The 72,089-nt window shown below is 43.8% G+C and overlaps 1 protein-coding gene across 3 annotated transcripts; it reads left to right on the top strand.

The window, feature by feature from the left end:
• The first annotated feature begins 31,556 nt into the window (after positions 1-31,556).
• Positions 31,557-70,560, top strand: LOC147442267 (uncharacterized). 3 transcript variants are annotated; one of them, XM_086528495.1, is made up of 6 exons: positions 31,557-31,956; positions 49,239-49,312; positions 49,389-49,538; positions 49,623-49,908; positions 49,998-50,231; positions 69,981-70,153. In XM_086528495.1, exons 1-6 carry the CDS (start codon positions 31,810-31,812, stop codon positions 70,008-70,010), a joined length of 921 nt encoding a protein of 306 aa, XP_086384621.1. In that variant the 5' UTR covers positions 31,557-31,809; the 3' UTR covers positions 70,011-70,153. The 3 variants fall into 3 exon arrangements, with proteins under 3 accessions (XP_086384621.1, XP_086384622.1, XP_086384620.1); XM_086528496.1 differs by lacking the exon at positions 69,981-70,153 and adding an exon at positions 50,333-50,377; XM_086528494.1 differs by having other exon boundaries at positions 31,562-31,956; positions 69,946-70,560.
• The last annotated feature ends 1,529 nt before the right edge of the window (positions 70,561-72,089 follow it).

Raw genomic sequence — 72,089 nt, 5'->3', positions numbered from 1 at the left:
TCTGCAAGGTTGTCCTCTGTGGGCACATAAGCCAAGCTGATCTCTCCTACTCAGAGCCTCTCCCTCACATAGTGGTAATGCACCTCAATGTGCTTTGTGCGAGCATGAAAAAGTGGGTTTCTCGCAACTGCCAATGCGCTCTGACTGTCAGTGTAGATAGTGTTGGCAGTGTCTTGTCCAACACCCAAATCAACCATAAGGCATCTGAGCCATACACAGTCAACCGTAGCTATGAAGACTACCCTGTACTCAGCCTCACAACTCGAAGTGGCCACAGTAGGTTGCTTCTTGCTCAACCATGATATACATGAACTACCAAGCAGCAATGATCCCCCCTTGGGATAAAACAAGCCAAGATGTAAAGTGCCACTAAGGTAGCGAAAAATCCTCTTAACAGCCTACCAGTGCTTAGACCCTGGGCTATGCATAAATCTGCTGACTGGTGAGACTGCAAACTGAATATATGGCCTTCTATTGCATACATAAATGAGGCATCCAACCGTAGTTTGCTAAAGAGTGACATCAGCAGGATCGTTGGCATCATGTAGACTCAACTTCAAACCTGTTTCCATGGGAATGGCAATAGGTTTGCAATCCTCAAGTCCAAACTTACATAGCAATGTCTCTTTGTACCTTTTCTGACAGAAGGCAATACCACCATCACATTGCTTAAACTGTATGCCCAAATAATGATGCAACAACCCCAAATCTTTCATGTTGAAAGTAGCATTCAAATCAGCCTTAAATTCAGCAATATGTGCCTCATTGAGACCAATGATCAGCAAATCATCCACATAAAGAACAACAATAAAAGGAAGTACATCGCCCTCACGCTTGACATACAATGTGCTTTCTGTTGGATTGTTATTACAAAAGCCTCGTTTGACCAAATGAGTGTCAGCTTTCTCATACCAAGCACGAGGAGATTGCTTCAACCCATACAAAGCTTTCTTACATCTGCACAATTTGTCCTCTTGTCCTTTCTTGACAAAACCGCAAGGCTGCATTACATAAACTTCCTCAAATATGTCACCATTCAAGAAAGCAGTAACAATGTCTGATTGATGTACATCCCAACCAAAATGAGCTGCCAATGCACATAGAAAACAAACAGTAGACATACGACAAGTGGGAGCAAAAGTTTCTTCATAATCTATGCCTTTTTGCCGCTCATAACCTTTTGCAACAAGTTGAGCCTTATGGCGATCAGCCTCGCCATCCGGCTTGCGTTTCAACTTGTAAACCCGCTTTATACCAATGGCCTTTTTTCCAGGAGGCAAATCACAAAAAGGCCATGTGTCATTTTCTATAAGTGCATCATATGTTGATTACATGGCAGCCATCCAATTTTTTGAGTTATGTGCTTCATCAAAAGAGAGAGGTTCCTCAACATCATGTAAGCTAGACATAGCCAAAGCATAACAATCTGATGCATAAGATGCATGAAGAGAGTCTGAACGAGTACGACTAGACAAAGGTGCATCCAATTTACTATCACGCAAAGTATGCACCAACCATTTTGGCATACCTCTAGCCTGCTCATTTTCAGCCCTTTCCTCATCAAGTACATCATGTACATCTGCATCAGTAATAGGCTGATCTGTAACATTTTTGGAAACCCCCATAGGCTGTACATTTGCCTCATTGGAATTTACATTCAAACTTCCACCACTGAAAAGACGCAACAAAGTGTCATAAATGTCTTGTGAGCTTACATTACTATCTCTAGTACATGACAGCAAGGGCTGAACAGAATCTTCCCTAAACACTACATCCCGTGAAACCAGAATACGCTTTGTTTGCGGATGATACAACCTGTAACCTTTGCTTTCAGCACTATAACAAACAAAAATACATTTGACAGGCTTATCATCCAATTTTATGCACTGTGTTTGTAGCACCAAAGCATATGCCAAATAGCCAAAAACACGCATGTGCTCAATAGAAGGGTTTCTATCATGCCATGATTCATATGGAGTATTAGACTGCAAAGCTTTCGTAGGACACATGTTTAGTACATAAGTGGCACACATGATGGCCTCAAGCCAAAAAGAATGTGGCAAAGCTTGACTTTTGACCATACTTCATGCCATTTTCGTAAGTGACCTGTTTTTTCTCTCATCAACACCATTTTGCGAGGCGTATAAGGCACTGTACATTGGTGTTTTATCCCACAACTAGCCAAAAATTCATTAAGCTCATGAGACATATACTCCCCCCCTTGATCGGAATGGATGGTGCCCATCGTACATTTCAAGACATTGATGGCCAATTTTTGAAAATCAAAGAAAAAAAATGAAAAAAATACTTATTTTTCGTCTACTAGAGCCTTAGCGACACAGTTGGAAGGCTCGGCACTGCCTGGTAAACCCCACGACACCTCTACGGGCATGGCACCCCCCCCCCCCTTCGATTGGCCAGCCTTATCACCTTAGGCCCTCGCTTGTCTATACCCCAGCCCTAGCCGGCCGCCCTCGGTTTCAAATACCCCTTCTCCCTTCCCCCGTAGTTTATTCCCCCGGCGGGCATCGGATGAAATCTTCCCCCCCCCCCCTCTCTCTCTCTCATTTTCCCTACATACCTCTCTCTCTCTCTCTCTCTCTCTCTCTCTCTCTCTCTCTCTCTCTCTCTCTCTCTCTCTCTCTCTCTCATTCACCCCCCCCCCCCCCCCTGGCGACCCTCGGCCAGGCGCAAGCCTCGAGCACTCACCCCGACCCCTCTCTCATTTTCCCTCTCGCGCTCCCTCTGTGTCGAGCCACATGTGAAATCCCGCTCTCCCGTATTCTTACCCACACCCCCACCACCCTCTCATTCCCCCCCCTTGGCCCGCTAATATTCTCCCCCCCCCCCCCCCCCCCCTCACTCACACACTCTCTCCCCCCCCCACAGTGGGCACCCGCCATAGAGCCCCCCCCCTCTCTCTCCTATCCACGCCACCTCATCCCCTTCTCTCTCTCTCTCTCGCTCTTCTCAGCCCGAAGGTGTAGCGCAAGGAGCCGGAGCCCACTCTCTCTACACCACACACACACACCCTCATCCTCTCCCTCACTCACCACCCCAATCCCCTCTCCCTCTCTCACGCTCTGTTTTGGCTCCACCCTGCCCGCAATCTCTCTCTCTTTCTCTCTCTCTCTCTCTCTCTCTCTCTCTCTCTCTCTCTCTCAATACGCACACCACACACACACACACACACCATCCTCCCCCCACTCCCCATCTTCTCCTAGTTGCCGCTAGCCGCCAACACATAAAAAAATAATATAAAAACATATATATATAAGCCCCATTCCCACCGCACGCTTGCGCACACATACAAATATACACACACGCACTCACGCATGCGCACCCATATACATATATATATATACACATCCGCCCACATGCACATACGTACACACACACACACACACACGCATATACGTACATAAATACAAGGAAAAACGAAGGATTCCACGACTATGACGACAACAGAAAAGAAGGAGGACCCAAAGCACGCGCCGCCAACAACAAAAAGAGGAAATGCGCCGAAGGCATGCCCCGGCCGACCCCTAAAAGAAGTACGCTCGACACCGACGCACCGGGCAACACACCATTTTCTGGCAACACGCAACCACGACGCCGTTTTCAATAATTTATAGGGTATTTTCATCATTTCTTCAATTTTCACCCAAGCCATTGTAAAATCCCACTTTGTAATTTTCCTCTCTCTAGGTGATGGTCACAAAGGCCCACCTAGAGATTCTCATCTTTTAATAACCTCCCAAAACAAAGCAAGGGTCAACCACACCGGGCCCACCACTTGCTTTGTCTCCCCGATTAAGCTTACCCTAATCACACTGGGATTACCATAATCCAAGCAGCCAACACCTATAAATTGGCACTGAGAGGTCACTATCGGGGGGGGGGGGGCAGTCCATGAGAAGTCGGCACTTGGTAGAGTGTAGTGGGAAGAGTTGACACTATCACCATCACGGGGAGGGGGCTTGTGTGTTGGGTTTGCCTTGGGAATTGTGCCATGCGAAGGGAGCCACGTCCATCTCTCGACTCTGATGGCGGGAAAAAGAGCAGTGCAATCGGGTGGCCTCTGTACTCGTGCACACTCCACAAACCACGCCTCATGCAAACAAGCAAAGAACAAAACAAAGGGGGAACCACCCTAAATTAAGAGGTTTAGGGACCTCACACATAGTGCACATAGGCAAGTGAGACTTCTGGCATTATGATGGCATCAAAACATATGGCAAAACACATAAAAACGAAGCTTAGGGACCTTATGTAGCATATATATACACAAGACATCAGCTTAACAATACAACGGCATCTGATCATACATAACAAGGATATAGAGAAGCAAGCCAAGGATGGCATAATCCCTTGTCAAAAACAATCAACCCAGCAAGTAGGTATGATCCTACTAGCAACACATCAATACCTTAGAGAATGATGGCGAGGATGGTGGCCATGGAGCATGAGAGAAGACTCCTTATTTAGGTTTTAGGGCTAGTAATGTAGCATACTAGAGGGAGAGAGCGAGAGGGAGAGAGAGTAGAGCTCCATCCATAGCTCCTCGTTGTGAGCAATGTCGTCATAGCTTCATTGCTTGGTGAAGGGGATGAAGTGTTGGTTTTGAGTGAGAGAAGGCCTCCTTATATAGGTTTCTGAGAGGGTTTAGGATTAGGGATAAACATGCTTAAATCCGTTGATTGGGGTTACTTTTTGCTTAGGGTGGTCAACAGATTGAGGTCACCTGATATGTCACCATCAAGATATTCTCTAGAGTGATGTGAGAGGGGAGGGTAAATGCTGATTTTTCTGATTGTGACACATGGGGATAAGGCCTTGACCAGCATTTAAGAGCAGGTAAGGTGGCTGTTGAAACTGGAGGTTCTGCACATGTCAGGGGGGGACCTGCGGGGGGGAGGTGGCAGCTAGGTCCTCTTGAATATCAAATTCTCAAAAAATCCTCAACCATGGCTTCTTTTGACATGTGTTCTTTGAAAAAATTAGCATGTCTCTTTTCAACTCAAAAGTCTTTATCCCTGTTGACTCACCTTTACCATAAGATTTTCCCCTTTTCTCCTCCTGTAACTGCATTGTTGATGCCCAATCACTGCTTCTAGTAACAGTGAACTGTTACCTACCAAATACTTATGGTGCAGTAAAAAATATTTACCATGGGTAAAAAAAAGTTACTGTAGGTAAAAAGTGATTTGTATTTACCATGTAGGTGAAAAATATTTACTGTAGGTAAAAAATACTTACTGTCGGTAAAAAAGTGAAAACGGAGTATGCTGTGTTGTGAGTCCACACGAACATCCTCGTGTAAATTTCACTAGAAATTCACACCTAGAATGGGCTATTCTGTAAGATATAGGTTGTGGGCATGCATAAGAGCTCGTTCCCACGTATCTTCTGTCCATGGCACTTTTTACTCTTTGGTGCTTGTGAAGTAGATTTTTCTTCTCTTTCGAGATCCCTTGGACTAGAGTATCCTCATCTCCCCAACAACTGACTGTGCCTTTATTGCATCTTCAGAAGGGGTCCTAAAAACCATGCATCAGACTCCAATGGTTGATGCACACACGTATACACGCTCTTGGTAGAAAGCTTCACAATCATTGAGTCGTCTTAGAGAACGCACCAAGTAGTTTGCACCATCTTTCCTCCCTACCTCTCTATCACCACGGCGTGCCATTTGTAAATACTACAGAAATAATTCCCCCTCACACCCCCGAGGGTTTTTCATCATTTGCAAATCTCTCCCTCTCCCTCTCTCTCTCTCTCTCTCTCTCTCTCTCTCTCTCTCTCTCTCTCTCTCTCTCTCTCTCTCTCTCTCCCTCTCCGTGTGTAAGTTTGCGGTGTTCATATCATCGTGGTTTGCGTCCTAGCCGCTTAAAGCTAGGTGGTGGCCCCTGTTCGCTTTACCGTGACAGGTTCGAGGCACGCCATTCGGCCCCCGACGTTTTAGAGGCCGTCGGGATTCGGGGTTCGCTTTGCTCCCGTCATTTGGTGCCCCCACTCAGGACGAATTTCTAAGACCCTTCGGTTTACAATGCCAAAAGTGACGCTCACCATCAATCATGGACGAATGGCTGAAGGAATTTTCTAACTCGAGGACAGAAGAAGAGGAGACGAAGGAGGCATTAGCTTCCTGCATTGAAGTGCTATTGCCAGGCTGCAGTGTCGTCAGTATTCAAGAGGTAAATTCTCCATCTTGTGTTGCTCGTTCTAACCATAAGTTGAGAGCATCAGGTGGGAGGTCGGTAAAGTGCCATCACTGTTGTCAACCAAGACACATTGTCAATGAGTGCCAGCAACGAAGGCAGCGAAAGGGCTGAAATCGTCTACATCGACATTCATCGCGAAGAAGTCATTCACATCAAGGAAGGGAAGAAAACGGTGAGGCCTCTTTTCCCTAAAGAAACTGTAGTCAAAGTTATAACTCAAAAGTGGCCTAAAGGGGCTGCCCGAGCCAAAGGTAAGGAGAAGATAAGCCAGTCTGGAAACACATGACCCCGAAGGGAGAAGCATCTGGCCAAGCAAGTGCTTCAAGCTCAGAAAGCCGGGTAGTACCCAGCTTGCCAAAGAGGAAGTCATCCGAAGCTAAGTGGCGGAAGGTCGCCTACCGATTTGCACGACACATGTAAGTACTACCAATCCACTTCGACAATCCTGAAGAAGAAGTGGTAAGAAGATTCCCATGTCCTAGGGGAGAGTGATTCGGCTACTACTCTCGCTGTTTTGGAAAGCGAGTGGAGGATCTTCCTCCTCTCCCTGTACAACTTATCCTGAAGAAGCTCTCTACCAACTTTTGTAAAGAGGTTTGGTGGAGGCACAACCTCGGAGAAGCTCTCTACCAACTTTTGTAAAGAGGTCTGCTGGAGTATGCCACCTATGAGTCCAAATTTGTGGACTTATGGGAGAGATGGGTTGCCTCACTGGAGGAAGGCGAAGGAGTGCCTAATTTTCTAAAGAAGGACCGTTTCATTGCTGGTCTATGGTTTTCGCTTAGAGAGAAGGTAAAGGGAAGGTTTCCTACAACATATGAGGTGGCAGTCGAAGTATCCCATCTTAAAGACAAGAAGCTGCGCATGCAAGCAAGAGTAAACAAGTCAAAGGAAACAAGCTCGGCCCGACCAACCCCAGTGACTGCAAAACAGCCAATCATAGAGTCCAACCCCGCAGGAGGCATAAGAAGAGCAGCAAGACCTGCTGAGTCGCATCACCACCCAACTAGAGAGTTTATCTGTGCATCTGGTGCAGCAAGGGCATGCACCTGACAAGAATCCAGAACAAGGAAGAGGACAACGAAGACAGAACCAAGAGTATCACTGTTACAACTGCGGGGAAGATGGCCATGGAATGTACTACTGTCCACACCCGAGGAGGCAGAATTTCAATAGAGGGGGGAGACAGAATCAGATCTCTCCGCCAAGAGCAAGACCACCACCACCTAAGCAACCAGGACCGATCCCACCGGTCCAAATCCTTTGACCACCTGTACAACAACAACCACCACCCCAACCTCTCATTCCGCCACTACCCCCACCACCTGCTGTGAACCAAGCGGTGAGTGTTATTAGCTTGGAGGCTAAAGGGAAGGCAAAGGTAGAATAATCAGTTCAAGAGAAGCACAAAAGGAAAGCGAAGGTAGAAGAAGTGGATGCTATGGAAGTGAAGTGTTCCAGGCACAAAGAAGCATCTAAAAGAGAAGAGAAGATGAAAGGGAAGGCCGAGTCTAGCAAGCAAGCACCTAACCCGCGACGGAAGATAGACATCGTGGACTTCTCATTAGGTGAGTATGCAAAACCCTATGACTTAGTTCAGGATGTGTTAATGCAGGGCCCGAAGATAACTTGGCCCCAATTACTCCACCTTGCACCAAGGATGAGGAGGCAATGGACAAAAATGATAAGTACAAAGAAATCAAGGCCCAGGATAGTTGGGGCTATCTCTGGAAGAGATCTCGACGACATCCTACCAACCATGGATGCTCACATCAAGGGGCAACGAATCTCAAACGTCTACATAGATGGTGGTGTGCAAATATGCGTCATGAGTGAAAAGATGATGCACCATCTAGGTCTAGAGGTAAGTAGGCCGGCACCCTGCCGAGCCAAGATGGCAAACAATGTAAGAGTGAAATGCGTGGGCATTGTAAATGCGGTCAAAGTAAAAGCATTCAATACAGAAGTGGAGGTAGACATCTTCGTCATGCCACACAAAGGGGAGGGCTACCCCATCATTCTTGGGAGGCCTTGGCTTATGGCTATGGAAGCTAAACAAGACTGGAGCACCGGGTGATTCAGATGAAGGACGCTAAAGGGAAGTCCATATTCTACGACATGAGGACTGGAAAGCAGCGCAACATGATCTTGGAGGCTTCTAAAGATGAGTCCACCAGCAACTACTCGTCTACCTCAGGAGAAGAGACGACCATCACCGACGGAAGTGACAGTAGCATCGAAGTGATGGGGGTCATTCTTAAAGACCCAAAAAGATTGACACAATCGAAAACACCCTTGACAAACCAAGAGGGATCATCAGGAATGCAGTCCTTGGAAGATGCAGGAAAGTTACAGAAAATGCTCTCAAATGAGTTAACCAATGAAGAAAAGAAGGAGTATGTCTCCATGCTAGGTAACTTCACTACTTTGTTCATTGATGGCTATGATAAGATCACAGGAATTACAGTAGTGCAACACCACATAAAGCTCAAGGAAGGCAGTAAACCCGTAGTACAAAATCTCAGAAGACTTGGAGTAATCCAACAAGAGGCACTGCTTAAAGAAGTGAGAAGTTTGCTACAAGCAGGTTTCATCTACCCTGTCGAAGACTCAGAATGGGTCTCCCCAGTAGTAGTCACACCAAAAAAAAATGGTAAGTGGAGAGTCTGTGTGGATTATAAACCTCTCAATGTAGCCACGAAGAGGGATCACTTTCCACTCCCATTCCAGGATGAAATACTCAATGAAGTGGCAGGTTACGAGCGATACATAGTGTGCGATGGCTACTCAGGATATTTCCATATTAGCATTGTGGAGGAAGACAACCTTCATCACACCTTGGGGATGTTTTGCCTACAGAGTGATGCCGTTTGGCCTCACTAACGCCCCGGCCACATTTCAGCACTATGTGACTTTTGTTTTCCAACCCTACTTTGGAACATCAATACGGGTTTTCATAGATGATTTTTGCATTTATAGCTCACGAGCCCTTCATTTAAGCAAAGTCTATGATGGCTTAACCAGGCTGCAAACCTTGGGTGGCCAGCTCAACGTGGATAAGTGTCACATTGGTGAAAGCAAAGTCACTCTCCTTGGTCATGTAATTTCAGCAAAAGGGATCGAAGCTGACCCTAGCAAGATTCAAGCCCTGGTATCTTTATCATCACCCACCACCGCTAAGCAGTTGGTTTCTTTCCTTCAGAAGGTAAGATACTTAAGCAGGTTCATTCACCTGCTATCTCAAGTGGTCCTTCCCCTACAACAACTCACCCAGAGGGATGTCTTCTCATGGAGTGAAGAGAATGAGCAGCAGTTTACTGAGGTAAAGCAAATCCTAGCTAAGCTTTCCACTATTTCACCTCCTAAGTGGGACGAGCCATTTTATGTGAACCCTAGTGTGGGAAGTGATACACTCAGAGCCGTGCTAATGCAAAAGGACCTCAAACTTCTTTTATGCGTCCTATTTACTTCTCTAGTCGTGTCATGACCCCGTCAGAAAAGGGATTTACCGAAGTAGAACACATGGTTTTGGCACTAATGTTTGCTACCACAAAGTTCCGCTCCTATCTCCTGCCTAGACCCTTTGTAATCCTGACAATGGAAGAGGTTTTCCCATATGTAATGCGACACATGGATGTCTCATCTAGGATCTCAAAGTGGTTGATTAGGTTACAAGAGTTTGACTACACCATGCAAGTAGAAAACTCCACCAGGGCTAGTTTAGCGGGAATTCTCACTCGTCACCATAATGAGAAGAAGTTGAAGGTCAACACGAAAGCAAAGGAAGAAACACCAATGGTAGAGAGTCCTAGGCTAGAAAGAGCTCACTCTCTTTTCTTTGACGGAGCATACAAGAGAACAATGGATCAGTCTGCAACAGGCATAGTCATTTTCAATGAACAGCAAGAAAGAATGTTCTCCATTGGGCAGTTATTACACTCCCACTCCAACAATGAAGTAGAATATGCAGCCCTAATTCTTGGGTTGGAACAATGTATTTCACAAGGAATTCAGCGCCTAAATGTGTTTGGCGATGCTTTGCTTTTGATAAGGCAGATAAATGGCACCTGGGTTTGTAAGTATCAGGTTTTACTTGGTCAACTCCGCCAAGTTAAGGACCTTCTAAAGAAATTTGAAGCAGTGAAACTATTTCATGTCCCCAGAGCAAAAAATCAGAAGGCAGATGCTCTAGCCAGAAAGAATACAAGACGTTCCCGTAGGAGCAATCAAACTAAAGCTACCCCTCTTTCAATGTAGTGATGCTATGCTGGATGTCGTGAGTTTTTTAGATACAGGAGAATGTCCGAAAGGATACACCAAAGGCCAGAAACAGTGGCTGGTAAGGAAGGCTACGAGGTACCGCCTTGTAAACAACCACTTGTATTGTAAGGGCAAAGATCAAATTCTCAGGTGGGTGTCAACCTCCAGTGAGATCACAGAGGTAATTTCAAGTTTCCATGATGGCGTCTGCGGCGGTCATTTTGCTCTAGATATCACCAGAAGGAAGATTCTACAAGCAGGATACTCTTGGCCTAGTTTGAACAGGGATGTACACCATTGGTGTAAAACATGTAAGGCCTGTCAAGTGGCCAGTGATCGAACCTTAACCTACGAGCCACAAACTCCTATCATCTCATATGGTCCCTTTGAGAAATGGGGAATAGATGCAATCGGTCCTTTACCAAGGGCCCAATCAGGTAAACTATACATCATAGTGGGTGTAGACTACATGACTCGATGGGCAGAAGCAACAGCCACCACCCGCATTACAGCCCAAGAGGTAGCAAAGTTCATTTTTGAGCATATCTGTTGCCGTTTTGGCACTCCTCTTGAGATAATATCAGATAGAGGACCAGGATTCAGAGGTGATTTGGTGGGAGAACTGATGAAGAAGTTAGGCATCACACGCCGACATTCCACACCATACTATCCACAATGCAATGGTCTAGTGGAGAAGGTAAACGAAATGATTTGCAAAATCATCACAAAGCAGGTGAACAATCACACAGGGGACTGGGATAAACATCTCATGGCAGCTCTTTGGGCCTACAGAACAACATTTCGAACATCACTAGGTTTCACCCCTTTCCATCTAGTTTATGGGAAGGAGGCAATTCTACCCATTGACGTACAGATAGCTAGCTTACGAGTTTTGGCTAGCCAGATACATCGTTTAATTTTAAATCTCTGAAACCACATCTTGGATCTGGAGAGACTCCAACTAGATAGGGAAGAAGCAATCAATCACTATGCAGCGCATGCAGAACGACGCCGGCTCACTTTCAATCAAGGGCTTAAAGAAAAGGGACTGGAAAAAGGTATGTTAGTGCTGAGATACGACAACACATTTGACACCAGGAAGGACAAGAAATTTCAACCCAGATGGGAAGGGCCATTCATCATCAAGAAACGCTATGACAACGGCAGCTATAAGCTGATGGAAGTAGATGGGAGAATTCACAAGACTAGGGTCAATGGATGGAGACTGAAAAGGTATTTTCTTAAGTTTGATCCAGAATTCATGCTAGACATCCCATGAGAGGGAGAACCCTCTAACTCCACAGTTGAAGATGCAGAGGAAGGGCTAGAAGCATGAATGCCTCTAGCAAAAGGGAGAGGGCTAATGATGGCCGATTTTTGACAACGGCAGCTATAAGCTGATGGAAGCAGATGGGAGAATTCACAAAACTAGGGTCGATGGATGGAGACTGAAAAGGTATTTTCTTAGGTTTGATCTAGAATTCATGCTAGACATTCCATAAGAAGGAGAACCTTCTAACTCCACAGCTGAAGATGCAGAGGAAGGGTTAGAAGCATGAATGCCTCTAGCGAAAGGGAGAGGGCTAATGATGGCCGATTTTTTAAAATCAAAGAAAAAAAAACTTACTTTTCCTCTGCTGCAGCCTTGGCGACATTGTTGGAAGGCTCGGCACCGCTTGGTAAACCCCACGACACCTCTACGGGCATGGCACACCCCCCCCCCCCCTCCCCCCTTCGATTGGCCGGCCTTATCACCTCAGGCCCCCGCTTGTCTATACCCCAGCCTAGCCGGCCGCCCTTGGTTTCAGATACCCCTTCTCTCTTCCCCCGTAGTTTATTCCCCCGACAGGCATCGGATGAAATCTTTCCCACCCCCTCTCTCTCTCTCTCTCTCTCTCTCTCATTTTCCCTACATACCTCTCTCTAATATCCTCTCTCTCTCTCTCTCTCTCTCTCTCTCTCTCTCTCTCTCTCTCTCTCTCTCTCTCTCTCTCTCTCTCTCTCTCTCTCTCTCTCTCTCTCTCTCTCTCTCTCTCTCTCACCCATTCCCCCCCCCCCCTTACTGGCCACCCTCGGCCAGGCGCAAGCCTCGAGCACTCACCCTGACCCCTCTCTTGCTTTCCCTCTCACGCTCCCTCTGTGTCGAGCCACATGTGAACTCCCGCTCTCCCGTATTCTTACCCACACCCCCGCCACCATCTCATTCCCCCCCCGGCCAGCTATCCCCACCCTCTATCCCCCCCACACCATTGACTTCTCCCCCTACTCTCATCCTTGAGACACCATGCAAGACAGAGAATAGGACAACCCCCCCCCCCCCCCCCCATGGTGGGCACCCGCCATAGAGCCCCCCCCTCTCTCTCCTATCCACGCCACCTCATCCCCTTCTCTCTCTCTCTCTCTCTCTCTCTCTCTCTCTCTCTCTCTCTCTCATTCTTCTCAGCCCGAAGGCGCAGCGCAAGGAGCCAGAGCCCACTCTCTCTACACCACACACCCACAACACACACACACACACACACACCCTCATCCTCTCCCTCACTCACCACCCCAATCCCCTCTCCCTCTCTCGAGCTCTGTTTCGGCTCCACCTTGCCCGCAATCTCTCTCTCTCTCTCTCTCTCTCTCTCTCTCTCTCTCTCTCTCTCTCTCTCTCTCTCTCTCTCTCTCTCTCTCTCTCTCTCTCTCTCTCTCTCTCTCTCTCTCTCTCTGTAGAAGGCGCAGGCAGAGCTCCTCTCTCTCTCTCTCTCTCTCTCTCTCTCTCTCTCTCTCTCTCTCTCTCTCTCTCTCTCTCTCTCTCTCTCTCTCTCTCTCTCTCTCTCCCTGTAGAAGGCGCAGGCAGAGCTCCTCTCTCTCTCTCTCTCTCTCTCAATACGCACACCACACACACACACCATCCCCCCCCCCCCCCCCCCCCCACCCCCCATCTTCGTGTAGCTGCCGCCGCAGGCCGCCAAAAAAAAAAAAAACATATATATAATATATATAGATAAGCCCCATTCCCACTGCACGCTTGCGCACACATACAAATACACACACGCACTCACGCATGCGCACCCATATATATATACATATATATATATATATATATATATATATATATATATATATATATATATATATATATATATATATATATATATATATATATATATACACACACACATCCGCCCACATGCACATACGTACACACACGCGTATATACGCACATAAATACAAGAAAAAACGAAGGATTCCACGACTACGACGAAAACGAAAAAGAAGGAGGACCCAAAGCATGCACCGCCAACAACAAAAAGAGGAAATGCACCGAAGGGATGCCCCGAGCGACCCTGAAAAGAAGTACGCTCGACACCGACGCACCGACAACACACCATTTGCCGGCAACACGCAACCACGACGCCGTTTTCAGTAATTTATAGGGTATTTTCATCATTTCTCTCTACCTCTCTATCACCACGGGATGCTATTTGTAAATACTGCAGAAATAATTCCCCCTCACACCCCCGAGGGTTTTTCATCATTTGCAAATCTCTCTCTCTCTCTCTCTCTCTCTCTCTCTCTCTCTCTCTCTCTCTCTCTCTCTCTCTCTCTCTCTCTCTCTCTCTCTCTCTCTCTCTCTCTCTGTCTCTCCGTGTGTAAGTTTGTGGTGTTCATATCATCGTGGTTTGCGTTCTAGCCGCTGAAAGCTAGGTTGTGTCCCCTGTTCGCTTTACCGTGATGACAGGTTCGAGGCGCGCCATTCGGTCCCCGGCGTTTGAGGCTGTTGGGGTTCGGGGTTCGCCTTCCTCCCGTCAACATTTTCAGCCATAGCCTGAAATTGTTTGAAGCACATAAAAACTTCGGGCTTTGCTTTAAGCGGAAATACCCATGCATGCCTGGAGTAATCTGCACAAGCTACAACCTGCATGAGGCCCTAACTGAACCATCCTTTGGAAACTTAGAACGCTGCATTTTACCCAAAATACAACCTTCACAAACATGTTTGACAGGTGTTTCAAGAGGTGGCAAAGAAGCAACCATAATAGATTTTTGCAAACGCAACAAACTGGTAAAATTTAGATGCCCAAAACGTGCATGCCACAGTTTTGCATCTGAAACAACCCTTGAATCTGCAACTACATTTGCAAAATTTTGCCCACATTTGTCATACAAAGTGAGCTTATATAGCCCATGACACAAAAGGATAGATGCAACAATTTCATCACCAAAACTGATATCATGAACTGTACATCTGTCATCCACAAATTTGACTACAAGTCCAAGTCTAGCAAGTGCAGATACAGACAAAAGATTCTTCTTGATCCTAGGTACATAATTTGCATCAACAAGTGTGAAAGAGGTTCCATTTGCAGCAGTAAGCACAATCTTTCCAATTCCTTTAATCGGATAAGAGGCATTGTTGGCACAAGTGTTTGAATTCCCATGAGGGACAGAATCAAGAGAGGTAAACAATTCACAATGTGAGGATATCAGCAAAGCAATTTTAGCCTCATTGCGGCTTGCATAAAGACCTACTAGAATATCCCAAACCTGTTTTGCAAATTTTGTTGAACGAATGTGAGGAGTAATGGTGCGCTTTATAGACAACGCAATCAACGCATGAGCCTGCGCATCCTTTACATCCCAATAAGCTTGTTCTGTCGTAGGCAAAACAACTCTAACAGCAACAGTCCTTGCAGCAAGACCTGCAACATCCTCAATATCGCCTACATCCTCAAAACTAGGACGTACATCTATGCCCTGCACAATATTCCAAACGCCCTTTGACACAAGAACATGTTGCATCATGTAAGCCCACATAGGGTAATTGTCCCCATCCAACCTGTCCTCAACAAAAAACGCCTTGAACACATCTGTGTTGTTGTCAGCCATGGAAAATGTCGGCACCTGATGTGAAAACTACCTGAAATGAGGAGAAACTGAGTGAGACCAGCACGTGCTATATAGCACAACCTGCAGTAGACTGTATGGGACCTGTTATGCAGAAAACAGCACTGACAAATATTTTGCACTAAATGACGAAATTGCCTGTGCAGACCTGCCTGTAGTGGAAACGGAGACCGAAATGAGCCCGAATAAAAAATCTGAGTAGACTGAGCTCCGCAAGATTTTCCAAAATTTTTGTCAACTTGTGAACGCTCGCCAAAGCTCACTGAAATTGGAGAAAGTGAGGAGGCATGTGGTGCTGGAGCTGTTGACGACTAAGCCCGGGAGGAGGCAACCTGCTCTGATACCAATTGTTGGAATTAGGGTTGCAGAGAAATGCACACAGCTTGGAGAAGACGAAGGAAGCTCAAGGCACACAACTGAGACTGAGTTACTTAATGTGCAATGGAAAGATAGATAGCCCTAGAATGAATGGGCGTATATACAATGCATGGGGGAAAAACCTCCTAAAGAGGGAAAAACTACCCCGACGGTCCTAGTGTGTTCACACACATCACTACCACATGTATATGGTAACATGATCATCCATCTACACCTGCCCAATCCATCGGGGTTCTACAAAGCATTCCACATTCAAACTACAATAACTCTCACGTAGTAGCTCCAAAGGAGAAGCCATCTGGACAAGCTCAGAGAGAATTTCAAAGGCCACATCTTGCTACATATTTCTAGCTCTTGGGACACCTTGATTTTTCAACTTGTTTAGCCCATCATGGAGCCTTTCTGACCTAAAAACCATCTCAAGCATACATACCGGCAACCACCTGTCTGCCCATGACCTTCACACATGCTCCAGCACCCTGGCATGCACCTATAAGCACACATATCTCTACGTGCACCCACTTCTAGCTTTGACACTCTTTAGGTGTACCAACATCTAGTGTTTGCCACTCACTCATCTCACTAACCTTCTCACTTATTCTTACTATACATAGAAGAATAAGGAGTGATTGCACTCCACATTGCTCTCTCTCTCTCTCTCTCTCTCTCTCTCTCTCTCTCTCTCTCTCTCTCTCTCTCTCTCTGAATGCAAAATGAGCTTGATTTTGCCCCATTCTGACTATATTTCCCTGAGCTACCCGGAATGCCCTATGCATACTTACCTCGTATCTAGAGGTGCCTCAACTTCCAACTCTTTTTTATATCTATTTTCAAGGCCTTGGTTTTCTGTTTCTTGGATTTTTTGCAGATTAACACCTCAATTTTTGGAGCATCCAGGATATGTGGTTCCATAAGAGCTTGGGCCGTCTAGATGAGCTCCTTTCCATCTGCAACTTCTCTTTCTCATACCCTGGATGAGGATACGTTAACCATCTATGCTCTTGGGTTTGATTGTGCTTTAGCCTAGCTTCATAAGCCTTCAAAATTGCATCTAAAGGCTCCATGTTTAGTTTGCTGCAGTTTGGTTTCTAATGCCAATTTTTCGTTTATCCTTTTGACTTTCATCTTGTCCCTTTTTGCTTTCCAAGATTTTTTGGGGATCCTAACCGACAAACTCTTTATTTCAGTTTGATTGGATGGGGTGCTTTTGTCTCTCATAGGCATATTCCTTGTGGCTTCCTAGGCTTGTGCTCACGTTACAGCATTTATTGGATCGTTGGTTCCGTTTCTGATCCACTTGAGCTTGATACAACTCCGATTTTGTTTATGGTAGCTTTCCCCTTGTTATCAGGATTTTTTGGATAGTGTGGAGTTAGATGGTCATTTGTACATCCCTCATTGTACCCAAATATTTTGATGTGCTCTCCTTTGTGTGGACATTCATAGCATGGTCCTACTGGTGGTGGGGAAGCTTGTGGAGTCCCCCATAGGCTGGCCTACTCTAGGAGGGTATATCCTATGTCTATAGTTCTAATTTGCCATGAACATGAGCATATTTTCATCGATTAGGTAATGGTTTTTCTTTGGTTGTGTTATGTACAATGGTTTTGTCATCCCCTCAGAACCTATCCATGGGATTTTTCCTTTAGGGGTGTAAGCACTACTGTCTAACCCTCTCTCATAAGTGTTGTCTGAATCTTCAAAATATGAAACCACCAGATCATCCTTTGATCCGCAAGTGCCTCTACATGTTGTGAAATTCTCACTATGGCTCTATTTTCTTGGGGTGAAGGAGGTTGTTGTCCCAATAGAGGTTGAGGCTCCCCCCCCCCCCCCCCCCCCCCCCCCCCCCCCCGGGAATGCGTTGTTTTGTCCTACTTGATATCTTGGAGGTGATGGCAAATTTTGCGCTCCAAGTGGCCCATATGGTCTTTCCCTAACATAGTTTCTGTTGTAGAAACATTTGTGGGTTTCATGGTTCCACCATTTTTGCTCGACATCACCACTTCAATACACACTGTACGTTTGCTCCTAGTTTTGGTTGCAAGTTGCACCACTGAGTCAGATGGTCTCCTACACAAGTGTCACATTTTTGTGTGGGCCGTTGTCATGTGTTTGGATTTGGCATGTTACCTTGGTTCATCCTTCTGATCACTTCCACGATCATTTGCCGGCATAGTTGGGTTTTGCCCACCCAGCTTCATTGTGGATTCACTAGTGGTCAAAGAGGTGCTACTTGTCCCTTGGTCAGTATCCTCAGTCACCTCCCCATACACTTTACAATGGTCTAGATACAATGCCTCTCTAGTGACTTGCTCAAAGGTAACACATGCCTTCAAGCACAGATCCTTTTTTAGAGTCTCATTCCGCAATCCCTCTATGAAAAGAACTGGCGATCTCTCATCCTGAGGTAGCTCTCTGGTAGGACATCTTTCAATATACTGCTTGAATTGAAGCGAGTCTTCCTTCACCTTTTTTTCTCTTTTTGTCTAAATGCATAGATTTGGGAGATTGTATTATGCTTAATCCCTCTCTTTGAGAATTCCCTTGCAAATTCTCGTAGAAGTTGTTCTATGTTGGGAAAATCCCGACTATTTAATGGTTGGAACCACGTCAAGGTTGTTCCTTCTAGGGTCAATCCAAATCCTTCCATATTGAGTATGGAAATCCATTACCTGCAAACACGTGCATATGGATCCCCCGACCCACTATACTTTTTGGGGACACACTTGGCCACTTGAGATGGTTGCATGTGTCTAGTTTCTGCAACCATATTAACCACTTCCGGTCCTCCTAATACAGTTTGTCTAGCTTCATATTCTCTCCTTGGCACTACAATCGGTGTCCTCTTCGCTACTCTTTTCATCCGGTCGTTTTGTTTGATCTCGTGTATAAATAGGAGGGGCTCTAGTTGCATAAGTCAAATCAGGTTCTTCACTACCCTGCGTGTGTTCAAAGAAACTCTAGACCCCAATGATCACATAGGTCCTACATTCGAGATTCAGTTGTGCTCCCGTTCTTACTAGACTTACATATCCAGTTTCCAGTCTTGTTTGAGTCGTCGTGGGTCTAACTTGCCCGGTGGTTACATAATATTGATGGAGTGGTCCAGCAAAGTATGTATACCGTTCCAACTCCTTACAGTCTATAGGGGAGTATTTACGACCATGTTTATCCATCATGACCACTTTGATATTTTTCCATTCTGTGTATGTAAAAACATACAGTCTCTTGCGGTTGGTCAGCTCCTCAATGCGGGGTTCATCACATCTATAATAGAGTGTTTGTTCTCCATTATTGAATTTATACAGCCTCACATAGGTGTTGTCTGTATTGATTCCTTCCATCTCATTAACGCGCCTAAGCACAGTGTTTTGCTTGTCCAGCTTGGGTGTTTCATCCGTTAATTCCTCATTTACTTTGTCCTTGGTGCTAGTCAACCCCCATTTGTCCACAATAAAGGGATTATGCACAACTAGATACATCATTCCTGCCCGATCAAAGTACCTATCTCTGTTATAGTCCACATCTACAAGATCCTTGAACTCGCTTGGTTTATTCTCCAATTTAACACAGTAGTGGTCCATACCATCCTTATAAATTTTAGCTTTCAGCTCATTCTTGAATTGGAATTTTAGATACAATAGCTTGACATCCAATGCGGGTAGAGAAGGACCTGCCCCCGTGGAAGTTCCTTCCTTAAAGCTCACCCTATTGAAACCCTCGATGATGTATCAGACAGAACTTCCTCTATAATGGTTTCTAGAGAATGCAGTGGTTTTTGATTCACACTCTCTTCAGTTGAAATGTTGCTCACTTGGTCTCTTAGGCTTGGATTTCTAGTCCGATACAATCTTCCTAATTGCAAATACACGAAGAAATGTTTTTACAAAACCCCAACCTTGTTCACTCATTGGTTGCTTTCTGTTCTCTCTAGTTTGACTTACTTGATGAGCCGCACCCTCTAGCTCTTGCAAGCACCCTGTAAAAGATGCTTGATGGCTATGAGTTTACAGCCGCTCTGTTAGTTCAAGCCTACAATCAACAAAATTTGATCCCTCGCTTTCAATAAATTCACAATTTTACTTGTAACACCCATAACTTAAGTCCAATTTCAATTTTGAAAAGACCCCCAAGGTCTTGGAGACTATCTCAGGTTGTGGTGTAATTCAGGTCTCAGTGTGTCTCAAAGCAACGTGGATCGCGATCCATGTATCTCAGTGGCAAAATGGGGTGATTTTGATCCCACACCTAGCCCTTGGTCTAAAGATCTCAAATCTATGCTTTTTGTAAAATTTGGGTCTATTTAGGGTGGACAAAAGTCAAACCCTAGCCCTATTTTGGTCCTTTTTTATCTGAATTGATTTTGCCCTTTTTGACCCCCTTCTGGAATTCGTTTCACTTCCTTGCTTTGGGAACTTTTGTTCAAAATGGTTTAAGCTCCTCACTGGTCCAATTCTTGTTCAACTTAAGAAAGGTACATGGATCGCGATCCATGTTGGGAAGCTAACTTGCCTTTTCTTGATACCATTAGGATCAGCATGTTTACTGAATGTTAGGGTATCAAAGGTTTTGGATTTGAACTAGTTTTTGTCGACCATAAGTGATTTCTCAAGTTTGTTCTGGCGGTTTTTGACTATCTGTTGTTTTTGGCCTTCTTCACCTCTTTTGTAAACTTTTTTGCCAATGGTTCTTTTGGGAAATGTATTTCAAATTGTATCAGTTACCCACTTGTCAAATTTTAGCCCAAAATCCTGATGAGGTACATGGATCGCAATCCATGTTTGACTTCATTTTGACATGAGATTTGGTCAGCTTATAGTCTTGGTTATGGTGACACTCTTCCCCCAAATCTTTTGAATTTGAAACACTTTTGCCCAATCAAAAGTAAAATTTAATGTCTGCTTAGCGGTTTTTTGCTATCTATCAGAATTTTCATGTTTTGATCAACTTTTGGCACTTTTTTGCTATGGGCTCTTTTGGAAAAGTTGTTCCACTAGTTATCAGGGATATAATGGTCAAATGTCAATCCCCAATGTCAACCAGGTACATGGATCATGATCCATGTTGGGAAGCACTTTGTTATGATTTTTTGTCCTACTGCTTTCCTACTCCTTGTAGAAGCCAAATCTCACCCCTTTTTGAATTTGAATCTCACCCCTTTTTGAATTTGAAACACTAAAAGTTCAATTTTTTTCCAAATTTTTACTAAATTTTCAACGTTTTTTGCAGATTTGTCCAATTTTTTGATTTTGGATGTACTTCAACAGTCTATTTAAGGTCAAACTCAAGATTTTGGTATTTGATAACAAGCTTGAACAATGGGTGGTAGTTTCTAGTCAATGGGTCACAAAGGTACATGGATTGCAATCCATGTTCCTCAACGAAAATAGAAAAGAATTGTTCAGATTGATTCCTTAAAGCTTGCTTAACCCTTTTTAAAATGTATTTTTGTGTTTGAATTAGGTTTGGTGCTCTAGCCATCAAATTTTCAAAGTTATAGTCTTTTGTACCAAAATATGTTTTCTGACAGTTTTTAACCTGATTCTTTCAACCCCATTTGATGGTTGAGGTTGTTACTTAACCGATTCCTATGAAGTGAAATGAATCTATGAGCGAAAATTAATAAAACAGTGTAAAAATAACAATGTAATGGATGGAGAAGCAGTCCTTTCCAAGAATAGAGAAAACCAAAGAATGAAATGTCTTTTCTATCTCACTCAAAGCTCTCTTTTCTCCTAAAGAGTAGAACTGGTCAGTCCTCGACTCCAGTATCTACCAAGCACTAAACCCTTGTCTAGCTGCTTTACTGCCTAAGTGTAAATGAAATGGGTGTCAACATATCTAAAAAAGAGACTTTTTTGTATGACTAGGTCACTCACCACCTAAGGATTGAATCCCCAGCAATGGCGTCAATGTTAGCAGGTCGCGCGATGGACGCCTGCAGCATAGCTATCTGGCACTAACATATGTCAATACTCAGGGAAGCGACTCGAGATGGGGCACGGAGACTCTTTGAGGTTGTCAATCTCAAGAAGTGAACCTACAAAACTACGCAATTGATTACTATAGAAAATCTATCACTCTCTAGTCCACACATCTACCTATGTCGAGTTTCACCGCTCTAGGTCATCATGCCTTTTTGACATCCAAACAGTGTCAGAATGCAACGAAACTTAAGGAGGAGTATTACAACACCTAAGGCCACAATCCTACCAAGTTGTGTGGTCATCACAGGAGGTACCAAAATCACGATCCATCCCTTAAAATGTGTAGAAAACTGCAACAAAACTATTCAGAAAGGTAGGTATGGCATAAAAACACTCTTCCAAGGTCAAAACCTCAAACAATAACCATTTTAGCACTCAAATCCACTCATTTATCTCACAAACAGGCTGTCACGAACCACAACAAAACTAGAATGATTACACTTAGATTCAAGAGCAAGAGACAAGGAACACAATGCACTAACTGGAATCGATATTCTGATTACGAGACAAAGAGAAAGATTGATTACAAGACGTAACGGTGTTGCAGCTCACAGTCGACGTCCAAAAGCTCCCTCTAGATAATGATCATGTTACTTTTGAAACTAAAGGTTTTGACCAAAGACTTGGTACCCTTTCCCACGACCATTGGCCAATTTACAAGGCTTGTAGGTTCTCAACGGAAAATAGAGAATAATAGGCTAGATGAATACTTTTCAAGAATCGTTACTTTCTAATTACAAGGCTTCTTTGGAAAAAAGATAGAGTACAATGAAGTGTGGTTTGTAGCCGGCTCTTTAGGTTCCTGTCCATTGCATCCTCCAAACAGTTTCTCAATTGTCTAATCAAGATCAAACTTTGTGGGATCTTAGGAACATAATGCACATATTGTAGCATATAAGATGTACCATTGAGCAATGACAAGCATACATCTCTTGCACCCTCTATCTCATATGCTAATTTGTCAGCTAGATGCACATGACCAAAGCTCCCACTAGCAAAGTGCTAAACCATTCATGACACGATGTGACGTGGAATATTGCATGCTCATCTAGCGGCCATCGAGAGAAAGTGGCATCTCTATCAGACATAAATGCAAGAGAAACACTAGAGTAAACGTGACATCACCATTACTAGCATACAAAGATACCTCTCTAATCCATGTCAAAATCTCTAAATTATGCATATATCTATGTCGCTACTTCATGCATCTAAAGCAACAACATCTAATGTGTCCTATGTCCAATGTTTATGCCCAAAGCTTTGCAGGAAGCTTCGAACTTCTCACGAGACGATGCCTTTGTGAAAAGATTTGCAAGTTTGTCATGTGTTGGGACATAAGCCAAGCTAATCTCTCCTAATGATAATCTCTCCTTAACATAGTGATAATGCACCTCAATGTGCTTAGTGCGAGCATGAAAAATTGGGTTCGTCGCAATTGCCAATGCACTCTAATTGTCAGTGTAGATAATGTTGGTAGTGATCAATCTCACCATCTGGCTTACGTTTCAACTCATAAACCCACTTATATCAATGGCATTTTTGTGAGGAGGCAAATCACATTAAAGTCCATGTGCCATTTTCTATAAGTGCATTGTATTCTAATTGCATGATGGCAGCCCTTCAATTTTCAAAATTTTGCAATTCATCAAAAGACAGAGGTTCCTCTACATCACATAAGCTAGAAATGGCCAAAGCATAACAATCTGATGCATAAGATGCATGGCAAGAACCTGAATGAGTACAACGAGACAAAGGTGCATCCAACTAACTGTCACACAAAGTATGCACTAGCCATTTTGGCATACCTCTAGACTACTCATTTTGAGTCCTTTCCACATCAAGTACATTTGCATCAATAATGGGATGATCCGTCGCATTTTTTGAAACCCCCATAGGCTATACATTTGCCTCATTTGAATTCAAACTTACACCACTAAAAAGGGGCAATAGACTGTCATAAATGTCATGTGAGCTTACCTTATTGTCTCTAGTACATGACAGCAAAGGCTACAAACACAACATCCTGCGAAACTAAGATACGCTTTTCTTTGTGGATGGTACAACCCATAACCTTTGCTTTTAGCACTATAACCAACAAAAATGCATTTGACATCCTTATCATCTAATTTTCTACGTTGCGTTTGTGGCACCAAAGTATAAGCCAAATAGACAAAAACTTGCATGTGATCAATGAATGCCTTTTTATCATGCCATGCTTCATATGGAGTCATATATTGCAAAGCTTTCGTAGGACGCCTATTAAGTACATGAGTAGCACACATGATAGCCTCAAGCCAAAACACGTGTGGTAAAGCTTGACTCTTGACCATACATCGTGCCATCTCCGTAAGCGACCTATTTTTCTTTTCAAACACCATTTTGATGAGGTGTATACGACATTGTACATTGGTGTTTTATCCCATGACTAGCTAGAAATGCATTAAATTTATGAGACACATACTCCCCCCCTCGATCTGAACGGAGGGTGCCCATAGTACATTTAGAGACATTTTCAACCATAGCCATAATTTTCTTGAAGCATATAAACACTTTGGACTTAGCTTTAAGTGGATACACCCATGCATGCCTAGAGTAATCATCAATGAAAGTCACGAAGTACAGGTAATTACCTAAGGACAGAGTTTGCTAGGCCCACAAACACACTCTGCACAAGTTGCAACTTGCAGTTAGCCCTTACTGGACCATCCTTTGGAAAATTCAAACATTGCAACTCACCCAAAATACAGCCTTCACAAACATGCTTCACAAGTGCTTCAAGAGGCGACAAAGAAGCAACCATATCATATTTTTGCAACACAGCAAACTAGCAAAATTCAAATGCCCAAAACGTGCATGCCAAAGTTTTGCATTTGAAGCAGCCTTTGAATTCACAATCGCATTTGCAAAATTCTATCCACACTTTTCATACAAAAGTGAGCTTATACAACCCACGACACAAAATTCCACATGCAACAATTTCATCACCAAAACTAAGGCCATGAACTGTACATATGTCATCCACAAATTTCACAACAAGACTAAGTGTAGCAAATGCAAATACAGACAAAAGGTTCTTTTTAATCCCAGGTACATAAAGTGAATCAACAAGTATGAAAGAAGTGCCATTTGCAGTAGTCGGCACAATCTTTTCAACTCCCTTGATCGGATAAGAGGCATTGTTGGCACAAGTGATTGAATTCCCATGAGGGACATCCTCGAGAGAGATAAACACGTCACGATGAGAGTAAATGTGTTTTGTAGCACCACCATGAAAGTACCACACATGAGCATTTGCAACAACTGACATACATGCATCATGGACAAAAGGATCATAAGTGCACTTTGCACTAAATGCCCCCTCTGCATCTACATCAATATCACAATCTCCTTTCATAGAAGGCTTTACAATAGTTGCACTTGTAGTGGAACCAGCCTCTTGTTTTGTCTTCGATTTTGGACACTGCTTGATCAAGTGATCATTAGCTTTACAATACTGGGCAACGCATCTTCTTCTTTTCCTTTTCACCAGAATTTCCAAACGAAGTATTTCCAACAAAAGCATTTGAAACAAGTGATTTACCACTCATAGAAGAACCATGAGAGGTGGATACATTGATGTTACCACTTTTTCTTTGAGGAGCAATAAAGGACTGTTCAACTATATGTTGTTTAGCCTTGTTTTTTTTTGAAAAGCGACTCTTGCAATAGCAATGTGCATAATGTATCAAACTTGATAACTTCAAGATTTCCTTGGGTCATAAGTCTCCAAGTACTAGCAAAAGTCAGGTAAGAATCTAGCAAAGAATCAAAAACAATCTGCACAAGGGAACTGTCAAAAATGACTTCACGCGCAGAAATAAGTTGCTCATTGATATGCTTGATATTAGCAAGGAAAGTGTCCATGTCATCTTCCTCATGCATAACCTTTGACTCCAACTCTTTACACAGTAATGCACCATCCAAAATATCCCAAGCCTGTTTTGCAAATTTAGATGAACGAATGTGAGGAGTAATAGTGTGCTTTATGGATAATGCAATCAATGCATGAGTCTGGGCATCACTAACATCCCAACGAGCTTACTCAACCATAGACAAAATAGCTCTAGCGACAACAATCTTACCATCAAAACCTGCAGCATCGCCTGTATCCTCAAAACGAGGGAGTACATCAATACCCTACACAACATTCCAAACTCCCTTTGACACAAAAACATGTTGCATCATGTAAGCCCACATTGGGTAATTGTCCTTATCCAATTTTCCTTAGCAACAACAAACATCTTGAACACATCTATGTTGTTGTCAGCCATGGGGAATGCATGTACCTGATGTGAAAACTGTCCAAAAAGAGGAGAAACAAAGCAAGACCAACACGGCTATATGGCATAACCCGTAGAAAACTGTAAGGACCTAACCAGATGCAACATAAAAACCAAAACTATTTATTCAAATAAGTTTTTCTAAAACTCAACCAAATTCTAGAGCTCCAAGAACCAAGATAGAAATCAAGTCAAGCAAGTCAAAAAAGTCTAGATGACAAGTACTTGGTGCCCAAATAATGATGCAAAAGCCCCAAATTTGATGTCTCAAGTGTGGCATCAAGCCGTAAATTTAGCAATATGTGTTGCACTTGGAACAGTGAGCAGTAAATCATCCACATACACAACAACAATAAGATATACATCATCTGCACATTTTACATAAAAAGTGCTTTGAGTTGGACTATTTCAAAAGTCACACGCAGTCAAATGAGTATCCATTTTTCCATACCAAGCACGAGAAGATTGCTTTAAACCATACAATGCTTTATTACATCTGCACACTTTCTTTTCCTGTCATTTCTTAACAAAACAAGGAGGTTGCATTACATGCAATTCCTCGCACAAGTCACCATTTACAAAAAACAATTTTAATGTCTAATTGATGTACATCCCACCCAAAATAAGCTATCAATGGACAAATGAAAAAGCTGTAGTCATACAACGAGAAAGATTTCTTCATGATCGCATAACCTTTGGCAACAAGCCTTTCCTTGTAGCGATCAATACTACCATTTGGCTTACATTTCAGCTTATAAACCTTTGTACCAATGGCCTTCTTGCGAGGGCAAGTCACATAAAGACCAAGTATTGTTCTTCATAAGTGCATAATATTCATTTTGCATAGCAATCATCCAATTCTCTAAATTTTTTGTTTCATCAAACATAAGAGGTTCAACCTTGTCACACATACTTGAGACAACCAAAGAATACCAATATGATACATAAGAAGCATGTTGAGAACGTGAACAAGCATGACTAGACAAAGGTGCATCCAATTTATTGTCCCGCAAAGTATGCAACAACCATTTTGGCATACCTCTCGTTTCCTCATTTTTAGCCCTATCCTTATCAAGTCCATCATGTACATTCGCATTAAAAATAGGCTAATCTAGGACATCACTTAAAACTATGTACATTGAAAGAAGAGCAAGGTACAAGAACTTTGCACCCTTTCTGGTGTTCTCTCTCTACATCGACGGCATTTCTCTCTCTTCCTCGCTCTTGGATAATATACAACAGAAGTAATCAAAGCTGCTTTGATTAATTGGTTGTATACGACTTCAAATTTTTCTAGTTAATACATTAAGATTGATTACAACAAGTAATTTCCTCTCTCTCTCTCTCTCTCTCATGTAAATTTGACACTTTCAGGTCAAAAATTGACTTTTGGTGCCAATAAGATATTGATTCTAGGGCATATGTGTGGTCCAAATGGAAGACAACAAAATCCGGTTAAGGTTGAAGTTATACAAAAAATGAAGGACTCATGCATATCAATTATCGAAGTTCGTTGATAATTTGGTTACCACACTTTGCTCATGTTGCAGAGGAACTTTACCAGTTACTCAGGAAAGGAAAAAGGTTTGTATGGGAAGAAGCTCATAAGAAGGCCATCAAGAAACTAAAGAAGATGCTTCTCAAGGCTCCCACCTTGAGAAAAGTTGACTATAAATGTGGTAGGCCAATGATCTTGATAGTTGACACTAGCCCAACAGGCATTGAGTGGGCTTTAGATCAAGAGGATGAAGAAGGTCACAAGTCTGCAGTCTGATTTGGAGCAAAAGTGCTTAATGCCCGTCAACGAGGTTATCCATATGTTAAGAGAGAACTATGGGGTGTTGTTATTACCTTGTTTGACAAAGTGTATTTTATGGAGAGACATTGATTAGGCAAAAGAAAAGCTCAAGGAGGGATGTCCAAGAACAAAGAAACATTTGATGAGAAGCATAGGTTGAGGCCTCATGCTATTAAAGATGATCATCGGGTACTTGTTTATGATAGTAACTTGGAAAATCAATATTTTGCAGTGCCTAAAATGGTCAATTGGACCTTATGTTGTGATGCATATTTATGATAATGGGACATACATACAAGCTTAGCAAACTTGATGGCACTGAGCTTAGGGTGCCTATTGCAAGGGAGAGGATCAAATTGTTTAAGAAATGAGCAATGAGATGGGCATGTGATTTTTGATAATCAAGGCTCACATGAATTGCTAGAGAATGATGAGATGTATGTGTCAGAAGTTGCTTCTGACAATGCCTTAATTTATGAATATTAAGAGATTGATGATAATTGGCGCATGTTGAAGGATGTGCAGGTTCAGAGGGGGTGGATGTCATGCCATATTGCAAGCACAAGTGGAAATTAAGGATCAGAGAGTTGCTCTACACTCTAAGAGTAGCTGTATACTTTGACAAATCTGGTGTAAATTGTCGATCGATCCATTTGCCACAAGTAGTTAGAAATGCAATAATTATAGGATATGAGTTTCTTGGCAATGGCTTGGGTGATATGTGGCCTTGTGTTTTAATGGAAATTAATTTGGTCAATATGTACACCAAATGTGGTGCACTTTGGCAATTGCAAGATGCTTGGGATTGGTTTTTTGCCATGAACCACTGCTAATTGGAGAACATGTTGTATTTGGCGATGCCTTGGTCGACATGTACGCCTAATGTGGTTTACATTAGGGAGCTTGGGTTTAGGGCTAATGGCCGCTCGAAATGGACGTGATTTGAACTTTGGGCAAATAGTAGGGTTGGGACCAATTAAAAGAGACCCATTAGCATAAAGGAAGGCAAGTAGTGTGATATAAAAGAAAAAAAGCAAGGAGTATGAGCATCGATAGCAAGCAGGGAGCGGAAACGGTGGTTTTGGGCTCTGGGCAACTGCTACAAGGCAAAGCTTTTTGGCACCATCTGTGGTGAAGAACAAGTTTTTTTTTTAATCATCAGACGACTTTCCCACACGATTTTAATATCGCTATTAAAAGCATTAAAAGAAGCTAATTTGAGATAGTTTTTTAACGGGTAGCAGAGAACAATGTTTTTTGTAGAAGCTTTAGGGAGTTTTTTTGGGGTGCAATCAACATAAGAAAAGAACGAGTAGTAACGAAGGAAATTGTGATTTTTTCTAGGTGGATGGTGTGTCGAAGAAAGATAAGGCGAGGAAGAAACTTGTAAAGAGAAAGGGAGGGGAAGCTTTTGATCGAATGAGAAGAAGAACAAGGGGGTGATGCTTCCTATCGCTATACCTTTTTTGGACTTGATCAAGTGTGTTTGAAGGAGATTTTTGTGGAGTACATAAGGAGAAGACCTCTATGGCTTTATAGCCCAAGAGCGTCAAAACTTCAACCTCAACCACCAAAAAGTATATCAAAACCACTCTCAGTAAACCCCAACCAAAATGCCTATGCTCCCTTGGGAATTTACAAGCACAGTCCCACCCAAAGGACCATAGCACATAGAAGCAAAACCTTGTCACATCACCGATTTATAGCACACGCCAACCAATGTATATGAAGATAAGGGTCTCCCCTTTCACATTGAACATCACAAACCCACAATTTCAACATCAACTCCACAATTCATAGATACATGCCCTCTCAACCTCTCTGCACACAATTTGCCACTAGGCTGCCCCCATAGCCATAACCCTGCAGAGAACTAGTCGTAACTTGAAGAGCACAACTCTAATTGGGGCACTTTGAAGCTTGGAAGAAAGCTTGAAAACTGATACGCAAGAAAGTTGAAGATGATCAAAATTGATTCTCCACACCGCTATGTGCAAAATTGACGCGAACAGAGAGCTATCCCGATACGATTACATGCAGAGAAGGCAAGACAAGGGCAAAAATCCGAATGCAAAAGCATCAAGGGCACAACGAGATAAAACCTGCAAATTTTTGAACTTTGGTTGAACTTTTTTAAGTTGTTACATAAGTTTTAGTTATATAAAAGTCATGTTGTAAAAAACTCACTAACGGGCACTTAAAGTAACTCGACAGCTGGCGCTACACTAGCGACTTGCCCTGCATGTACATGTGCTTGCTAAAGCAAGATAAAAAACCCACAAAGAAAAAGCCCACGCACCCTTTTGACATGACCCAATTGGAAGCTATGTTGTAATGCAGGGTATGGGGCAACCCATTTGAGTATTGGCAGTAGGCAGAATATGACTGTATATACGGTTTTGGGTTTGTTGATGGTGTTTGCCAGCTTTTGTAGTTTGTAGGTGAATAAAGCAGTTTTATGGTTGAATATAAATGTTCAACAAGGGGGTAGGGCAATGATGGTGCGACCAAAGTGTGTCGACCACAACAGGAGCGAGCACAAGCAATGATGAGTATGTATACAAGTGCATGGCAAAGGGCTGAAGTAGGTACAAAAGACCTTGGCAGGCAGGTGGTAGCGGCAATGTATGTCTAATGTGCTTTTTCAGGCCACATGGACTCTAGAATGGGCCAGATGGGATGGTAGGTAAAGAGGCTTAAGGTATTGGTATTTTGCTTGGGAATGTAGTGATCGACAAGGCGGATAGTGGCACAAGTAGGTTGCTATTGAAGGACAAAGCTACCATGCAAAGTAAAGGTGTTGGAAGTCGACGACCTGCTCAATGGTGTGTGTGTGTGTGTGAGAGAGAGAGACAGAGACAGAGAGAGAGAGAGAGAGAGAGAGAGAGAGAGAGAGAGAGAGAGAGAGAGAGAGAGAGAGAGAGAGAGAGAGAGAGAGAGAGAGTCTTCTAATCCGACATCCTAAGTCCTTCTCTCCTTGTACAACTTTACTTCTTTTTGAGAAGAGCTAGGATTGCAGGACTATTGAGAGATAGAGTGCCAAATGCAATTGAGTAACATGCTTCATTGCCACCAGGTGATGGAGCTGCCATGTTGCATGTCGGATGGTGTCTAGCTCTTCATCGTCACCAACTAATGGAGTTGCTACCCAAGTGATGGTTTTTAGTACTGCTCCTATGCAGATGTGCTACCATTCATTGCACATCGCACGAGAGGAAGACTCTTGTATAGGTGCCACAAAACTAGAGGGAGACTCTCTTTAGATTAGGCATGCACTTGAGTATGCTATAGAGCAGGTGTGGGTGACAACTCTCTCTCCACAATGCTCACGGGGGAATTTTTAAAATGAACTTTTTGTAGCTAGCATGTTGCGGACCTCCTCCATCGCCCCCTTGCCCGCTTTCCCTTCATTAGTGCTTTTTTTTTGGGATGGGACAGAATCAATGTTGATTCTCAAGTTCATTTCTTTTCTTTTAATCGTAGGGACATACTCGTGTCACGAGCTATCCATTGTTTAGTATATAAAAAGATGTAGGAGGGCTCAAACATAGTGAAACTCAAGGACGTGTAGGTGTCATTGAGGGGAGCACCAAGGCCCGTCAACATGTCTCTTGGGATTGTCCCTACTAAATTAAAAATCTCTTTCACAACGACCCGCCGCCCACTATATGAACAGTAGTGAGACACACTTGCCCCCATCCAATTAGTCAAAACACATACCCCTGTGTCCTGACTCCTGATTCATTTCTTTGCATAAGGGGCACCCCCAAACATAGCCAGCCAGTCGCCCCCCGGGACGAACACACCCCGTACAGGTCCCATTCACCTTCACTTGCGTTTGAGTTGCTTGCTCTCGATCCTTCCAAGTGCGTATGTCTATGCTCTTCTGCGAGCAGCCTTGTCTGCATTTTGTGTGGAGGTCAGATTGATGCTGGAAACTCTAGGCAGCCATGGTCTTCTTCCTTGCAGTCGCAGTAGCAGCGGTATGCACATGTGGGGCCATTTCGCTTGCGTTGTGGCACATCTTCAAGCATCTCACCCATTACTTACAACCGACTTATCAGCGGTACATAGTCCGAATCATCTTCATGGTTCCTGTAAGATACAACTCCTCTCAATTCTGATTCGCTTTTGTGACTTCTTTTTTGAAGCTTGCATAGGATCATTGTTGTATGATAGTTCTTTTGGAAGAGACCATACAAGCTATTTTTTTACACTGTCAGACCAATGTTTTCTAACAAAGTGCGCCAAAAATGAGATGTGAATCATAACCAGCCCGCACGATGAGCCAAGGCGTGAAGACAATGATACATACTAAAAACATAACTGGAATTTAATTGGAAACACCGTACACTTGAATATGTATGCGATTGTCGGCACGAAAGTGAAGGGGTTAACCTTTAGAGAGTGTTGCTTCCAAGTAGGTGTGCCTGGGTGTATTCCTTTTATTTATTGATGTGCAACAATCTGTATAGCCGTCTAGTGAGCTCACTCATCACAATCTGAGTTACAACTTGCATGCTAGTTTACAACTAAAAGCATTTCTATTTGCAAGGTTGCTTTAATAAAACATGTTTACAACTGAAGCTATAAGCAACTTGACATGATAATCCATTTCATTACCGTAGGGGTATTTGCTTTCCATTGCATAAACATAATGTACAACATGTAATTCATTTCAATGCATGGAGTGAATCACTCTAGCCACCTTTACAACTGTTTAAGACGAAGCACTGCCTGGGGCTGATCGAGGCACCAATGAGAATCTACTCGATGTGGGCTGCGCATGGCCGCCACAGGGAAGAGTTGGGGTTGAGTTGCACACCCAATGTAAGAGGATTCAAGGATTTTTGTAGATCTAGTTGCAAAAATGCAGCATATCTGAGTCGTAAATGCAAGGCTAAATGAGGGAGAGGATGGGGTTGATGAGAGGAAGTGATGGTTGCACCAAAATGCTAGAAAGGGAGGCTGATGATCGGGTGGAGAGAAAATGCCATGGTTGAGAGTTTGCCACAAGCTGAACAATGCCAGACACGACTCTGTTTTGATGAGGCTAAGTGATAGCAATCAAGCACACCTAGAGTTCTAAAGTGGTGGCCTTTGTGGTTGACTTTTCTTATGTGTACGCATGTGGACATGTGATGGGTTTTAGGGTTAAGGTTTTTGTGTCGAGGTCATAGACGCATATGATCACTATGTTTGTCTAGCCAGTCACCGTCTCTCTCTCCCCCTAGAAAGGTGGTCCATACCAATCTCTTTATCAGAGCTAAAATCCTCTATGCCGTGTACATATTGTCTCTCCTCTTTCATGGCTCGAGCTTGCATTTGTGATCATCTCTAGTGCATGAGAAACATTGATGGATTCTCGGAATGACCCTTGGGTTTTGCAAATCGGAGTTGAGGGGCCTAAACTCTAGCAGAAGAAGAAGATCTACCAAAATATGGAAGATCGGCCAAGGGACCTAAAAGAGAAAGTGGGCTAGGATTAAATTTTCTAATCCAACCAACTTACAGAACCTTAGCCGAGGGGCCTAAGCCATAAATAAAGCATACTCTTTTGGTACTTAGTGCTTTTGGACTAGAGCTTTTTGGGCTCTGCTTTTGGGCATTCCTTGTACTATTTATAGGTGTCATGAGGGTCACTCTTCTGGAGCATTTGGACGTAGAGTCTTGAAGAGTTGGATCCTCGGGAAACTGTATCTTTGTGAAGCAATAATGAAGAAATACCGAAAGGGGCGCCAGTCTTTGGGGCCAATGCTCTCTAGGAGAGGAACTCTGCCACTCCGTGTCTCTCACGTAGACTCTCTCTCTCTCTCTCTCTCTCTCTCTGTGTAAGACTTGGACACTCCATGTCACGTGACACATCCAACCCTATGTGTCCGTGGACAAGCTACAACATGACCAAGGTTCAGTTCAGTCAACTTTCAAGTCAGTCTAGAATAGGAAGTGATTGGCACTTTTGTGAGTCTGTTCGTAGACCGTGCATGACCAGTCACTTAGATTAGATGCATATCCTCCGGTTGCACACAACATGATCATCAGCATTCCCATCAGAATCCATCAGAATCCATCAAGGGAATTTTCCATAGCAACCTACTTTCCCCTTTTTTTGACATTTTTCACTTATTTCTTAAGTGACTTTTGTTGGGAACTAGGTAGGGCAATTTTGCTAAGATAATATATAAGCAAACCAGAGTTAGCACTTTCTGGCAGAAGAGGCAGCAGGAGCATTGCTCAACAGGCCAATTCTCACCCAAAACAAACACAATCACCTGGCATTTTCAACAAGGGAAACTTAGCAACTTCAGCCCCTTCCCTTGGCGATCCACCAGTAGCACTCACCAGCGTTTTTGCATCAATCATTTCTGTTTGCAAAGGACAGGACAACAGCGTCTTGCATCGACAATTCCCAGCGTTTTTCAGGCAGCATAACAGCGTGATTGGACAGCCATAAACCTGCGTTTTGCACAGCCATTTCAGCCAGCCATTAGCGTTTTCTATCAATAGCAGTAGGGCAATTTCAGCAGCCCAGACCAGCATTTTTGCAGCGCCAAACCTGCGTTTTCAGCAAGGCAAATTCAACAGTTGAAGACCTAGCAAAGACAACGTTTTTGGCATACAAAGACACCGTAGCAGATCAGCCCCGACTAGAGCAACAATACCGATTTGAAGCATTCAGTTTTCAGCTATAGTTTCGTCCTCATCATCCACCCGTCGACATCAACATAGCTCATTAGATTTGCATTCAGTCATTGTATCAGATTGTGCAATCAATAGTAGACCACTCTCGCCATCGAGAGTGGGGCCCTTGGAGGAGGGTTTTACAACGTCTCTGGTGTCGTATTCTCTTCTCTCTCTTTCTCTCAGTCTCATGCACTTCCATTCACAGTGTCCATTCACTTTGTTTGTGTCCATTGTACTTTCTCATAAAGGAACGGAAGGCTCTCCCTTCCGTAAGTAATTCGGAGCACTCATCTTGAGCAAAGTTCAACATTCACTTCTACTGCACCTTACATTGGTATCAGAGCTTTGGCAGTGTTCTGTATCCCTCAAGGAAAGAACCACAAGAACCACATAATTTCTTTTGCTTGTTGAGGTGCACGTAACCCAAGTTCTCTTGGGCGTGTCGATTCCTAATCGTGTTTTTGAAGAGTGACAGGAAACCCAAGAAAGAAGGGCTTGTCCAGCCTCCCCTTGTGCCTCTTTTCACTCATTGAGAGCGGACCGTGCACTTAGCGGTCGACCAATCGACTTGAGGTGGGAAAAAGCAACCTTGGTGTGAGCGCAAGGCCGCTATGGGGTGCGCCCGCGGAAAAGAGCAGAACTCGGGTGAAGAGAAGATCCTTCTCTAACACAGATTGCAAGCGAAAGAAGAACCTCAAGAACCTCAAGACCCGCAAGAACCTCAAGAACTCAAGAACCCCAAGAATCAAGACCCCCAAGAACCCAAGTTCCTCGTGAACTTAAGAACCCAAGACCACAAGAACCTACAAGAACCCAAGACTCCAGTGAATGGTCATCACTCGAAGCGGAATGGATACTTCGCTTGGAGGTGATGAGCATGAGAGAGGCGAAGAAAAATTTTCTCCACCAGGAGTTTTTTCCGACCCTCCCCCTTCTCCATCTACGCCGAGGATTGCACCAGATCCTATGGAGGCTTGGTGCAAGACAATGATGGACATGATGACAACGTGGCACGAAGCAAGAATGGCAACCATGGAGCGTGAGCACGAGCAATTACGCTTGGAGGCCAAAGAATTTGATCGCAAGTACGTAGAAAGAAAAACAAAATTGGATCGCAAGAACGTTGTTCATTCTTCCTCTCTCATTTCTAATGTGCAGGAGAAGATTGAAGAGATTCGGGAAAAGGAGACTCTCTTAGTCTCTTCTTCTCCCAAGCATGACACACAAGATTTGCATGATGATTTGAATGACAAGCATGATGATTTGCATGATGATCACGATGTGATTTCTCACGAGCATGATGATTTGCATGAAGATGATGTGATTGTTCACAAGAATGATGATTTAGTTGATACTTTCTCTAGTGAAGCTAATCTCATTGCAGATTCGATCAATCACGAAGAACTGATCTTGGCTCTCGAGCCTAGATCCAAAGAACCCCCTCAAGAAGAACCGATCTTGGCTCTCGAGCCTAGGTCCAAGGAACCCTCACAGGAAGTCCTATGCGTTCGAATGATTCGTCAACACGCATTGTTCGAGTATTTCATTCGTGATCGTTTCTTGTATTTTAGTCAGTGTCTTTATGTGATCCCTTTTCCTAGGCATGACATATTGTACGTTGAGTACGTTTCACTCATGAATGAGCACGGATTTATGCGAATTTCTCATGAAAAGCTGAAAAGTATGCATTCAAGGAAGTCACATTCCATGTCTCTTCCTTGGCACGAGATGGTTGTAGAAAGAGCACAAGCAAGTATGAGCACCCAGCATGGGCATTTCCGTTGTGAATTGCCACAGTTGATTGATTTAGATATGAAACACAAGATTCGATCTCATTGTTTGCGTGTGTGTGGTGAACGGTTTGGCACTCCGTCTATTTGTTCATCTACATTGCATGCACAGTCTTTTAAGAAGATCAGATTAGATTTTTTCCAGTCACTTTACATGGAATAGGTATGTTCATGTTTTTGTGTTGGAAGTCGTTTCAAGAATTTTCAGCCCTGGAGATTCTTGAAGAAGGAAGAAGCATGACTCTAGACGAAGTTGAAGCATCGAAGGAGCCACAGATGACTTTATGTCGCTTTCGGCACAGATAAAAGAAGCAAGCGTTGCAGACCTTTATGAAGTTCAAGTACCGCACGACCTAGACATCATAGTGGGCCGGTGAAGAGTCCCTTCCAAGATTCCGGATGCTATTGGCGATCTCCCTCGACGCCATACAGTTCGGTACCAGTACCTCACTTTGAAAAGGAGGGGATGTCACGTGACACATCCAACCCTATGTGTCCGTGGACAAGCTACAACATGACCAGGGTTCAGTTCAGTCAAGTCAGTCTAGAATAGGAAGTGATCTGGCACTTTTGTGAGTCTTTTCGTAGACGGTGCATGACCAGTCACTTAGATTAGATGCATATCCTCCGGTTGCACGCAGCATGATCATCAGCATTCCCATCAGAATCCATCATTTATCAAGGGAATTTTCCAGAGCATTAAAGCTACTTTCTCTATTTTTTGACATTTTTCACTTATTTATTAAGTGACTTGTTGGGAACTAGGTAGGGCAATCAGAAAGACAAAGCCTTCGAACCATCTCTATATCCCGAAAACGTGTCAAATTTGATAGATTGTCCACTTTTCTTTAACTCTCGGACTTTCTTGCTTTTGTCTTCCAGAAAGTCATACTTGTTGGCTTTATAAAAATTCTTCTTCTTTGCATAAAAGTTGCTGTCATCAGAGTCTGAACTGTCTATAGACGAGTCCTTTGTAGCATTGTCATTCATGGGGTGAGATTTAGACATCTTTGCCTTTTTCTTACCCTTTCCGAAGCGTTGCTTTTTGCTTCGCTTTTTGCCTTTTCAGTCTTCTTCGCTCGAGTCAGATGAGCTAGAAGAACTGTCAAAAGAAGAAGAAGAAGAAGAAGAACTGGGTACTCCTTCAAATCGAACACGCTTCTTTTGCTTTTTTGCCTTTTCAAAAGTAGACTGACGACCCAAATAACCCGGGAAGTCAGCCCCTTTCTTTTGCTTTTTTAGGTGGTTTTTAGCTTTGTTCTGAGCGTCAAAAAGCTGAGCAATTCGTGCATCCACCACCTCTTCTAATTCTTTCTCTGTATACTTCTTGGGAGCAGGAGGTTTCTTGAGAGCGGGTTTTGGGGGTGGTGGTGTGGTTTTTTGCCACTGCGCGTGCATCTCCTCGAAAGAGGTCTTGCTCATATATTTTGCCATTTTCGGGTCCTTGGCAAAATTAAGCATCATCTTTGTTGCGTCGCCGATCAATCGTTGACGCTCCATCTCTCGACGCTCCGGCCGAGGCGGGCCATACTCCTTGCCGGAATCTTCGTTTTGAGCCCTTCCCGCATCTCCGGATGCAGAGGGAGTCGACTGAGCTTTGCTTGAAGCCATAGGTGCCGCGGAAAAAAATTGGGATCGGATTTCCCGTAGAAGAGAAATTGGCCGTGCTCTGATACCATTGTAACATACTTGGACACTCCAAGTCAAGAATCTACCACGACAGCACCAAATAACCACTGCAAAACAATTCACAGTTCACAATTTATTCGACACTGGCCTGGCGGAGTTCCGTGCCTAGAGATATTGGCCCCAAAGACTGGCGCCCCTTTCGGTATTTCTTTTTGTATTAATCTGAGTTCAAAGTACAAGAGTGCGGTCAAGCGCTCACACTCAGACTCTGCGTCCAGATGCTCTGAGTTGTGAGAGGCCTGCTCACATATTTAAAAGTACAAGGGATGCCAAAAGCAGAGCCCAAAAGCTTCTTTTAAAGGCTGAAGACTTAAAAGCTTTCATAAAGAAAGCCCTCTAAAAAAAAAAAAGAAGCAGAGACTCTTTCTTTCTCTCTCTTATGCTTTTATAAAATAAAGCAAAAGGCTTCTCTCTCTCTCTAGCTTATGTTGCGTGGAATAAAGCATAGTCCAAAAGCTGCCATACAGCGCTCAGCCACGTTGCCGCAGTACACGTCGTAAATCACAGACGTCCGTACTGCTGCCACGTGTCATGCCGTACACAGTGCCATGTCAACAATTAGGGTTTCTTGCAGCCACGTCATCATTCAGCACTGGGCAGCCATGTCATAGTTTGTGACACTCTTCAAGTTGTTTCAAGTGAAAGTATCTCAAAGTCTTGCAGATTGTAGCTATCTCTATGTTTCCGTTCGATCCCTTGCAGGAAGTGATTAGAGTGGTATCAGAGCACAGCTTGCTGCCTTGCTCTGTGCAAATCGAAGCACGATCCTAACAACATGGATGGAGAACATGTAGATCACAACGAAGAAGAGGGAAATTCATTGAGCCCAGAAGCATACAGAGGGGACACATGCTCAATAAGCGGAGAGAAAGATGGAACGGAAACTTTAGAGTTTCTGCATCAATCGTTTGCCATTCTGACAAGCAAACGGGTCCTACATGAACCTACAAATGGAAGCTATGGAGTTGGATGAAGAAGAAACAACAAGAGGAGGAGGAGAAGAAACAAGAGCTCGTTTTTGCCCTAAAAAGCTCTAGGAACATGCTTTTTGACGTTTTTCCGCGTCGTAGAGGCCTTTTAAAATCTCTTCAATTTAGATATGCAATGGAAGTCAAGCTTGATCCTCTCGAGGAGCTTTGTGGATTGACGCGAACTGATTTTGAATCCGACAACTTCGGAAAATTAGGATTTTGAGCAACAAATTTAGGTTTTTGCAAAAAAATTCAGCATGTGTAAACTTAATGTTTTTGGAAGCTCTTGTTATGTGTGTGCAGATAACAGGTAATGGGAGCAAGGAACATGCATCTTAAAGCATTTGGGAGCAATGGCAGCTTAGGAATGAATATAATAATTTTTCGATTGATGATAAGAACCATAAATTTTATTTTGTTTTATGAGGCTTGAATGAATGTATGGTGATGAGGAATGATGAACAATGATTATGAATTTGACATGGTATGGCTGATGGCATGCCTCCGTCATATCACGATGAAGATAGTCACTTTTGTGACTCTTCACAGACTTTGGATGGACGATTGCATCCAAAGAGACATCAATTGGGAACTTGCCCTATGATGAGATCCAATGTCATTTGTATATGGATTGGAATGGTGTACACTTGTTACATACTTTCCATATTGACTGGGAGTATGATGATTATGATGATCTTGGGTGTGCAATCGGCATCCAAGCATGATCCAATGTTCTTTTATAGACATTGGCTAAATGGCAGATTTTTAGACGCACTCGAGGTGTCCGTAGCTAGCTTATTTCTTTCATGCACAGTATGCATGACAAAATGATTTCTTGTGGGATTTCTTTCTCTGCCATATCTTGCAATCGAGGACGATTGCTTTGATTTTAGAAGGCGGTATGTGACGGATTTTAGGGTTAGGGTTTTTGTGTCAAGGTCATAGAGGCATTTGATCATTGCGTTTTTCTTGTCAATCAGACTCTTTCTCCCTGGAAAGGTGGTCCATACCAATCTCTTTATTAGAGCTAGTATGCCGTGTGTGGATTTTCTCAGAGCGCAAGGCCGCCAATGGGTGCACCCATAGAAGGAGTAAAGCTTGGGTAAGAGAAATGCCTTCGTATGTGCGATACGTATGTCTATTGTGCCTTTAAGTAGGGGGTGTGCGCACGCTGCAATGTATGTCTATTGTGCCTTTGAGGGGGTGTGTGCACTTGCAATGGAAGTGCCTATGTTAAGTGAAAATATCTATGTAATATCATAAATAAATTTTATGACAGGCATGCTTGTATGTGCTTATGCCACACTAAGCTTATTAGTGGGAATAGGTAATACAAAGAAGAGCGTGCTGCCATGATATCACTCAACACTTTTGTAGTATAAGAAATCAGATAGCGTTAACGTTTTGCGTAAATGAGATTCCAACAATCTGTTTGTAGAGAGAGAGAGAGAGAGAGAGAGAGAGAGAGAGAGAGAGAGAGAGAGAGAGAGAGAGAGAGAGAGAGAGAGAGAGAGAGAGAGAGAGAGAGAGAGAATCAATGCCTTGTGCTTGCGTTGGTCCACATTGTTGTTGCGTGCTAGAGTTTGCCACACATTGCGTGATTTGCAGCACCGCCAACGGCCAGCCATGATGAGCGCGCGGCGGTGTGTGCAAGTGAAAGAGCACGCGAGGAAGTGCAGTGTGTGTGCAGAGAGGGGAGGCGAAGAGCAGCAGGAGAGGAAGCGCTAGCAGAGGAAGAGGGGGAGAGAGAGAGCTCACGTTTTTGGTGGGTTTTCCCACTTTTATTATAAGCGACCTTTAAAAAATGTTGAACCTGGACAAAGTATAAAAATGTACAAAAAGGGGTTATTTAGGCCTTTAACCCAACAACCTCCCACTTAAAGGCATAAATGGCGCCTTTAAGCTACGTGACTCCCACCATCTCTATGCATAGATGATGATGTGCTTTGGATAAGCACTTAGTGAGAGCATCGGCTGGATTTTGTGATGTGTGGACCTTAACCAATGTAATAAGGCCATCCTCAAGCACTTCTCGTATGAAGTGATACCGCACATCAATATGCTTTGTGCGTGCATGAAACATGGCGTTCTTTGCCAGACATATAGCACTCTGGCTATCACAACCAAGCATAGGTGCCTTGGGCAAGCCAAACTCATTGCATAGGCGTGCTAACCAAATAGCTTCTTTGGGAGCCTCAGTGGCTGAAATATATTCAGCCTCTGTCGTAGACAATGCAACAATCTTTTGCAATCTAGAACACCATGAAACAGCACCTCCCGCAAGAGTAAATACATAGCCACTTGTGGATTTCCGTGTATCCACATCACTAGCCATGTCAGAGTCACAAAATCCCTTCAACTCCATTGGTCCTTTACCATAGCAGAGGCATTTGCTTTTAGTCCCTTTCAAGTACCTCATAATGGACTTCACTGCATCCCAATGTAACCTGCCCGGATTAGCCATAAACCGGCTAACAACTCCCACTACATGGGCTATGTTAGGCCTAGTAGCAACCATAGCATACATAAGTGAACCACAAGCTGAAGCATAAGGCACACTTTGCATGTCATTGGCTTCTTCCTTTGACTTGGGACAATCATCCTTGGAAATTTTAACATATGGCTGTAATGGCACACCAAGAGGCTTTGCTTCAGCCATGTTAAATCTGTGCAGCACCTTTTCAATGTACTTTTCTTGCGACAAATACAATAGGCGCTTGTCTCTTTGCCGTGTAACACGCACTCCAAGTATATGTTCAGCTGCCCCAAGGTCTTTCATTGAAAACGCAGATTTCAGCTGCCCTTTAAGAGCATCTACATTGCTTCTTTTCTTTGCAGCTATCAACATATTGTCTACATAGAGCACAAGAATGATCGGGCTGCCATCCTCATCACGTTTGGTATACAAACAATGGTCTGCATGGCTTCTTTTGTAACCATGTTTAAGCATGAAGCGATCAAACTTCTTGTACCACTGTCTACATGATTGTTTCAGCCCATACAAACTTCTATTGAGCATACATACCAAATGTTCCTTGCCAGGGATGACAAAACCCTCGGGTTGCTTCATGTAAAGCTCTTCTTCCACATCACCATGCAAGAAAGCGGTATGTACATCCATTTGGTCCATTTCCAAATCAAGAGCAGCCACAATGGCAAACAATACACGCAAAGTGGTCATCTTCACAACAGGAGAGAACACTTCCTGAAAGTCTATGCCCTTGGTTTGAACATATCCCTTTGCCACAAGCCTTGCCTTATATTTGGGTTTTGCATCAACAGTTTTGATTTTATACACCCATTTGTTAGAAATAGCCTTCCTTCCTTTGGGCAATTCAACCAAATCCCAAGTATGATTAGCATGCAAAGCTCTAATCTCTTTCTGCATAGCAAGCTCCCACTTGTCGCTGTGCTCACATGTCTTTGCCTCTTTATACGTAAGAGGCTCTCCCTCATCTGTCAACATAATGTAATGAAAAGAGGGATCATATCGACTCACAGGCCGTCTTTGACGAGTAGAGCGTCTCACCCAATGATCCACATTATCCGGCAATGGGTTTACATCAGGTGGCACTACAAAATCATCAACAATGGGCTGTTGTACATCATTTTCAGCACCATTTTCAGCATCGTTTCTTGGCTGCAAATGTCCTTCAGGAGCCTCAATTTGCTGTCCAACATCATCTGACTCAAACACCATTGGATCATCTACATTTTCAGCCATTTGTGGTGCATCCTGAGGGTCAAAAATAGGCCTAACAGGTGGCTGGTCATACTGAAATTTCACCCTTTAATGGTCATGCTTTGAGGCACAATTGTTTTGAAGCAGCCTTGCCTCATTAAAAACAACATCTCGGTTGCGTACAACCCTTTTGAGCTGAGGTAACCAAATATGGTAACCCATTTCGCCTTCTTCACCATATCCCATGAAGAGGCCTTTAATGGACTTCGCATCTAGTTTACTCCTCAACTCAGGTCTAACATGCACAAAAGCTTCGCAACCAAAAATGCGTAAGTGATCATATGAAGCAGGCTTGCCAGACCAAACCTCTTCAGGGATGTCACCTTTCAAAGACATGTGAGGGGATCGATTGCATATATGCACTGCAGTTGTCAAAGCTTTTCCCCAAAATCCATGAGAGAGATTAGCTGTGGACAGCATGCATCTCACCCTCTTACAAAGTGTCCTATTGAATCTTTCAGCCACACCATTAGAAGAGGGGCTGTATGGCACAGTAAGTTCCCTCTTAATGCCCAAATTTTCACAAAACTTGTTAAATTCAGCACTTGTGTACTCCCCCCCATTGTCTGTACGCAAGCATTTTAGCTTTCTACCAGTTTGGGTGGTCACAAATGCATGAAATCTCTTAAACGCAGCAAAGGCTTCATCCTTAGACTTAAGCAAATAAACCCAAATTTTCCTAGAATGATCATCAACAAAGGAGACAAAATAACATGCACCACCCATAGACTTAGTAGGCATGCTACATACATCAGAATGTACAAGATCAAGCACACAAGATTTACGAGAGACACCAGAGTAATAAGAACGCTTTACTTGCTTGCCATATTGACATTCATTACAAAAATCAAGCTTTGTGCCTTTAGCATCAAGCTTGTTCAAAGTACAAAGCTGAGAAAGGCCCTTTTGGCTCATATGGCAAAGCCTCTTGTGCCACAACTCCATGTGAGAGTTAATTTCAACCAATGCAATAAACTTGCCCAACACGGCCTTTCCATGCATGCAGTAAAGTGTCCCTTTCTTTGTGCCCTTTATAATCAGCCTTGAGCTTGTGGTCATTTTCCATGACCCTCTCTCAAACAAGATGCTGTAACCATGCATATCCATCTGACCAACAGAAAGCAGACTCTTCTTGATTCTCGGCACATATCGAACATCATGCAAGACAAGCTCATTTGTGCCATCTATGGAGGGATGCACAGTGCCAATACCCTCAATGGAACATGCATGATTGTTTCCAAGGTATACATGGCCACGCTTGCCCGCATCAAAAGTAGAGAAACACTCCTTGATAGGAGTCACATGAAATGAAGCACCGGAATGAACAATCCAAGTCTGGGACAATGCATCATTGACAGTCAATAAAGCATCAATAAGATCACTCTTGGTGATCTGCATGTCCTGAGGCATCAAAGTCATAAGCATCATCATCTGACAAAGTGGCACACAAGATGTCGTCTACATCTGACAGCTCCTCAATCACGACACTAGAAGCCACATTGGCCTTCTCTTTGTCCTTTGAGCTATCCTATGCATCTGCCTTGACTTCTTCTCTTTCTTTTTGTCTCCGCCATTCTTTTTTCTTTCTAACTTAGCTTTATAGTACCTGCAATCGGGTTTCTTGTGACCTTTCCTGCCACATTGATAGCAAGTCACATCACCCTTGCCTTTGCTTGCATTTCCCCTTTCTTTACTCTTACTCTTACTCCTTTGTACATAAGCATTCTTCTTTTCTGTCCTGCCTCTAACCATGTTGGCAGAGCTGCCTCCCTCTCCACTTGCTTTCCTCCCGATTTCTTCATTCAAGATAGAACCCCTAACACCATCAAAGGTCAAATTGGGGTTATTTGACAACGAAACCACCATAGTTTCCCATGACTCAGGTAAGGTCATAAGCAAGAAGATAGCTTTTAGCTTATCATCAAAAGGGGGCAAGCTAGAATCCTGTAACTGCGACAAAGTACCTGCGAACAATGACAAGTGCTCTGCCGCGCTCTTGGACTCATCTAGTTGCATGCCAATAAGTTTTCGCATCAAGTGCACCTGGTTGACAGGCGTTGTATTTTCATACATTCCCTTTAACTTCTCCTACACATCAAAACCAGTCGTGAGACCTTTCACATCAATGACGGTCTCATCTGTCATGGCCATTTTAATGTATGTAACGGCTTTCGTGTTCATGCTAACCCATGCTTCATCTGTCATACTTTGTGGCTTCACCTGTTGAAGTGCCCCTTCGCAATCCTTAAGAAATAGGATTCCCTAAATCCTGTCTTTCCAAAGATCAAAACCTGTACCATCAAACCTCCTAATCTCGAAGAGGTTCTTCACATCCGAAGAAGATGAGGCCATAGTTGCACGAAATAAGAGGGATAATACGCTGATTTTTTGGGCAAAATGCGCAAAAATCGGAGTATAGCCTCACAGAGATGTGCACTACAGCTCCAAATGGTCACAGGAGCAATTTGGGCACAAAATTCAATTTCTGAAATTTATGTGCAGGAAATTTCAGCGAGCGAATTTGTGCTCGAAAACAACGAATTTAGTTGTTTTTAGCCTCAGAAGACATACATAAGGCTAATACACAGCCTTTTGAAGCATGTAAGCGCAAAAGCCCCAATTTGTAGCATCAAAATTGCATGAAATTGAGCCACAAATGGTCATACATCGACAAAATTTGTCAAATGTGCGTAGATTGCATCGATTTGCACTTTCCCGAATGTAATCGCACCATAAAACACTTGCAAAAACTTGCATAAATATGAAATTTGCTTAAAACACTTGTTTTAGGGCTTGTTTTTCGACAATTTCAGGGTTTTCGGGTAGCGGGGACTTAGCAAAAGTATTCCCACACCTTAATACATCATTTGCAAAACCTATATTTTCTTTGTCATAACCTGTAATTTCCTGTTTTTGACCTAATTTCAGCCTGTTTTAGGTCAATTTGGGTTGCTGGGAGCTCTTTGGTGTCTGGGGACGAGTCCTTTGGCAACGAAATTGCAAAATCTCGCGATAAAGTTGACCTTCTTGGCTGAAATTCAGCGTTTGTAGGTTTGGGGGCAAACCCTAATCGGGCTCTGATACCAGTTGATGAGCGCGCGGCGGTGTGTGCAAGTGAAAGAGCACGCGAGGAAGTGCAGTGTGTGTGCAGAGAGGGGAGGCGAAGAGCAGCAGGAGAGGAAGCGCTAGCAGAAGAAGAGGGAGAGAGAGAGAGCTCACGTTTTTGGGGAAAACTCAATAAGTGAGTTTTTGGTTTTCCCATTTTTATTATAATTGACCTTTAAAAAATGTGTTCAGGTTCAATATGAACTTGGACAAAGTAAAAAAATGTACAAAAAGGGGTTATTTAGGCCTTTAACCCAACAAGCCACAGGCTCAACAACGCAATCAAATTTGGGCCCCATAAATCTTTTACCTACCCTCTAAAAAATCAACGCTTAAAAGGCTTTGAAATTTTTAAGTGAAGAAGAAATAAACAATACATATGTACTAAAACATCCGTACGGACGGTATTGTAGAGAACGTCTTGGTCGACCAATACATCGAATTTATGCAGCCTAGAAGGGAATGAATGGATCCAGAACGAGAGCACAAAGCCCATTGTATAGTTTCACAAACGTGGCTGACAGGTTGTATGGACATCATGCCTCGTGGCAGCAGTACGGAATCCTGCAAAACGCGCTAGCGGGTTGACGTGGTCGATTGTACAGATTTCTGCTTTTCATGTTGGTTGCTGACGTGGCAGGGCGGTACGGATTTCCGCAATTTGCACTGATGCTTTTTGGCAGTTTTTGAGGACCAATTGCTTTTGGGATGTTTGCTTTTGAGTTAAACTGCTTTGGAGGCTCTGCTTTTGGCATCCCTTGTAAGAATAAAAAGGGCGAAGGACCTCACTTTTCAGAGTATATGAACGTAGAGTCTGAGAGTAGAGGACCCCTTCGGGAGTTGTACTTCGATCAAGCATTAATATAAAAGAAATACCGAAAGGGGCGCTAGTCTTTGGGGCCAATCTCTCTGGGCACGGAACTACGTCGGGCTGTGTCGACTCAAGTTTTTAAAGTTGTGAAGTATTTTAAGTGATTTACTTGTGTGTCGTGTTGGATTCTCGTCTTGGGGGTGACTCAGATTGTGACAATGGTATCTGACTGTGGTCTGAATGTGACGTAATTGTCGTCTTTGTACAAGTGTTGGATTTGTGTTGTCTAGTGCGACGGTACTTAGAGTCAGTGTCTACTGAATTGGTTTATGGCTTATGTTTGATTTTGCAGGTGTAATTGAGCTCGATTACAATTGTTTCAAGAGGGGGGGGTGTCACAAAATGATGACGTGGCAAAAATGCCCGGACACACACATATACACGTGGCTGACAGGCTGTACAAACAACATGCCACGTGGTAGCAATACGGAATCCCGCAAAACGCGCTAGCAGGGTGACGTGGCAGATTGTACGGATTTCCACTTTTCACGCTTGCTGTTGATGTGGCATGCTGTATGGATTTCCGCAATTTGTGCTCATGCTTTTTGGCAGTTTTTAAGGACGAGTTGCTTTTACTGCTTTTGGGGCTGTGCTTTTGGCATCCCTGGACCTCACTCTTCAGAGCATCTGGACGTAGAGTCTGAGAGCAAAGGACCCCTTCGGGAACTACGCCGGGCCGTGTCGACTCAAGTTTAAAGCTGTGAAGTATTTTAAGTAATGTACTCGTGTGCTGTGTCGGATTCTCGTCTTGGGGGTGACCAAGATTGTGACAACGGATACGAGGAACGTCGTCATAGGAGCTGTGCTTCAACAATATGGTCGTCCAGTTGCATTTCTCAGTAGGAAGTTAAACATTGCAGAAAAGAATTGTTCAATGTATGATAAGGAACTTCTCTCTGCCATTCATTCTCTAAAGCATTGAAGCTTTTTTTTTTGTCTAGTAGAGATTTTATTGTTCGTACTGATCATTAAGCCCTAGAGTGGCTCCAGTCTATGTCTAGTGCACATAGCGTCACCATGAAACGCGTTTCAACAAAGTCTAGACAGGTGAAACGTTTCGGGCCTGAAACGTTTCGCTCAGCAAGTGGAACACAAGCCGTTTCACTAAGAACAAGTTACCGTAGTTTAGTTTCAAAATCGCTAAACGCACGTTTTGGTCTCACGTTTCATGGTGACTCAATTTTGGAGTGAAATGTTTCGTGATGAAACACCACGTTTCAGGGTGAAATGTTTCGGCCTTGAAACGTTTCGCGGTTACACTGAGTGCACATTGGAGTGATTGCCACGCAAGGTGGTCTCAATTTTTTGAGCAATTTGGTGGTTTGATTGAACATGTTCCTAGTAATGCTAACCCCGTTGCAGATGCATCAAGTGGCAAAGGACATATCTTAGCTCTTGAGTGAGGTCTCCACAGTCTCCATTTAGGGAGTATCTTTTGACAACATGAAAAATCAATATGTAGATTCTGAGTTTGGTAAGAAATGGTTGTAGGCTCTTGCCGCCCAAGGGCCTAATAACTATCTCATTCGTGACGGTCTCTTGTATTTTTGTCACTGTGTTTGTGTGTGAGGTTCTCTTAGGCAAGTTATATTGCACTGTGCATATGAAGCACTCACGAGTGGGTAGAGAAGCATGAATACCATTTCAGAAAAAGTAGAAAGATTCTTTTATTGGCCTAAAATGCGAAAATATGTGTCAAGTATATCACACAGTGTTCCATTTGTCAAAAAGTAGAAGTCCTCAGGTCTTTTGATGCCATTGCCTATTCCCGAAGGCCCATTTTAAGACATTTCCATGGATCTCGTGACGAATCTTCTAACTACTTTGCGTTCAAGGAATACTCGGTGTCTTAACAATCCTTGATCATTTCAAGAAGTTTTACATGTCGACTCCTTGCAAGGCCACAATCACAACACAAGATGTAGCACATTTGTTCATTAAGCATTGGTATCCCCTTTGTGGTTTGCCAAAGTCGAATTTGTTAGATAGAGATTTATATCACATTTTTGGCAAGCACTCTTTGAAAATTTTGGCACTAAGTTAAATTTGTCATCTGCATTTTCATCCATGGCCCGATGGTCAAATTGAGATTTACAATCAATTAGCCATTGATGTCTTGAAGTCATATGTGCATGATCAACAGTCTCATTGAGAGCATGATCTCCCGTTAGTGCAACTGTCAATGAAGGAAATGGTAACTCTCAATTCGATGGTACATCAATTGGATCGCAGAACCTCAAGGATCTACAAAGATCTAATGATGATATCATTGTTGTTTCTGATTCACCTTCTCTTATAAAAGACAGTCCACTGAAAGGCTCTCGTTTGATGTTGACACAAGCCTATTCTGCCCAAGCAATTTGATGTTATGGCTGCTCTTGCTATGTTTTCAGCAATCAAGCTGCCTGGCTGGCAGCAGAAGCACGAAAGAGCTTGGGAAAAAAAGTGTCATAGAAGTTCTGAAGTTTGTTTTTTGAAAAGCTCTTTTTCCAAATTCATTCTTAAGCTGGAATTATCTTTACTGCAGGTTTATGCATTGATGTCTTTTCTGTCCCTCACTTGGAAAGAGAAATCCATCTACTTCAGCTCTATACGTGATATGTAAGAGTTTAATACTTTCATATACCTGGCACATATGCAAGTAGTTTATACTAACCCACAGGTGGTAATCAAGCAGATATGAAGCTTGGGTTATTTATAATTTTCTGTCCTTGTGCCTTGCCTGGGTTGGAGGACCTGGAGCTGTAGTAACCAACTTAAATGGAGGGCTACTTAGACCTTCCTGGTGCTTGATGACGTGCTGTCTACCCTCTATTCCGCTTGATGGGTAGAAACTACTTTAATGCTTCTATTTATACTGACACTCTTGAGCGTATCTTTATGAAGGCTTACAAGTAATTTGGAAATGCAGGCGATTTATTCGGCGCTGCAAACAGGGGTGTCTACAGTTTGTGATTCTGAAGATAGTTTTGGTTGCCGTCACGTTTGTTTTATATGCAAAAAACAAATATGAGGATGGAAATTTCAATGTGGAACAAGGCTACCTCTATGTAACAATCATCTATACAATTTCCTACTCGCTTGCCTTGTATGCGTTAGTGCTATTTTATGTAGCATGCAAAGATCTGCTTTGCCCTTTCAAACCTGTGCCCAAATTCATTATTATCAAATCAGTGGTCTTTCTTACATATTGGCAGGTAGGTTGTTTATGCTTTAACTTAAGAGTAATAATTTGTTAAGAGTAATAATTTGAAGTATAGTAACTAAACTTCACCATGATTTACAGGGAGTCCTGGTTTTCCTGGCTGCAAAAATGGGCTTTATAAAAAATGCAGATGATGCTGCAGATGTTCAAAACTTTGTAATTTGTGTTGAAATGGCGATGGCTGCTGTAGGGCACATTTATGCCTTTCCTTATGATGAATACATGGAAGCTAAAAAAGGCTTTTCAGGAGGTCTGGCAAATAATTTCACTCATGCCTTTAATGTCAAGGACGTTTTTTACGATACTGTCCATCAGGTAGCTACTTGTTTCCTACAAAATCTTGACTCCTTTTGAGATAAAGTTGCATTTTTATGCTTGCAGTGAACATGGTGTTCTTTTTTTGTTGCTTTATGCAGGAGCGCACTTTGGCATACATACTTTCATAACACATACATGCACTTACTTAAGCTTAACATTGTCTGGTAACGAGTTTAAGGTTTAAATTCTAGCATATACTGCTCAAACCAAATGTAAAGCTTACGATAAACTTTCACACATTGAACAGTAAAGGCAAAGGTTTTGTTCCTACAATATGATTAAACTCTTGTAAATGTATTTGCATTAAAATATTTCCAAACAATAATAATGTGACTATGCATGAAGGAAACTGATCTAGTAAGGGCCTCAACTACGAGAGGAGGGGCAGCTAGCTCAGCCCGAATAATCTCATGTGGCATTGAGGCCTTAGCCCGAATCATCCAAGAGATCATAGAGACTAGAGGCTTCTCCATACATCTCCATCCATCAGTGCTACGAGATCTGCCTTGGTGGTCCACTGAGGGCTCCCAAATCTGAACCCCATAGAGAATAGCTGAAGCCACTAGAGTGTCAAAAAGCCATAGCTTTGTTCGAGGTTCCTAAAACTGAACCTGCGGACACGTCTTCTCCAAACCTCCCAAGGCTGCATAAGCTCTCGTCAATCTAGTCTCTACTGCTCTCCTCAATGAAAATGCTGGTCCATTGAAGACTACTCCAAGATAGGTGTATGCATCTGTATACTCCACCGTCTTCTGGCCATATGTAAAAGTAGGTACTGACCTCCTGACCCACTTTGGTGTGGTGTTAAACACCATAACCTTGGTTTTCTCCAGGTTAAGAGACAATCCACTATCGTGGGCAAATGTGTACAAAGCGTCTAAATGACGCTGCAGAATCAACACAATATCATCAGCATATAACAGTAGTGGGATCCATGTCCTTGCCAACTGTGCTCCTCTATCACCATCCCTCTCAATGTAGTTAGCAACCTCATCCACATACATGCCAAATAGTGTAGGAGATAGCGGACAGCCGTGTTTCACCCCAATAGTGGATGAACCAAATGAGAAATCCCCTTTGGAGTGCGTACATGTCCCACTAATGACTTGTATAGAGCCATGATCTCTCAAATCAACTCTTTTGGAACCCCCACGTGTCACTTAGTTGTTGGTTTCTTTCCGATGATTTTCGTTTAATTTTTGAGACCCTCTTTTTGAAGTTGCAAATGGACGGACATTGTATGGCAGTGTGAAACAGTAGTTTCACCCGCAGACGGGAAGTTGGTCGGCACTAGAATTCCAATAGTAAAAGGGTGTCTAGGCTCAGTTCAAAGTCATCTAGGTCCCCTCGCTGCACTTAATAAGTTGGTGTATACTAAGGAAACTAACTCAAATGAGGCATAGTGCCAAGGTGGGGTCACCAATAGAAAATCACCCGAGAACTGGGCTACATTGCATTTTTTGACGTGGTTCCAGTGGTGAAAGATGGTTAGGTGACTAGTGAGAGTCCAATGGAAGCATCTCCTAAAATTTAGGGAACTGCTATTTTGGGCCACGAAATCTGTTCGCGCCATTAGATTCAGAATGACAAGGGGAACGTTTCATTACTCTTCCGCTAAGTCAATTGGGCAACCGATTGAGATATGTTTAGACAAGGTCCAAAGCGGGGAATTAATGCATGAGTGCCACTTGACACATTTTTGGGCATTTTCCAACTTGAGAGAGAGAAGCATTAAAATAAAACGTGGGCTGCATTTTTCAGCCGTATGGTGGATTGTTGCAAGTACAAAGCTACTGTGTGCTTGCCTACCCTCTACGTACAGTGAAGTGTAAGAACTGAAGCCTTGCACAACATTCACTGCTCTCTCTCTCCCCTCCGTGCAGTTATGTGATGCCCCACAAGAGGGCTCTTCATTTGACCTATGTACAATTGTGTGGGTTCATGCACGATTGCCGAGGCAAGAGCCTCTTGCACAGGTACTGGATTAGCTAGTTGCTAAATTCCCGCAGGTACAGGTGAATTCGGAGAGATTTCACGCAAGAAATATCGTCCGATTGAAAGGGCAAGTAGCCCTACAAGTGTGGCAGCTCGAGGACTTGCTATGGATGCGACCGGCTCGCGAAACGGAGCCCAAAACAGGGAAATACAGCCTGCTGTGTATTTTTGCAGGTTTATGGTTTCGGCCCTAAACGGTCCCTAATACCCCCAGGAGGTCCGGGGATGCGAGGGGACCGTTGTGCGAGTGATTCGGCGCATTTTCAGGGCAGAAAACAGAGAATTCAGCGTGCTGTAGATTCTCGCTAGGTTTTTCAAAGTGTCCGTATGCGTCGGGAAATTCACTTTTTGCGTGGGGATATTGTCTGTGAAGCGTCCTAATACGGTGCCGAAATCGGGCCAAAACAGGTCATTTTCAGCCCGGATTATGCGGCAGCTTGTAGGAAATCACAGGTTTTATTCCGTCTGTTAATACAATAAAGAAATACCGAAAGGGGCGCCAAGATCATCAATGGCATGTATTTATGGTATGCAATCGAGGACGTTTGCGATTTCAAGAGGGGGATATGTCATGAGGACGTGGCAACTGCTAACATTACTTGTTGGTTTCTTCCCGATGATTTTCATTTAATTTTTGAGACCCCCTTTTTGAAGTTGCAAATGGCCGGACATTGTATGGCCAGTGTGAAACAATAGTTCACCCGCAGATGGGAAGTTGGTCGGCACTGGAATTCCAGTAGTAAGAGGGTGTCTAGGCTTAGTTCAAAGTCATCTAGGTCCCCTCGCCGCACTTAATAAGTCGGTGGATACTAGGAAACTAACTCAAATGAGGCACATTGCCAAGGTGGGGTCACCAAGAGAAAATTACCTGAGAACTCGGTTACATTGTATTTTTGGACGTGGTCTCAGTGGTGAAAAATTGTCAAATGACCAGTGAGAGTCCAATGGAAGCATCTCCTAAAATTTAGGGAATTGCTATTTTGGGCCACGAAATCTGTTCGCGTCATTAGATTTAGAATGACAAGGGGAACATTTCATTACTCTGTTGCTAAGTCAACTGAGCAACTGGTTGAGATATTTTTAGACCAGAAGGTCCAAAGCGGGGAATTAATTTATGAGTGTCACTTGGCACATTTTTGGGCATTTTTCAACTTAAGAGAGAGAGAATCATTAAAATAAAATGTGGGCTGCATTTTTCAGCCGTATGGTGTATTGTTGCAAGTACCAAAGCTACTGTGTGCTTGCCTACCCTCTATGTACAGTGAAGTGCAAGAACTGAAGCCTTGCACAACATTCATTGCTCTCTCTCTCTCTCTCTCTCTCTCTCTCTCTCTCTCTCTCTCTCTCCCCTCCGTGCAATTATGTGATGCGCCACAAGAGGGCTCTTGTAACAAACTACTAACGTGTCAAAGCCTAAAGTGAAACCGGCCTGTTCAATCCAAAAAGGGCGGTAGACTTTACTTCAAACCTTGATTTAGCTTTCACCCATTATTAGTCGTCTATTCTACCTGTACTTTCAAGACACAACAAAGGGGAAAGGGATACAGGTTGCTAGATTGCACCTGTATGAAAAGACCGACACCAGATTGGCCCCTAACTTAGGCGCCCCTTTCGGTATTTCTTTATTGTTTAACAGAGGGAATAAACGCTGTGGTTCCCTACAAGCTGCTCCGCACAAGCTTGGCTGAATTTCAACTGTTCCGGCCCGATTTTGGCAGCATAACCATACTAGGACCCTTCACAGTCAGTATTCCCACACATTGAATTACTTTCCCGACGCATACGGGTACTTTGCAAAACCTGGCGAGAATCTGCAGCACGCTGAATTCTCTGTTTTCAGCCCCGAAAATGCGCCAAATCACCTGTACAACGGTCCCCTCGCGTCCCCGAACCTCCTGGGGGTATTAGGGACCGTTTAGGGCCAAAACCCTAAACCCGCAAAAATACACAGCAGGCTGTAATTTACTGTTTCGGGCTCTGTTTCGCGTGCCGGTCGCATCCGCAGCAAGTCCTCGAGCTCCCGCACCTGTAGGGCTACTTGCCCTTTGAATCGGACGAGATTTTTGGCGTGAAACCTCTCCGAATTCACTTGTACCTGCGGGGGATTAGCCGCTAGCTAATCCAGTACTTGTGCAAGAGGCTCTTGCCTCGGCAATCGCGCATGAACCCACACAACTGTACATTGGTCAAATGAAAAGCCCACTAGAGGGGCATAACATACTGCCATAGGGGAGAGAGAGGGCAGTGCGTAGCGTGCAGGGCATCACTCCTGGCACCGCACTGTACATAGGAGGGAAAGGAAGCACTCCATAGCTCTTAACCTGTGACAGACTGAAAATGAGCCCTTCTTCTCTCTAAAATCAGCGCCCCCTTCTCTTGCATGAGGAAAGTGCACCAGAAGGTGCCACTTGGCACATTTACAAGCATTTTCCCGTTTCAGGGTTGCCGCCTAAAAATCTCCCAACCGGTTGCCCGGTTGACTTCACGGCAGAGTAAGAAAATGTTCTCCTTGTCATTCCGGAGGTAATGACGCAAACACATTTTCAAGTCCCAAAATAGCAGTTCCCTAAATTTTAGGAGATGTTGCCATTGTATCTTTCTAGGTCATCCGACCCCCTTTGTACACTGCAGCCACACCCAAAACTGGATTGTAGGCTCTGTAGCAAAGGATTCCACTTTGGCTAGTCAATGACCCCACTTTGGCTAACCATAGTCTTTGTCCAACCTTAGTGCTCTCTTGCTCTCAGCCTGGACTCCCTCTGGACAGTTCCACACTCGCTATGCAATGCAGGGCAGTTAGATTTCCCGAGGGGTGTTTCCAAAAAGTGAAAGTAAATAGATAATAAGAAAGAATTCAACAAAAAGGATAGATAGTAGTCACACGCTGGTGACATAAAGAATGGCGCCAACTTACAGATGTGGCCGAGGGGCCTAATCCCTAAGAAGAACAAGTAACAGAAGAAGTCCTACCAACTTATGGGGACCCCGTTCGATGGGGCCCCAAGTGACATAAAGGATTAAAATAAAGCAAGCCCCGCTTTTTAGGCCAAGGGCCTTTAAACATGAGGTTAGGGCTCATTCTCTGGCATGCTTCCTGGAGAAGGTGCAGAGTCTAGAGTACCAGCTTGTACTGTGTTGATGCAATATAAAGAAATACCGAAAGGGGCGCCAAGGTTTGGGGCTAATACTCTCTGGGGAGGATTTCCGCCACTCCGTGTCGCGTGTCGTCTCTCTCTCAGATCAGTTGTTATTGAAGTGCTAAAAGTCTGTTCAGTCTGTTCTTTTCTATTCGCACGTGGTGCCCCCCTTGTGACAGTGGTATGAGAGCATCAGGCGTGTGCTTTTCTGAAAGCATACCGGTCCCACAAAAGAGCAGACAGAGCTTTATTCGAGGTATCTTCGCCCTCCAACCCGGACTTATGAGCCACTCCCACCCTTACTTCATCGCGTATCAGGCGTGCTCCCGTCTTCACTGCTCATGTCTTAGGGCATAAGCCAATTAAGATCACTTGCAAGAGAAGGATCCAGATTTGTTTCAAGTCACTGTTTTTCTCAAAAGCAGTGCCATGTAGATGTTGATGTCTACAGCTACCAAGCAGCATACTCCAGGTACTTGGCAAGCTTTCAAGAAAAAAAATAAAAATTTGTTCGAAGTTATATGGTTTCTGACATCTTCCTTCGGAGTGCAACTTCTGGCAGAGTGGGGTATCCTGAAATGCTTGCCATGGAAACCCTAGCAGATTATAACTTGAAATTTCTCGACATCTCTCAGTAGATGTCTCTTCACGAGCAGATGACCTTGGAGGTCGATGTGATTGCTATCTCTTGGGACTACCATCGCCGCCAAAGAAACACTGTCTGTCCAAGAGCTGATGGACCATGCTGTGCTCGGCTACGACCTCATGGTAGGAACCTAACCCTAATTTTTGGTGCAGGTTTCAAGATGGAAAGTCGGTTGACTTTTTGAGCTCGATTGATGTCGAGATTGCTTTTTAAGTTTGAAATCTGTTTGAGAACTTGTTTGGTGATCTTGTTTGGAATTTGTTTGAAATGGATGGTATCTATTTTGAAGCTATCTTGGTGCCGATTTGAATTGTTTTTGACTCTAGTTTTAATACTGGTTTCAATGATTGGTGATTTTACTCCTAGGTGGAGTAGTGAGAAATTATGTTTGAGAATGCTTGTTCATACTCATGGCCCGGACCCTTGTGGTTATTTGCGGGGGGACTATTGAATGATTGAAAAGTGCTGTTTTTACTCATGGCCCGGACCCTTGTGGTTATTTATGGGGGGAGTATTGTTGTTGTTACTCATGGCCCGGACCTGCATGGTTATTTAGGGGGGGAGTATTAAGAAGTCTGAGTAGTGGTTACTCTCAGCACCTCCAAACGACGCAGGCTGCGGTCTAGGGGACGTTTGGTTGTAAAAGGCCTCTATATCTCATGGCCCGGATCTTTTTAGGTTATTTGCGGGAGGAGTGATGAGGGAGTCGTTGAACAGCTCATGGCCCGAACCTGGATGGTTATTTGCAAGGGAAATTGGCGGCTTTATGTTTCTATGTCTTGTAACATGTATATGTGAGCATTTGTGTTGCATTGTGATGTGCCAACCACTGAATATTCCTAATTGGATGAGATTGCCTGGTATGTAATTTTAGTGCATCAAGACACCTGTGGAAGATCAGTACGGTCTGCGTGTGATGGCTAATTTTACTACACCGGAATATCAAGAGTTTCGATCTGGAAGAAAGGAGAAGCTAACTCCTTGATCAAAACAGCCGGAAGGAGAAGCTAACTCATTGATCAAAAGAGCAGAAAGGAGAAGCTAACTCCTTAATAAAAAGAGCAAATTGATTGTCCCTCAGAATGTCCCTCGGAAATTTTCGAGCTAACTTGAGTTGTTTTGCAGATATGCTGTAATCCCGGACGATTACTCTCTTTCAAGAAGGGGAGATGTAACAAACTACTGACATGTCAAAGCCTAAAGAATGGAGCCAACTTACAGATGTGGTCGAGGGGCCTAAACCCTAAGAAGAACAAGTAACAGAAGAAGCCCTACCAACTTATGGGGACCCCGTTCGATGGGGCCCCAAGTGACATAAAGGATTAAAATAAAGCAGGACCTGCACACAAATACCGATGACGTGGCAGATTTCATAAAATTGCATTGACATGATGACATGGCAGGCTGGACGGATTTCCACGTTTTGCGCTGGTTGATGACGTGGTCGGCTGTACGGATTTCCGTGATTTACGCTGACAGCTTTTTGGCTTTGCTTTTGGACCAAATGCTTTTAAGTTTGAAGGCTTTTATTGTAAACTACTTTTTAGGCCAAGGGCCTTTAAATATGAGGTTAGGGCTCATTCTCTGGCATGCTTCCTGGAGAAGGTGCAGAGTCGGGAGTACCAGCTTGTATTGTGTTAATGCAATATAAAAAAATACTGAAAGGGGTGCCAAGGTTTGGGGCCAATACTCTCTGGGATGGAATTCCGCCACTCCGTGTCGCGTGTCGTCTCTCTCTCAGTTCAGTTGTTATTGAAGTGCTAAAAGTCTATTCAGTCTGTTCTTTTCTATTGGCACGTGGTGCCCGCCTTGTGACAGCTCTTCATTTGACCTATGTACAATTGTGTGGGTTCATGCACGATTGCCGAGGCAAGAGCCTCTTGCACAGGTACTGGATTAGCTAGTTGCTAATCCCCCGCAGGTACATGTGAATCAGAGAGATTTCACGCGAGAAATCTCGTCCGATTCAAAGGGCAAGTAGCCCTACAAGTGTGGGAGCTCGAGGACTTGCTATGTATCCAATCAGCTCTCGAAACGGAGCCCAAAACAGGGAAATACAGCCTGCTGTGTATTTTTGTAGATTTAGGGTTTCGGCTCTAAACGGTCCCTAATACCTCCTAGAACTGTGAGAGGGCCACTGTGCGAGTGATTCGGCGCATTTTCAGGGCAGAAAACAGAGAATTCAGCGTGCTGCAGATTCTCACCAGTTTTTGCAAAGTGTTCGTATCCATCGGGAAAGTCACTTTTTGCGTGGCGATACTCTCTGTGAAGCGTCCTAGTACAGTTATGTTGCCGAAATCGGGCCAAAACAGGTCATTTTCAGCTCGGACTATGCGGGGCGGCTTGTAAAATCACAGGTTTTATTCCATCTGTTAGTACAATAAAGAAATACCGCAAGGGGCGCCAGTCTTTGGGGCCAATAGGTGTCGGTGTCTGCTTGGTAGTGCTCTAGCTTCCAAGCCGTGCGTGTGTGACGTATCAATTCCCGTTATAGGTTTTTATTTGCAAAGTTTCTCTGTGTCCTAAAGTCTAAAGTAAAGTTTCGGGTGAAAGCCAAAGTGTCACAAAGTGATGACGTGGCGGACAGCAGAAACCCTAATTTCTGCCAAAAACCCTAAAATTCCTGCAAACCCTAATTTTTGCCAAAAACCCTAAATTCCGGAAATCGCGGAGGCGGATTATTAATTTTTTGTTTTGTTTTGTTTTGTTTTTTTTTTGGAAAATGATGAGCGACACGAATTTTGCTTTTGCTTTTTTTTTTTATAAAAAAAAAGAAAAGAGTCTCTAAGAGAGAGAGAGAACTGATGCTTTTGATTTTAAAAGCTTTTGGGGCTCTGCTTTTGGGCATCCCTTGTAACCTTTAAATTAGTGGTGAGGGCCTCACTTCTCAGAGCATCTGGACGCAGAGTCTGAGAGTGAAACCCTAACCGCTCTCTTGTACTTCGATGATTGATTAATACAAAAAGAAATACCGAAAGGGGCGCCAGTCTTTGGGGCCAATATCTCTAGGCACGGAACTCCGCCGGGCCAGTGCAAATCTATTGTGATCTGTGAATTGTTTTGAAGTGGTTATTTGGTGCTGTCGCGGTTGATTCTTGACTTGGAGTGTCCAAGTTTGTTACAGTGGTATCAGAGCACGGCCGATTTCTCTTCTACGGGAAATCCGATCCCCGAATTTTTTTCCGCGGCACCTATGGCTTCAGGCAATGATCAGTCGACTCCCTCTGCATCTGGAGATGCGGGCTGGGATCACAACGAAGATTCAGACAGAGAGTATGGCCCGCCTCGGCCTACTCAGGCGGAGCAAACAGAGATGGAGCGTCGTCAATTGATTGGCGATGCAACAAAGATGATGCTCAATTTTGCCAAGGATCCAAAGATGGTAAAATATATGAACCAGACCTCTTTGAAAGAGGTACTGACGGAGTGGCAGAGAACCACAACACCACTCCCGAAACCCGCTCTCAAGAAACCTTCTGCCTCCAAGAAATATACGGAGAAGGAACCGGAGAACGTGGTTGATGCACGTATTGCTCAGCTTTTCGACGTGCAAAAGAAAGGCAAAAAGCACGGCAAAAAGCAGAACAAAGGTACTGACTTCCCGGGATATTTGGGTCGTCAGTCGACATTCGACAAAGCAAAGAAACGGAAGAAGCGTGTTCGATTTGAAGGAGTACCCAGTTCTTCTTCTTCTTCTTCTAACAGTTCTTCTAGCTCCTCGGATTAGAGCGAAGAAGACAGAAAAAAAGCAAAAAGCGAAGCAAGACACAAAGCTTCGGAACGGGCAAGAAAAAGGCAAAGAAGGCTACATCTCGCCCAGAGACTGACAGTTCTACTGAGGACTCGTCTACAGACAGCTCAGATTCCGATGACGGAAAGTTTTATGCGAACAAGAAGAATTTTTACAAAGCCAACCAGTATGACTTTCTCGAAGATAACAGCAAGAAAGTCCGAGAGTTTAAGGAAGGTGGCCACTCGATCAAGTTTGATACTTTTCAGGATACTCAGATGCTTCGAAGGCTTTGTCTTTTATACAACAGTTTGACATCGCTTTCGCGGGAGGACGCTATTCAGAGCACTCCAAGATTCGGAGAGCTGCCTCTTACTTTAAGGGGAATGCTCGTACTTGGTGGTCCACGCTTCTATTAAGCAAGACTGTGCCAGTTACATGGCTGAAATTCAAGAGGCTTTTTATTTCTTCTTGGTTGACTCAAGAGTTTGAGCGAGATATACGAGCTACTTGGAACCATCTCCGGATGACCAAGAGCGATACAGTGAATTCTTATTGTGAAAGATTCTGGAGCTCTTTTCTACCCGCCTCTTCATTCAAGAAGATCTCGTTCAGAGAACAGATTGAGCGGTTTACCTTGGGTCTACCTACAGAGATCCGAGATCACTGCTTGGAACAGAAGTCAGCTTCTATTCAGGAGTTGATGAGTCATGCGAAGCGGGGCTTTGCCATTCACTCTGGCAGTCTGACCTACCCCACAGATGAGGCCATGACACAACGAGCCGAACAGACTTCTGGGAATGAAAGTAGAATGAAAAAGAGCAACCCAGAGAAAAAAAAAGGATGCACGACCCAAGCTTACTCCTGAGGAGACAACTCGCTTCATCAGAGAGGGGAAGTGCTTTGGATGCGGGGAACATGGACATATTTCCGCAAAGTGCCCTGATAAGGCACAGAAAGAACAGAATGATAAAGACGACGACAGGTCTGAGAGTTCGAGAGCAGCTGAGGAATGTGGCAGAAAAGGCAGATAGAAAAGCAGAACTGGTACCACATGGCGTGGGACCTGCACCGAATCTAATGAATGAAAGTACAAACTTTGCCGCTTTCGGGGCAAAGCGAAGGATCAGGAAGCTCTTTTGAAGGAGCCAAGGCCAACTTCTTTTCACTTGGAATTGGCGGCTCGATTTGGAACTACGCCCGACAGACTGACGCCACAGGCGGAGGTAGTTCGACTGACACCCGGATGGGATGTTGCCATTACACCGAGCATTGGCAAACTTCGTTTGCAATGACAGGGGTGTTCAGGGCACGTGAGTGACGTTCTACTCGGGATCCCTTGGTACCACAAGAACTAAGCCGTGGTTGACTATCGGGCCGAGAAAGCGACTTTGATAAATGAAGGGCTTAGAGATTGTACTTGATGAACTTCAGTTTTCTTACTCATTCTTTTGGGAGAACTGAACGATGGATAAAAGTTGAATATGTTTTGACCTGAAGAAAAGAACGCCAAGATTTTTTTCTCCACGCTCATGCCGATTGCTTTTGAGAGGGCCTGAAGATCATACCATTGATCTGATATCTGGAAGCACGCCACCGAATCGGCCACCTTATCGTGTGAGCCGAGTACAGAATGAAAAGATTATGAACTCAGTGAAAGACCTCTTGGAAAAGGGTCTTGTCCAGCCTAGTACTTCACTGTATTGCTCTCCAGTGTTGTTGGTTTTGAAGAAAGACGGATCTTGGAGAATGTGTATCGATTATAGCACTCTCAACGAAATCACCATCAAGAACAGATTTCCGATTCCTAGGATCGATGATATACTCGACAGGTTACAGGGATCCTCGTGCTTTAGCAGGATTGACTTGAAGAGTCGATATCATCAGATCAGGATAGCACCAAGAGATGTCTACAAGACAGCTTTTCGGACGACTTTTGGGTTATTTGAGTTTTTGGTGATGCCTTTTGGCTTAACCAATGCTCCTGCGACATTTAACCTGATGATGGACAGGATTTTTCGAGAGTACAGACTATTTGTTGGCACTTTCTTTGACGACATCATTGTTTTCTCCAAGAATGAGGCAGAACACAGAGATCATCTGCTTCAAGTCTTTCAGGCAATTACGAGATCACACGTTAGTTATTAATGCTAAGAAAAGTGAATTTTTCCTACTAGAGATACACTTTTTGGGACACATTGTGTCAGCAGCAGGAGTGCGAATGGACCCGGCCAAGATAGAGACTATCCGTGATTGGCCCGATTTGAGGAATGTCCATGAAGTTAGAAGCTTCTTGGGACTGTGTTCGTACTACAGGCGGTTCATACGAAAGTTTGCAGAGGTTCCTTCCCCTTTGCATACCTTGACACAGAAAGGAGTACCTTTTCCGTGGGGACCCACAGAGGTGACTGCCTTTCGGACATTGAAAGAGAAATTGACTACGGGACCAGATTTGACTTTGCCGGACTTGCAGAAGTCATTTGAAGTATATTGTTATGCTTGTGGTCGTAGTCTGGGTGCGGTCTTGATGCAAGAAGGCCATGTCATAGCTTACGAGAGCCGTTTGTTCTCTAGGCCGGAGATGACAGCACAGATATATGGGAAAGAGCTTTTGGCGGTTATCCATGCTCTTACTCAGTGGCGGCATTACCTACTCGGAGCGGATTTTACTGTCTTTACAAACCATCAGAGTTTGCGCTACTTCTTGTCACAGAAGCAGCTTTCGGAAAAGCAGATGCGGTGGGTGAACATCTTGTCACAGTTCCACTTCCAGATTGTCCATGTGTAGGGACAGAAGAATGTGGTGGCAGATGCTTTGTCTCGGAAACCGTTGGTTCTGGCTATTTTCGCGATACATCATAGGAGCTTCGAGGATATGGTCGATCAGTATGCCACAGATACAGGTTTTGCAGATATTTTCACACGGATACGCGATGGGGAGACAGTAGCTGGATACACCCTTCGGGAAGGCTACTTGATGAAAAAGACTATGTTGTGCGTTACACAGCCGTTGAGGGAAAAGGTTATGACTGATTGCCACTGTCCACCTTTTACGGGTCACCGCGGCATTGCTACCACCATGAAAGGGGTAGAGAGAGATTTCTTTTGGTGGAGACTGAAGAAGGATGTGGAAGAGTTTGTGCGCAGTTGCTTGGTATGCCAGAAGGTCAAGTTTGACAGGCATAAAGCACAGGGATTGTTACAGCCTTTACCCATACCCACCCGCCCCTGGGAAAGTATTGAAATGGATTTCATTTTTTTTTAATCTCCCGAGAATACAGAATGATCACGATGATTTTCCGATTACATGGCACGCCTGAGACAATTGTCTCCGACAGAGACCCTAGATTTATGAGTTTGTTTTGGAAGGCAATTTGGGAGAACATTGGCACGCGGTTGCAGTTCTCGTCATCGTTCCACTTGCAGACTGACGGGCAATCTGAGATTGCCAATTCAGTGATTTTAGATTTATTGAAGTCTTGTATCTCGCATCAGAAGACTCAATGGGAAAAGAACTTACCTTTGGTGGAATTTGCCTACAATAACACGATACACTCTTCGACGGGGAAGACGCCATGAGAGATTGTTGAAACTGCTACGAAGGTTCCATCCTTCCTGAGCACGAAAGATTAGAAATTTGAAGCGGATGAATATTCGCGAGATTTGGATACGGCTTTTGCCAAGGTTCGCGAGACTTTACAGAAGTCTCAAGAACGACAGAAAAAGGCAGCGGATCGCCATCGTCGCGACTGGAAACTGAAGGAGGATGATTGGGTGCTCTTACTTTTGAGAAGGCACGCCTAAGAAAGAAAAAGGGAAAGGAGAGGCTTTTTCCAAAGCTAAGTATGTGATACTACGGACCTTTCCAGATCACTGACAAAATAAATGATGTCTCCTTCCGATTGAAATTGCCAGATACTTGGAGGATTCACAATGCATTGCATGTGAGTCTCTTGAACCCTGTTAAGGGTGATGTGCCTGATGATGGGGAGCCTGATGAGCAACCCAAAGTGGAAGAAAACGAGGAGATCCTTGTTCCTGACCAGATTTTGGCACATAATGATACGAAGAATAAGGGTAAAGTCCGAAGGCGGTTCTTGGTTAAGTTCAAGAACTTTCCTGCATTTGATGCGAAGTGGATGGAGGAGGAGGACCTAGCAGATACTCCTCGGATTGTGAAACTTTACCTCGATGTTTTGGTTTAGCATAGTCTACTCCAAACGGAACCCAGAACTCAGCTTGGCCGAAGATCTGGTGCAGTGGGATGCACAAGAGGGGAGTCACTCCACTCCTTTGTCAACAGATGCCTCGATTTTGATACTAAAGTCACTGATGTCTCTTTGAGCTTCAAGGATACTGAGAGCTGACAGTATTCTGCTGGATGACTTTATGAAATGGAATTCCTGATTATGATACTGATTTGTTCTTGACTTCTTGTGAGTGCAGGAACTGATAGCCGAAATGACTGCAGCATTTTGGTCTGATTGATCTCGAATAGACATGGTTGCAATAGGGGTTAGTCAATCGGACATCGATGAGGTCCCGATTGGACCTAGATGTGATTGCTAGCTACATTGTCGATAAATCATGGTCTAAGATCCGAATGAATGTTGAATGTCATGTGATGTCCTGTGATGTCGTGTGATGTGACTGTCGATTCTGTACATGTGCTAGATGTGCGTTCCTAGTACGTAGGTACTAACAGTCAGTGTTTGCTAAGACGGTTTATGGCTTTTGTCGGTTTTGCAGGCGTAATCGCGGTCGATTACAATGCTTTCAAGAGGGGGGTATGTCACAAAGTGATGATGTGGCGGACAGCAGAAACCCTAATTTCTGCCAGAAACCCTAAAATTCCTGCAAACCCTAATTTTTGCCAAAAACCCTAAATTCTGGAAATCGCGGAGGCGGATTATTAATTTTTTTTTATTTTTTTTATTTTGGAAAATGATGAGCGACGCGAATTTTGCTTTTGCTTTTTTTTTATAAAAAAAAAGAAAAGAGTCTCTAAGAGAGAGAGAACTGATGCTTTTGATTTTAAAAGCTTTTGGGGCTCTGCTTTTGGGCATCCCTTGTAACCTTTAAATTAGTGGTGAGGGCCTCACTTCTCAGAGCATCTGGACGCAGAGTCTGAGAGTGAAACCCTAACCACTCTCTTGTACTTTGATGATTGATTAATACAAAAAGAAATACCGAAAGGGGCGCCAGTCTTTGGGGCCAATATCTCTAGGCACGGAACTCCGCCGGGCCAGTGCAAATCTATTGTGATCTGTGAATTGTTTTGAAGTGGTTATTTGGTGCTGTCGCGGTTGATTCTTGACTTGGAGTGTCCAAGTTTGTTACACAAAGTTTACCACCCTACGGGCCGGTTTCATGGTTCCCCATCTCTTGCAGTTTGCGCGTCAATGTAGCTCTGGGCACTGTATTGAAGGCTTTGCGGAAGTCCACAAAGCAACAATAGAGCCGTCTCCCACTCCCCTCCTGAATAATGGCTTTGCGTGTCAAAATATGATCAAGAGTAGAGAAACCTCCCCTGAAACCCGCCTGTCCTGCTGCCCGTACACCCTCTCTCTCTGCCTATCTACTCGGCTACTGATCAAGGATGGATGCGTACAACCGTGCCAATGTGTGTCCAATCTTGATAGTGCGTTAGTTCCCAGGCTCCATAGGGTCCCCTGACTTGAAGATGGATACAATTGTGGACAAACTCCAAGTATTAGGTAGGCCCTCGCACATGGCAAGGTTGAACATCATTGCTAGAAGCTCTGCAAGCAAATCGTTGGCATGTATAAAATGCTCTGCTACCAGGCCATCGTTATCATATACTCTCCTAGTCTTCATCCTGTCAATGGATTTCTTTACCATCTCGGCGGTAAAGAAAGCACATGTGTGTGGTCATGGCTCTAGCGGATCTGGAAGAGGTGGCTGCCCCAAGACGGTGTAGAGAGATGATGCGCGAGGGTGGGGGGGGGGGGGGGGAGTGCTCGTGGAAGAGTCTCCATACCTCACCCGAATCCTGGCTCAAAAACATTTGATATAAATCATGCTCTAGCCGAGCTAGAAATGCCCTCTTCTTTCGTCGCACCATACCTCCGTAGAAGTGATGCCCCGGGGGGGGGGGGGGGGGGGGGGGAGTGCTCATGGAAGAGTCGCCATGCCTCGCCTGAATCCTGGCTCAAAAACAATTGATATAAATCTTGCTCTAGCCGAGCTAGAAACGCCCTCTTCTTTCGTCGCACCAAATGGCGAGAAGCAATCCGTGAATGCTTGTGAGTAATGACACCTAGAAGTACCTCCCTCTGAAGTCTGGCTCTCGTCTCTCTGCACTGCTCATCATGTTAGCTATTCTGGGTGTGCTCCTAGAACGTCGGCGTTGGGTAGGCTTAGTATGGGGGTATGCCTCTGCTGCTGCATCCTGTAGTGTCTGTCAATATGTAAGTGAGCTCCTCTAAAGGTCTCCCCAGATCCTCTGTGCATAACCATTTGTAGATACCATCTACGTAGACAAAATCAGTCTCTGAAGTAAAAGTGTATCGGGTATGCGTAGGTGTTTGTGCCAGTCGAGCTGTGCTGAACTGGAGTGAGACGGTAAACGTGAGGAGAGCATGATCGACTGCTACCCCAATAGGCATGGGCCCTACTGTAAATTCTTGAATAGAGATATGAAACTGGGCTGAGCCAAAACATAATCCACTGTGCTGGCCCCATGTTTATGAGGAAAGCAAGTCAATTCACTCGACCTTGAAAATCTGCGGAGGCCATTCCAGTTGGCTAGTCCATGTGCAGTTTCCAAATCTGTCAGATATCCCCCATATCCAGTGTGCTCTTCATCCTGCGAACACTTGGCCACAGTCCCATATCACTGACATCCAATTCTCAACATTTCCTCTGAGGTATTGTAGATAGCTGTCTGAGACTGGCCTATCCTGGCATTGAAGTCTCCTAAAAGAATAACATCTCCATCCCTAGAGAACTCCCATATGTCCTTATCTAATATCATGTAGGGTGACTCCCCCTTGGGCGATGCATAATGAGTGTGCTGGGGGCAAAATAGCATATTACAATGTAGAGTGGCCTCCCTGTCTTTGCTCTCACTTTGACCCACATATATCTGGCCTGCTCATCCTGCCGAACAATACGAATGAGGGGTTGTAGCTCCTCCGTGAACAGGACTGCTACACCTCTAGACCCCGATCCTCTATGCGTTGATCTCACTTCTTGCCTACAAGTAGTCTCCCAATGGTATCCTGTCACTCTAGGTTGGGGGGGGGGGGGGGGTTTGGGGGGTGGTCAGGGGCTGCCTGTCCTTGTTTACAATGAGTAGACAGCTTGTTAAGGATGTAGAGCAGCCTCTTGATAGGCTATCAGACTCTTGATAAGAGATTACTGTACGAGGAGCCAGAGATTGAGCGAGAGCAATTGGACCCATAGGTAGAGCATGAGGTTTGGCAATTGGAAGCACTTCTCGATCAGCCTGACGTGCAGTTTGAAACTGCTCAAGGGGACTACCAAACAGTGGTAAAACACAAAATGGAACCAATTATTGTTGTCTAGATTTTTGTGTAGCTGATGACACAAAGTTCGTGTGACTTGTAACCTGTTGGTGTAATCTAACACTCTACATATAGAGTGAAAGAGAGGGCAAGAAAGAAAGCGACACCAGATTGGCTCAAAAGATTGGTGCTCCTTTTGGTATTTCTTCATTGTAATGCTTGTAGCAAACTAGTACATCGAAAAGCTGCCAAATTAGAGGATGATTTGGAGATTCCCATAGGAGTCCTTGCAACTCTACATCAACCCTGTAAGAGATCTAGTGGCCGGTATACCATCGTGACACCTCTTTCTATCTCATCTCAGGTCATACCAACAAACTCTAAAAACATAGCAAAAAACTAGCCCCCAACGTGACCACTGTGCAGTGTGCAATCGCGAAGAAAATTATACAGGGATGTGCAAAATTTCGTTGTGCATCATCCCTTTAAGTTTCATGAGGGAGTTATGGGCAAAACAACGCATGAGCTCTATCTTTTCCTGATTTCTATAGTAAATCATCTAAATAACATCTATATGATTTCCACAGTAAATCATATAGATAACATTATCCCCATCAAGAGCCTCAGTGGAATGAAAAGAAAATAATCCAAAATAAAAATAAAACAAATCGAAATAGAAAAAATAGACACCAAGGTACACCTCTCGGTGTCCATTTCAGCCTTCTGTTGACTCTTTGGAGATCCAATCGTCGCAGGTGCCTCTCAAGGTAGGAATTATTGTGGGACAAGAAGATCTAGAGTGTTGTTAAAATTGACTATTTTCTTCGTTTCTGAGTATTTTCTCTTTTATGAAATCAGGATATTTAAATTTGTGCACTTGAGAACTGGGAAGTTAGGAACTGTAGATGTACAAGAACTGATAACCATTAGGAACGGACATCTCTTTTGTTTCATATGATGGGTGACATTAAGCGGCGTGAAAGGAGTTTTTCCGTAAGTTCAATGGGAAAGAACGGGTAGCGGGTATTCCTGATGCGTTATAGGATGGGTGACGAGAGCATCAGATAGAAAATTCGTTGGTCTAAGGAGGATATCTAAACTAAGTAAGAATTACACGTAAAGATGCAAACACATGAATAAAGATTGGTTCCAAGAATTTTTGAAGAAAAGCAGGATGTTTTTGTGTACTTTTCGGGAAAGCAGCGAGGAAGTTTATGTCTACATTGTATCTGTGCATGAGGTTGCATCTAGGGACGCAAGGGGAGTATTCATGTAAGCATTTATTCTCTCTCCTCTCCCTATTTCTGCTGCCCCATTACCTCCTGCTATTGTTGGGGAAAAGCACCAGCACCTCCTGCTATTCCTGCCAGCCCCCAGTGTCTATAAAAGCGAACCCAGGTGCCCGGTCTGCAATAAGGTACCAGCGTTAGAAGAGTAGGAAGCTGTGCTGCGACATCCCAGCAAGTGTTCACGACAAGTTTGTGTACGGAGGTTGCTTTCCGTGCCGGGAGCAACAGGTGATGAGTTATACATGAGATCTACAAGTGTTTGCTACCGTGTTTGTTTTTTGCAAGTGCTCCATCTCTGAGAATGAAGCAAAGTAGCTTCAGCCTATGCTCTGGGATTCCGGAAACGGAATCCAGGACTGTTTGCGGAGCTCCTATGTTCTGAGAACAAACCTGAAGGAAACGACCATCGAATCTGAGATCTAAAACGGAGGGGTTCACTCGAGTTCTTGTGCTTGTAAAAAGATTCTCCCCGTAGTAAAAAAAAGGGGAGGGGGGGAACAAGCCTATCATTTGGTCCCCAGCACTGTGTTGATCTCCTCCCTTCTATCTCTCTGTCAAGTTCTATTTATTTTCAGCTTATTAATTGTTCGTGTGCGTCCCCGTTTGTGACAGAGTCTCCTAGAGTAGCTAAGGAGTTTTGACTGTCGGCGGGCTTCCATCACAATTAGATGTTCCTTATCCATGTGGTTACCGGCCATTTCTGTACTTTAGGCCGGTGGAGATCTTGTCACACTCCGAAGGGCCTGTGTGTCATATTCTGCATTCTTCTCCATGGGGCCTGACATTTTTAGGTTGTGAGAGAGAGCACTCATAATTAATACAGGTCGCAGACCTCACATGAGATTTCCTTGGACAAGAGCAGCCAAAGATCTCATAAACTAGGGCTAGTTCTCATGCATGTATCAGTGCCAGATTAGTGATGCCTTGATTAGGTTGGTATGGTAGGAGAGTCCATCATCTTGGTACCTTCCCTTGGTCTTCATAGTGGAGTATAAGTGGATTCCTCCCATCACTCTTAATGTATGGTTGTGTAGGAGATCTGCATCCTACCTTGGTGTATCTCTAAGAGATTTGACGAGCTGGATGCAGATGACCTTTGAGGCACAGAATGGGTTTTGCTACACCGCCACAGGTGACACAGCTGTGTAGGGTCCATGCAGCCAGTGGCTCCTACACCATTCTTGACGATTGATTTTATCACTGAAATCCTGTGGTTGTAGGTGTGTTTTATCCCAATGATGTCATTGCCTATTTTTCATGGGGTTTTCCCAATTTTCTTCTATGTATGGCCAAATTTCATGTAATGCAAGGCTACAAGCCCATTGCTTTTTCCTTTCGTGTGTGTGTGCGTGTGTGTGTGCGCGCGCGAGAGAGAGAGAGAGAGAGAGAGAGAGAGAGAGAGAGAGATTTTTATGCTGGTATAGTTTGCTCCCACATATCACGACTATGTCCTCTACAGTGGTGGGAGTGCAGAGGTATCACCAGATAACAAAGTGCAAACACTCGAATCCACAGGACATGAGATGGACTCGTTCCCTGAACACAGGCAATCAGCTACAGTGGGAAACTTGAGCCCACCATCTTCTTTGCCTCCATCAAATCCTGAAATCAGTTTGGTATGAAAGATTGAGGCGCACAGGATAGGCTGTTTTATTCCTTCAAGGCACGCCATGTTACACAGCTATGGGTTCTCAATTGTAACAGGGGAATTTGTAATATGTCTTTCATGAAGCCATAAAATCCGACCATTTCCCTCACATGACCTTGGAGATTGGGAGAGTGTTTGGACAGCCTCTTCTTCTTGCTACTGCGTCGTAAACGAGCATTCTTTGTTGCAGCTTCTCACTTTTCGGCCAGCCTTTTGCTCCGGTTTGTTGGTTTAAGAGGTTCAATTTGAGGTTGTTCATGTGACTCAATTTTGGAGACGTCAGTCTTGGGGTTCTGGCTTATACACAACTTGTAATGTAAAATGTAGTGCTTGTGCTACTGATTCGTTAATTATGATGCAATTATAAAACAATTCAAGGTTCTTTATCCGATGGATATGGGGTCTTTAGGGTTTCATTGTGTGTTGAAGGCAGCATATGCTTTACTGTGCATATGGTTCTTGTTCTTCCCTACCATTAAGCTAATTTTGTTGTACAGATTAATCGATGTATATTTATCTTCTCGAAGGTCTTATCTGAATTTCTATAACGAGCATCAAAAGGGAATGCTTCATTAATGTGGTATCAGCAAACTAGTTTAGCAAGAATAATAACGAGTGATGGATTGCTATTGTCATCCTGATGTGCGACTAGACAGAAATCAAGAAAGGGTACATTAAAGATTCGGATATTGGTAATGTGGATTCTGATATGCTGATACTAGTAGGTTGATCATGGATATCAAGAATATCTAGTAACAAGAAAAAAGGAAGGATTATATTAACATCCTCAAAAGGCCGAACTTGGCCTATGAGACAAATCAGTGTACGTGGTATATCCTATCATCCTGGCAAGGAAAAGTTGAACTAAAAATGAAACAGCTAGCTGATAAGGTGATGCAAGGACTCAATCTGCAGTTGAGTGGCTTATCATGTTTAAAAATATGGCCATTAGGAAGGCACCTAAGCATACTTCAAAATGTTAATCAATGAGTTAGTGCATTGAGACAGGCATTTGGTACCTACTAACACACATGCGTAGAGGCAATGCTGGATGCTCCAGCATGCCAGGGCCTAAGGTTTGCCTTTTATATTCCGAGTGAGCCACTTTGCAATTATTGCCGTGTGCAATGTACAAATAGCCGTCTTCTTCAACAACAATCAATAATTACGGCAATTAAGAAAGCACTTTGAAAAGACCGACATCCAATGCAGTGGTGGAGGGTGCATGACAGTGTTCTGCAACACACTGGCCTTAAGTGTATTTTTGATGGGCTAAAATTGCAAAACCTTAGCTAGATACTGGGCTTACCTTAATAGCAGCAGTAAAATTTCATTATTACCTAACACAAAACTGTCCTTAATTTTGATCTAAAACATGGGAGAGTTGGAAGCCTCTTCTTCACACCTCTGGTTAGAGAAAGAGTTGCAAGCAACCCAACCCCACAATAGCCTCAAGGCTCACCCTGACTCCATTTGCAGCTTTGTGACCAGAAATTGAAGCAAACTTTGCAACCTTACAGTAGTTCCATTCACTGATGTAAACAAAAGTCATTGTCTTAACACACTGAAGGATACAGACATTCCACGGTTAATTCCAGGTGTGCCTTATAATCCTGTCTGAATGACTTGCAGTTCATTGCTGTGCTCACACTAAGCTACCCCTCTAAGAAAGCTTCACTAGACCTATTTATTTGTAGATCAACTCTGAGAGGTTTACTGCACAAGGCCCTTGAGGAGACGCTGGCTCTTGCAGAGAGCGAAAGCTCCACGAAGGTCGGTCTGCAGCTGAGTGTTTGAGATCTAAATTAAATCCATTGAGCTCACAGGTATAATGGTCCCACTATAGCTTAGGAGAGGCACCATCTCAATAGTGAACTCGTGTTCCGTAGGCAATATCAGGATTGCACATGTAAACGCTCA

Source organism: Adiantum capillus-veneris, chromosome 14, assembly GCF_014529385.1.
Source record: "Adiantum capillus-veneris isolate H3 chromosome 14, ASM1452938v2, whole genome shotgun sequence".
Taxonomy (NCBI): domain Eukaryota; kingdom Viridiplantae; phylum Streptophyta; class Polypodiopsida; order Polypodiales; family Pteridaceae; genus Adiantum; species Adiantum capillus-veneris.
This window is presented reverse-complemented; position numbering and strand designations above follow the sequence as displayed.

Excerpts from the sequence above, each read along its gene's own strand:
- LOC147442267 (XM_086528494.1), top strand. The coding sequence starts at position 31,810 with ATGGTCTTCTTCCTTGCAGTCGCAGTAGCAGCGGTATGCACATGTGGG. Across the intron at positions 49,313-49,388 it reads TTCAGCTCTATACGTGATAT|ATATGAAGCTTGGGTTATTT; the intron begins GTAAGAGTTTAA and ends GTAATCAAGCAG. Across the intron at positions 50,232-69,945 it reads TTTACGATACTGTCCATCAG|TTTGCTCCCACATATCACGA; the intron begins GTAGCTACTTGT and ends ATGCTGGTATAG.